Source organism: Fragaria vesca, linkage group LG1 (assembly GCF_000184155.1).
Source record: "Fragaria vesca subsp. vesca linkage group LG1, FraVesHawaii_1.0, whole genome shotgun sequence".
In the NCBI taxonomy this organism is placed as follows: domain Eukaryota; kingdom Viridiplantae; phylum Streptophyta; class Magnoliopsida; order Rosales; family Rosaceae; genus Fragaria; species Fragaria vesca.
This window is the reverse complement of record NC_020491.1, coordinates 819,908-886,295: the sequence shown is the minus strand read 5'-3', so window position 1 is coordinate 886,295 and position 66,388 is coordinate 819,908. Positions and strand designations below refer to the sequence as shown.

Genomic DNA, 66,388 nt, shown 5'->3' with positions numbered 1-66,388 from the left:
TACATCTCGTTACAGCTATATATCACCCTACTTTAAATAAAACTACTTGTTTAGTATACTGTAGTACTACATAAAACCTCACTATACTGAACAGCTATCTCAACAGGAGACAAGAGTTGCATTTAGAAAGGTTTTAAGAATGTGTATACCTGCTATAGAGGGTCCAAGGGCAACTATGCAGGCACCGGTCAAGGTTGCTAGATCAACAATCTGCAGAATAGATTAGGTGTTAGCACTACTAGAGATCTGTGTTTTATACATCTAAGCAGTTTAAGGCTATGGAGATTTAACAATCAAAACAATAACAAATAAGCCTTCAACAAAGTAGCATATTTCTGCACTAAAATCTGGAGAAAGAAAGACCAGTTGATGTGGGGTGGTTTATGAATAAAATTCCTGTTCAGGTAATATCTAATATTTAACACTCACACTGATCGACTGCGATTACAGATAGAAAGGGATAGTTATGAGATATACCTTGTCAACACCTTGGTTACATGCATATACCAACGCGTCTGCCAAAGTCAGTCTGCCTTCAGCATCAGTGTTATTGACCTACAAGCATAAATTGAAGCAAACACAACATTTTAGTGCTTGTACTACTATCACTGCTAACCTTGTATCAATAATATGATGGGACACTTTTGACAACCATACCTCAATGGTCTTTCCATTGGAAGCTGTCACAATGTCTCCAGGCCTCATACCTGTTCCACTTATCATATTCTCACAAGCTGCAACAATGAAATGAACCTGCACGATAAAACCAATTTATTAATCCATACGGTGCCCACTGATCGTTGAAAACTGAAAGTTGAGGAAGAATACATTGCAAATAGGTCGAGTATGCATTTCCCCCACAGCAGAAAAACAATAACAATGATAATTTACCTCTACACCAGAAGGTTTGATTTGACCAATGGCTTTTGCTGCACCTAATACAGCAGCGGAACCTCCCATATCAAATTTCATAAGCTCAATTGAACAGCCAGGTCCTGTCTTGATGTTGTAGCCACCACTGTTTACATAAAAGAAAGGAGTCAAAAAAGACTGAGTGCCGGTGAAGTAATAAACGAATAAGAGAGTGAAATGAACTTTATTTCCAAAAATACCAAACCAATTATAGGACTTCACAACATTTACAGGCATCTACTGTGTACTGACAATGCTATAATTCAACTTGTGCGAACTAGGGAAAAATACTAATTCTAAGTAATATGTAATCACCTGTCAAAAGTCAAGCCTTTACCCACCAAAGCTAGCTTAAGCTTAGCAGGCCCACCAGGGGGTTTGTAGGTCAAGTGAATAAAATGTGGAGGATTTGCTGAGGCTGCAGCCACAGCCAAGTAGGAACCCATTTTCAGATCTTTGCATTGCTCTTCATTCAATATCTTTGCAGACAGAACATCACTGTATAAGGAAGCAATATTTGAGGCCTCTTCTGCTAGTTTCCCTGAAAACATAAAGATCATCACAAACTGTCAATACTATATATAACTCGATCAACATGGATATTACAAGTATGGCCCAGAAAAATGGCGATAGTAGAGCTAAAACGAACCAGGTGTGAGAACATTGGCAGGTGAATTCACGAGCTCTTTCCCAAATATTATTCCAGAAGCAACATCTTGAGCATACTTGAGCTTCTTCTCTAGTTCAGGTCCAGTTCCGAGGCCAAGAATGTCCACAGACTTAAGAGCTGGTTTCTTTGACTCAGATTTATACCTATTATCTTCATAGATCCCCAACACAGCTCCTACAAGTCAAGCAATTCCACAGTGTTTATCAAAACTATTACCATAAACCAAACACCAACTTCGTAAACAAAATTCTAGATCAAACTACCTGAAGCTATTGCAGAAGCTGTGCAAGATTTCGCAGAAAGCCCCTCTGAGGAAGCAAGCACAATAGCGATATCACTCGCTTGAGCAGTCTTTGCTGCTGCTGCCGCAGCCTCCCCAAGACCCTTGAAAGCTGCTGTAGCCGTAGCAGATTGTCCGAGCCCAAACAATCCAACCCTCTTCGAGCCAAGACCAGGAAGCCTAACAACCGTAGACTGGCCAGACTTTCCAGTGAAGTCCTCCTCAGTCGAGACCTCGGCCAACACCCCACCCAAATGCGAATCCAGCTTCTTCAATATCGGATTCTCGAATTTCGAGTTCTGATCTTTCGCCAAGTCCTTCTCCGTAACGCCCACAGCGAGCAGGTCTCCCTTCCATTCCGTCACATCAATCTCTTTCGTCGCGAAAGTGAGCTTCAAAATCACCACAGCACAAAATTTAATACATCACACATCCAAATCAGTTACAATCAAAATCAAATCGCTAGTCAACCACATCAATCGAATCCCCACATCAAAATAGATCGATCCTTTACAAGTATACAAAAACTCAAGATCAATCAACACACAGTCATCATGTAAATTTGAAACAATTGAATAAACTAATCAAATTAAAACGATTCGCCTTGTAAAATTTGAAACAAGTGAATAAACTAAGCGAAACCTTAGGGGCTTCAAAGGCCGGAGAAATCTGAGTGAGGCCGAGAGTGGCGCGGGCGATAGTGTGAGCCATGTGCCTCCCTCTGCGAGAACACAAGGGGGAGACTGTAAAAGAGAGACGCAGACTCGGCGCGGACCTTAGTTTGGATAAAAACGAAGAGGAATATGAAGGTGAAGTGACTGCGATGAAGGAAGAAGCCAATGACACGACACTGGCCACCATTGGAGTCTACTCCTTCTCTGTATTTATACTCAACCCGCGGCTAGATAACCTTCACAATTCCACTCACTCGGCGTTTTTTTGAATTTTATTTCTCGTTCGGATTTTGGGCTTATCGAGTTTGGCCTGTTCTTCGGCCCGCATGCTTTGTAGTCTTGTAGTTTTGGGCGTTTTGGTTGGTGGATTAGTTCGCAATCTCGCATGCCAGCTTGATCAACTTTTTTTTTTTTAAATTAAGGTCTAAACGGCTGCTCTCATGTCTTAACTATTAACGAAACCGTATATTTTAAGGGAGTACATAAACTCGCATGCCAGCTTGATCAATTTATTTATTTTTTAAATAGGGGCTAAACGGCTGCTCTCATGTCTTAACTATTAACGAAACCGCATATTACAAGGGAGTACATAAAGCATATACCCCGTATTGCATACACATCCTGAAATAATATCATGAGTTAACAATCCTATATATCCTAACAAGCACCATTTAGCAAGGAGTGCATCAATTTTCTGTTTAATTGTGCTATCATTCTATTTAAATTTGAATACGGTCAAAAATGAAGAGAAGGGTCTTACTATTCTCTACTCCTGAAATTAAATTTGATGGTAATTAAGCGCGATTGGTGAACAATCGAACACGGGTTCGTTAATGTGCAACTACGAGTTTAACTCCATCTTACATCTTATCTTCCATGGTATAGTTTTGCACTTTTGCTTGAAAATCAAATTTGTTAATGTGCAAATACACTATGAGTTCAACTCTATTTTACTTCTTATCTTTTTATAGTATAGTTTTGCTTGAAAATCGTGCATTAATTGATAATTGATGAAGCCGAAATCATTAGATTGTAACTTTTTTTTGTCATGACCTAATAACATGAGGTAGCAAGATATCTTAGTTAAGTTAACAAGTTAGTAACACACTCATCTAGTCAGTATTTGGACTGAGGTCCACAATAGTATCTCAGTAAAATCATACTGATCTCCCGCAGCAAACACACGAACCTAAAAACTCCTTAAACATGCTGGCTACAAACCAGTGGGAATTGAGACTTGCTTCTAGACAAAGGTGTTCCATACTAGGCAGCTCGACCTATTTTATCACAACATGTGGTTGTTAAATTTGGTAATTAAACATAAGAAGAAAAAATGAACTTGATCTAATTCCCTCATTTTCTCACCAATAAACTTGAATCTTAACACAACGATGTAAGTCAACAGAGTGAGTCTTTTTAACAGGTCTCAACGTAATTTAGCGCCCTATATCAGATAATATCTTCAGTACACGGCGTGTATCTTTACATACATATATGAATAGTCAGTATTAGAGAAAATAATATAAAAAAATGATGATTAAACGTATGAATGTTATGAACGGTTAAGGTTAAACCCAAATGGCCAAATGGCCGAACGTTCCGTGTTTTAGGTTCTGGGTTCATAACTGGGCTCATCCTCGACTCGATTCTTTTGTAGATCCAGGAACACAGCACGCGCGACGCACGTGCACCGAGTTTCTGTTCTACCAAAATTGCCCTCATCGGCACCACCGCTCTCTCTCAGTTATTTAAGAAGCGTAGTTCATATTCTTGAGGAACACGAAGAAGAAGAAGAAAAGGCCTCCAGAAATTTACAGAGAGAAAACAAAAATGGTGGCGGCGAATCTGAAGGCGGAGACTTTGGGTCTGATGGACAAACGGAGTGCTTTGGAGGCCGAGATGAACGCAATCATCGAGCGTCTTACTCAGCCCGGCGGCCCTGGACTTTCCGGCAACCTCCTCAACTTCGAGGTCACCCTAAATTTTCTTTCTTTTTCTATTTTTCTTGTTTATTGTTTCCAATTTTGATAAATTGATAGGGATTTCATTGCTCGTGTTGGTCTAATCTGCAGGGGTTTCCTCGCGAGGACATTGACATCCCAGCTGTACGAGCCGAACGACGTCGTCTTGCTGGTAATGTTTACCTATAATGTTGATAGTTGAGTGTATAACTCTAGTAGTTGGTGAAATGTGTTTTCGATTAGTAATGGATACTTTGGATAGTGACTTGATCTGATAGTGGGTTTGTTTACTGCTTGTGGTTGAAGTGACTAGTATCTTGCTTAAGCTGTAGTTAGTGACTTTTGGTGGTACTGGACGTTAGTATTCATTTGGTTATTTATGGTGATTCTTGTAATTTGCAGAGCTGAAAAATGATTACAAAGAGATTACGGAGAAATTGGACCGGAATATACAAGTTTTGCATTCAGCAAAACTTGCTCCAAAATCATCATCCCTCAACCCGTCAGGTAGGTGGTTTTATCAGTGCCAACTTTTTCCGGTTTTGTAGATGTTGGCAATTGCATTTTGTGTAATATTCTTGGGAATGATGAAATGGCAGATGGTCAGAGTGGTTCAGTTGTCAGTGTTGGAGAATCAGCTTCTGCAACCAATGTTAATTCAAATGCCATGGATGTGGATGTGAGTGTACCCTTTGCATTGGTTGATGAGATAGCTGATGCATCGCCAGCGGCAGAGGATGGTTTTCAACTTGGAGATCAGATTGTGAAGTTTGGCAATGTGGAAAATGGCGACAATTTGTTGCAGAAACTTGCTTCTGAGACTCAAACGAATCAGGGTTGTGCTATACCTGTTATGGTCCTAAGGCAAGGTGCCCAAGTGAACTTAATGGTGACACCTAGAACATGGCAAGGCAGGGGTCTACTTGGGTATGTCTCTTCTCATGGTCCTTCTTTCACAAGTTCACATTCTTGTTTTGTTGTTATCATGATAGATCACTTGTTAAAGTTTCCTACTATGCTTTATGGTCTTGGGATGCCATAGGTTAAGTGCAAGTGTGCAACTGTCCTAGTTTTTTTTTTTTTGGGTATATCACTTTTTGAGGAGAGAATACGTTGTTTTATTCTTGAAAATAGACATCTTTTGCAAGTAAAATGTCTTTGTTGGTTACGTATTGGAGTTTCTTGATGTTGCTTTGAGGGTCTTGAGATTCCTTAGGAAAAGTTCAGCTGTCTATTATGTTCCATCTTTGATTGAATATTTTCTTTGAGGATAAAATATGTTCTTTTCTTCCTGATAATATATTTTGCAATTGAAATGCGTTGTTCATCAACTGGCATTGAATTAGTCGTGGTTCTGATGATCTAATATCTGAACTAGAAAAAATATTGTTGAGCACGTTTATCTCTTCATATTTTGGGAAGAAAGAAGAACAACAAAAACTTTGGTAGAAGGTAGTATGTCAAGTTTGGATGGTAAGAAGTCGTCTGAGGTTCTGATTCTCGTTTCTTCTATATTTCCAGTGGTGGGGCTGGATGCTATTTCGAACAATTGTGATTTGTTTACGTTAACAAGATGACAGATCCTCTACAGTTTTAGAAGTTTACATCACTAACTGTTGGTTTCTGTGGGGTACTTGCAGGTGTCATTTCCAGATTTTGTAAGCAGTTGCTGAAGCCAAAAGACTGAATACAGTTATTTTTCTGTGACTATGTCAAGTCCCAAAATGTAGCCAATTTAGGCCAGTTCCAATCAGCAGTTTCTTCAGCATCTATATATGGCTGTTGTAATGTAGTTTGGTATCAACATACAAAAGTCCTGAGATTATTTGCCTGTTATAGCAAGTATTTGATGACTTTCTAATTCAATCTTAAAGTCGACTTTTCTCAGTTGCCTTCTCTGTGGATGTTTCTATGTATGCCTGAGATTCTGAGTTATGTGTTTACAGCTTTTTAATCGTGACCATACAGAGAAATTAACTTTGTGACAGTTAATGATGAAACTTACAGTAATTTACATTTCTAGATATAGCTTTCCTGTGTGAAGAGCCATCCTTCAGAGTGTACTGTATTTGACTTCTAATCACATGAAGGATTGGTGTATAGGATTCTTGTAGAAGATTGAAGACAAAGAGACCAAAGCAGTGGAGTAATTAAACCACTTATTGTCCATTTGTGTTTGATTGCCATATGCCATTGCCATGTTCATACGAACCATTAGGGTTCTCCAGAGTTGCAGTGGTCCATTTACCAGTAGAATTGTAGCTCTGTTAGACAGTGGCTTATTTTCTTCAACCATCCCATAACTCAATCATTTGTTTGCTTGCTGCTACCTACTAATCATTTTGTGGACGATGAGAATAAGTATAAAAGAATCACAATATAAAAACTGCAGATCTTTCTTTTATATTAAAGAGGAGATTAAAGAGTTGAATATGAGTTATAGTACTGTTCAATAAGACAGATTCCTTTACCATATATGCCTATTTGGAGTGTTTTGCAATTCATTTAGATTCCAAAAATGGCAAACCAAACACCGTCTATCAATTGGTCAGTACTAGAACACCCATATTCTTCTTCTTCTTCTTCCTACCAAACAAAACCAAAAATACTAAACCAAAACTAGTTTTCCAGATGCACCAATCCTAAATAAGCTCAGGAATAATTTGCACCTTAAACGCGTTGAATCAAAATTATAGAGTATTGCACAATAGGACAGTCCTATACCATATTTGCAGTGTTTGCAGTCCATTTTGATTCCCAAAACGGCAACCAAACATTGTCTATCAATGTAATCCCATATTCAGATATTCTTATTCTTATTCTTCTTCTTCCCACCAAACAGAAAAAAATACTAATTCAATCCTAAACAAGCTTAGGAATAATTTGTTCATAGGAATAATTTGTTCATATGAAGGTGACCGGCTATAGGCGGTGAAATGTTACACCAAAACGGGTTTATAGGTCACCCCTTGATAAACAAATAAACAAAGACAAGCTTTCACTCTTTTCTCTCTCTGTCTTTTGCTCATTCTGTCTCTTCTTCTTTCTCTCTTTCTCACTCTGAGAGAAGAAACTTCAATTCCTGAGATCGAAAGCTTTTCTCTTTTCTTCTGTACGTCAATACCCACAAAACCCAGTTTCCCGCATTTTCTTATTGCATTGATTTCTGGGTTAACAAAGTATGGGAATTGCAGAGAGACCATTCCATTTGTGTCAGTTTTGCTCTGTGGTGCTGCAGTGAGCTCTCTCACTCCCAAGGTTTCATTTTATTTTTTTTTCTTTTCCTCAAAGGACTTTGCTTTTTATTTTTTATTTTAGGTAGTTTTGGTTTCTTGATTTAGCACAAAGTGGGAAATGTGGAAGCTTTGAGTTTGGAGGCTCTTTTGTAAGCTCAGTTTGGGGAATTAGGTGAGTTGGGTGTGTAAAGCCCTAGGTTTGGATTGAGCTAAAGTTTCAAACTTTGGTGTTGTTTTGTGGAATTGTGATCTGGGTCTTGAGTCTTGACTTTGTTAGGGGTTTTGGGGTGAGGTGGAATCTGGGGTTTGGAGAAGTGGGGGTTTTGGAAGGGGTGAGGTGAATTTCGAGGATTTGAATGTGAATGTACAGACCCTAAAGGTTTTGTGGAGGTGTGAGTTTAGGGAGTGGTGTGGTTGAAATGTTAAGATCTGTGTTTGAACTTGAAGAGCTAGGTCAATGAATAGCTTATATGCTTGTGGGTGTGAATGCAAGTGAAAGTAGGGTTTTGGTGGATTTTCTAGAAGGGTTTTAGATGATCTGAGGAGTTGTTGGGAAGTATTGTGGACTAGAACAAACCCAGGAGCTGGTTGAATTACAGCTTTCGAGCTGTTCTTTTCGTTGTTTGAGGATTCTGAGGATTCTGGGTGGGAATCAAGGCTGAGTTCTGTGTAGAAGTTGGTGCTGAATAAAAGAGGTGATAGAATGTCAGGAGCTCCAAGAGTAAAGTCTATCAATGTGGCTAATTCAGAGTCACGGTCGGTGCTTGGACCTGCTGGAAATAAGGGAGGGGCATTCAGTGCACGAAAACCGGCTACTAAGCCACTGAGAAAGACTGAGAAAATGGTTGAGGAGTTTACATCAGCTGAAGACAAGAAAACCCAGCAATCTTCAAAGCTTTCTACCTCTCCTCAGCTGCATTCTCTCAGTGTTCCCTCAGTACTTCGTCGGCATGAGCAGTTATTGCAGTCTAATTTTTCACTAAATGCTTCATGTTCATCTGACGCCTCTACAGATTCATTCCATAGTAGAGCATCGACTGGTAGACTTATTCGATCAAATAGTGTAGGGAGTAGGAGGAAGCAGTATGTTTCTAAACCAAGAAGTGTTGTTTCTGATGGTGGATTGGATTCTCCTCCTGGTGGTTCTCAGTCAAAGAAACGGTGTGCTTGGGTGACGCCAAATACTGGTTAGTCATACTTTTTTGAATTGAAGTTAAAAAATTTTGCTTCTGGATTATGTTTTCGTTTTCTTTTTCGATTACATTTCTGGATTATGCTTAGTTATTCTTTGTTTGTTGTAGTGATTTACCTATCCTTATACTTGGCCTTTTGATCGCTGTTAAAATATAACATACAGATTTGTAGAACAAATTATTATTCATCATGTTGGCCATGGCTTTTGAAAATTATGTTGGAATGTACTGATGGAAAAAGCACCTTGGGGAAAGTGTTAGACTAGCAGAATTCAGCAGTGTGTAGGCAAACTAATTATATGCATAAGGTAGGTCTGTAAAGAACCGGAAATTTAACTTGATTTAAGTTGTTCAGCATCACTTTAAAACCAAACTTACAAAGATTGCAGTTTGTATTGCCTCCTTTGTTAATCAAAGCAGTTTGTACCATAGAAGGAAGGGCTTCAATATAAGTGAAGAAGGGATCAAATTGAGTTTATGTCCCAATTGGATGCAGTTTACTTTCTTCAATGTTATTGTTTATGATCTCATTGCTAACCTGAATTCATTGGCATATATATTTGTCTGAACTATATTAAATAAAGAGGAAGGGGGAAGTCTACAAAATTGGAGCTTTTAGTATATTGTAGTTTCAAAAGCGTGCCATGCCTTATTTGAAATTCCAACCTGATTGATGTAAGATTGGTTGCGTGGCTTGGATAGATCTCATTGGTATGAATAAGCTTATAACTGTATTAATTTTGAATATACCTAGACTTGTGTTAATAGAGACGCAACTTGTATAGTAGAATCAACTAAGTTTTTTCTTCATTGCTTGGATTCTACGTATACGTTTATTCTAACAGTGTTGTGTATATTGAAGCAGATCCATGTTATGTTGCTTTTCATGATGAAGAATGGGGGCTTCCGGTACACGATGACAAGTATGTAATAACAGCATTATGTCCACCAATTTTATTGAATTGAGTTCATGGTTAGAACTATACTTCATAGTCATTTGCTTGATCTTTCTGACCACATGCAGGAAACTGTTCGAGCTTCTTGTCCTATCCGGTGCTTTGGCTGAACTTTCATGGCCTCTCATTCTAAGCAAAAGGCACATCTTTAGGTAATATATCTTGACGTTCTCTTCTCTCTCTCTTTTTTTTCTTCTTTTTCTTTTTTACCATTAGAGGCTTACCCGAAAATAACATTAGTTATGAAAGTTGGCGCCTTCCTGCTTCAAGACCTTTCTGCACTATGTTATTAATGAACAAGCTTCTTTTTGCAGGGAAGTGTTTGCAGATTTTGATCCTGTTGATGTCTCAGAGTTTAATGAGAAGAAGATAATGGCACCGGGAAGTGTTGCAAGCTCCCTATTGTCTGAATCAAAGTTGCGTGCTATCCTCGAAAATGCACGTCAAATGACCAAGGTATTTATTCACTTCCTCTTCTCCTGTTCTATAAGATTGACCGGCTACTAACTCATATGAGTACTAAGAAACTGTAGGTTGTGAACTTATTCAGCAGAAATTGACTCTTCAAGTATTTGTATTAGTATAGTAGCTCTAGTGGGATTCATTTCCTGCATCCATCAAGAAGCACTGCCTCAGTTTAGTCATATAGACCCGTGGACCACATTATTTGCATAAGCAATCAATTGCCATATAATGGGTGCCTAGTGATGATTTTATCAGGTAGGTTAGGTGAAAAAAAGTAGTTGAATGGTGGCCCTGACTCCCCTGTTCTTTGTATCATACATATAGGACAATAAGTGATACTACCATTCATACAGCTCAAATCAAGAAATGCTCATTTAACCTTTTTTTTCCTTTTCTTCAGTAGCCAGCTTGCCTTATTAGAGTGATCCATTCACTTATTTGTCTTGATAGTTTTCCAACCATTAACTACCCTCCATAAACATTTTTACTGCGGCCATGATTGCATTGTTTTTAATTGCTATGATTATGTATGCAGCTAACTTTCTGCAGGTTTTACTGATGCCAGGTTATAGATGAGTTTGGATCCTTCGACAAGTATATTTGGAGCTTTGTGAATAACAAGCCTATAGTTAGCAGATTCCGGTACCCTCGGCAGGTTCCAGCCAAAACCCCAAAAGCAGATGTGATCAGCAAAGATCTTGTGAGAAGGGGATTCCGTAGTGTGGGTCCCACTGTCATCTACTCTTTCATGCAAGTCGCCGGAATTACAAATGACCATCTGGTTAGTTGCTTCAGATTCCAGGATTGTCTTAACGCTGCAGAAGGGAAGGAAGAGAATCGCACCAAGGAAGAGAGTGGAAAGAAAACCGAGAACGGGATAGAATCAGACTTGTCAGTTGCCCTAGATGAGTTGAGTTTCTCCTCTTATGAAGACTGTCCAGATAAAAAAAAGACTTATGAAGACTGTCTTGATCACCCTGGTTCAATCATCAGTTTACCTACCACATTGACTGATTCAGAGCTACTCATACTCTTCTTGTATAGGGTAGTGTTGAAGATAGTTTCGTGTGTAATTAATGAATTCTGAAGCAAATATGGATTTTCGCGCACTGTAGATTACTGAAGTGAATTAAAATGAAACTGGTGATTGTGCTGTCGGTGTGGCTTCTATTCCTAGCCTTCAGAAACTAATACACAACCATTTGTACAGTAAAAAGTTCACTAACTAGTCTTTAATGGTTTAACCCGTATATCGGGAATTGCATATTTACCGGGCAATGCAGCAATGCAAATGCTGAAGCATCTGCCCCTTATGAAGGCCTCAGTCTTACTTCACTTATAATGTGTTGGACAGCTACAACTTAAAAGTGAAAGGTCTGTTGGCTTTAATGAAGGATCTGTGCACAATGTCTCCTTGTTCCCTTAGGACAGTCGATGCGGACTCTCAATTAGTCGACAAGTTTGTAGTGTTCGCTCAACAACTTCACTATCGGGGAGATGTGGGACATAAAGTATGGATCTAGATGCCCACCGGCAAGGAATCCCTCTTCTGGCTTCTGTACCAAAAGCTTCTTCTTCAATATGATTGTCAGATTGTGTACCAAACTCTGTAAATTAATGCACTAACTTAAATGAAGCCCGGGGCTTCAGTATTTTCTTTTTCCGAAGTTTGATTCGATCGGGAAATATACAACCATTTTAGCTTTCAAAACTGTAAAATTTTAAAGCAGGAAAGATACCTCTCATCTCTTTAGCTTTTCATTACCATTTAGCCTACTAAAACAAGATTCCAGCACATACAATACTAAATATACACAACTGCGCACTATAAACAACAGCAGAAAGGTGAAGGGGAAAAAAAAAAAAAAGTTAAAAAACCCTGCCAATGTGATTCTTAATCTTAACATAAATACAACTGCTTGTTTTCTTTTTCTAAGAAAGGCTGATTGATCTTCTTGAGTTCTGACCAGTCCATGGGCAGCAAAAGAACATTCAACAGGGCTTGATTTCAAATCCAATGCTCAAAAGAGTTCGAGCTGATTCCATTGCCTTTTCGCCTCCAAGTTCTAAGGTCTCACCGGTCAATTCTCCTCCCTTGTCTACTGACCACTGTGTCGAAGCTTGGTGTGATCCCTTCTCCACTGACCGCTGGGTTGAAGACTGTTGTTCTCCTGTATCAGTTTGCATAATCTGCAAATTGTTCATGGAAGCCGGAGCAGCCGCGGCCACAAGAGGAGCACTGGGAGCGCCATGCCGCTTCTTTGGAACAGGCATGTCATGATCATGTATGCCCTTGTATGTTATTATGACACCACTTGTGTTATCCAAGGCTGTTTCAATGTGTTTCCGCACAGGGCATCCAGCAGAAGTGCATCTATAGTAGTTCCTAAGAAAAACATATAAGCAAGTTGATAAGAACAAAAGTAAAAGTTTATACCTAAATCCTACATATTGAAGCTTCAGCAGATCATATAGAAATAGTAATATATGCAAACACAAGCATGGGAAACTGAGCTAGCTGATGGCTTCTTAAGTAGACCACCAATTTTCAAAGGGAGTTGCCTAGTCTAAAGGCAACTGCATAATACCGCTCCCAAGAAATTATCCTATATCATTATTCAGCCGGTAAGACAATCCATTATATGATCATTGAGGACTACCTAACAGCTGACATATATAATGAAACTGAGTCCCAGTGACATAATGCTAAAATACATTTACAGGGGAATATCCGGTGAACCTACAAAGACTATCAAAGACTATCTCAGAGAACCTACAAGCACCTCAAAGGTAACAGTATATCTCACTATCCCAGTTTAACACTATCTAAGAGCCAGATCACCCAGATGCACTAGATGGTAAAGAAGATTTATGTATAAAAAAATGTATGCAAAAATATGTGGCCAAACCAAAAGAATAAAAGAAAACAGATAAAAGAAATGGCATGCACCTGGGATGAGGGTTTCCCTTCACCATCTTCTGCCCATACTTGCGCCATCTATATCCATCACCGGATATTCCCACATCCCCTGCTGCATGCACTACAAACTTAGGCTTCTTGCCAGCTTTCAAGAGAGAATCTGAATATTCTGAGTTGCTTTTCTTCAATCTAAAATGAAAAGGAGAAACTATTACAACAAATATCACCTCGCCTCCTTTAAACCTGGTTACATAATTATAAGAGAGGGGGACAAGGTAAGAGTTTTAAAAAACTTGCCTTTTCTTGGCTTCAGGATCATTGATATGCTCCTCATTCATCATAACATCACCATTACCATCAGAGTCACTTGAGCTCTGTCGTTTTCTTTCAGGAACTGGGTTTTCTTGTATAGGTTCTTTTGAAGTCGTGGACAGCTCTGAATCATTCGTTATTGTGCAGGGATATTCTACAGCATTATTGCCTACACACTCAGCAGAAGATGCAACCTTGATTTCCCTTGTGCAGTTACTCCTCCGAGGGGGATCATGAGTGTGTTGGCTTTTGTAAACAATTTCGATTAAATGGCCGGAAATATCGCAGGATTCAATCTTTTTGACAGAACATTCGGAAAAGGTGCACCTGTAATAACTTCGAGAACCTGGAGGACTCTTCACTTGCTTCTGGCCATACTTTCGCCAGTTGTAACCATCCGCAGCGGATGTTTTCACAAAAGGAACAGGCGATATATACTTAAAGTCAGAAGAAAGTTGTTTGTCCTCCTCAAGCGTACATAAACCATTGACCTTCTGCAATGACGGTCTTTGTTCTGGAAGAACTGGGCTTGGAGCAGGTGAAATGGATTGAGTAACAGAAGTTGGTGACAGTTCTGACAAAGAAGTTGGACAAGAAATCGACTGTTGCAGGTTTTGTGTCTGACCCTGAGAATGCTGGTATGATGCACTTGCCAGAACTTGCTGGTGGCTTATCCCAATTTGCTCCTATGAAATAAAGAAAAATTATTCACAGAAATAACAAATATATAAGAAAATAATATACAACAGATCAAACGTGAGAGGGCCTAGCTTCCTCGAATCAGTTCCATCCCTCTTTTAAAAAACAAAAACTATGCAAAGAACCACATACTGGACCAATTTAATAGGTCAAAACTCAAGTATCTTGCAGAGTTGCAGTATATTAGATTTTCTACCTCTTGTTTCTCAGCTATTATTTTCTGTCATATCACTCAAATGAATCTCTTCAGTATGTAATTTAATATCTTACCCTCTTCTTACATTTCCTTCTTTCGTTGCGAATAAACTCACCATCAAATAAAATTAAGAACTTTATCCTCCTTAGTCCCAAACTACTACCACAAACATCATAGGCAATAACAATTCGAATTGCTGGAAGACCTTATGATGCTCAATTATAAAACATAACAGTAATCACAATCTTTTCTACTATCCCTCCTGACGAACGGACGAATTAACCCTTCCCACTAGCACCTTACACACGTGAATTCTATAATTTCCTCTCCTGATGATAAAACCCACTCGAATCCGCAATAACTAAAACATACTACCAGTTCAAAACCGCATGCAAACATAAAATTTCACAAACAACACCAACAGAAAGCACCAAGTCTCAATTATCAAACAGATCAAGAGCTCATAAAGTCGACATGATCAATCTTTCTAACCTGAATTAAAGCGTCACCAATCCCCTCCGCCGCAGACTTAACCCCGACACCTGTGACATCAACATCAAAAATTAATTATAATAAATCCAACCATACACCACAAAATAGCAAACTATAAATCACAAAAAGACTAACCTCTATACTGATCGTTCTCAGCTAACTGAGGCACCGCTAGGGTTTCTAACCCTTGCTTTTCTTCATCTTTCTCGATTTTAGCTTCGAGGCTCTCAGCCATGTAATTAACAGTGAGCAGAGAGAAATTAAAAGAGTAAAGTTTTTTGCAGAAACGGTTTTTGGTTACTGGGTGCGGGGGTTTTATAGTGTCCAAAGCAAAAAAGCCCGAAAATTGGACCGAGAAATATATTGGATTCTGTGCAAGCGTAACCGGAAAGAGAGAGAGAGAGCGAAGATGTTTGTTTTTTTAAAGGAGAGAGGGATATATGTGTCTTTGACTGCCGTGGACTCAGGTTGTTACTTTTTTTTTTTAATGACGGTGTAAGCGTAACCGTTTATATCTCCGTCGAAGCAGGTGACTGGATCACCATTCGTTTCCTTGACTTGACGGTTTCCTACTGCTTGCCGTTTGGACTCGGACATCGAGATATCATTTCTGTACTTTTCTTAGTGATTTACTGACTTTAATTTTATATTTTAGGATATACAAGTGATTTCTGTATTTTATACTATGATTCTTTTTTTTGGTGAGATTACTGAGATATACTATGATTCTATGAAGTGGGCATCTTCTTTTTTTTCATATGTTAAAATTAAAATGGCATATGCCTCTATATTTGTGTTCAGGCAAGAGATCATAAAAATGATAAACCAAAAATAACAGAACTGAATACGAGGATATCTACAACAGCAGATGAGGACTCTCCAAGTGAGGATATGATTAGATAATAATCTCCTTTATCAGATACATCTCTTGTAATTGTTTAGATTAGCTTCTCATAGAGTTGTATTTTTCTCTTGTACATGAGATCTTTATCTGGTACGTACTGTTCAATATATAAACACACGATAATCAGACTGAATGATCAAGCCTTGACATTTACCAAAGTATTATTCTCTGTCAGTACGTTTATGATATCAGAGCCATAGTCTAAACGACAATTTTTTTCTCGCCTCCTACCAATGGACTCTTCTTCTAAAAATTCTCCTCCCAACCCCGAAACTCCTCCTCTCAACGCCTCCAGTCTTGGCTACAGTCGCTCGGTCCACTAACTCCTTCTATACATGGAGTTCTTTGGCAAAACGCTTTGCCTCTCAGTCCCAGAACCGGATCCTGCAACTTCACGGAGAGCTACCCAGGACCATGAGGGGTAACATGTCCATCTCCGACTTTCTTGATAAAATTAACTCTATCGCAGATAACTTGGCACTTGCAGGAAGCCCCACAAGTGACAATGATCTCGTATCCATCATCATGAACAATGTTGGACCACTCTATGAGAATACAGTCAGCTCTGCTCAAGCACGAGACACTCCTGTCACCTATGAGTCTCTGGAAGCCCTCATTCTTTCAGCTGAGAGGCGCACGAAAGATCAGCAGCAAGCTGCCCTAGATGTCTCCTCCATAACCACAGCACTTCATGCTACTCATCTCTCCAATCGAGGACGAGGACGTGGCCGTATCTCCTCAGCCTCTTATTCTGCTCGAAACCCTGCTTCAACTCTTGGAGGTAAAGGGTCACCTACAACTCGAGGGAGAGGTGGTTCTATTCTTGGACCTCATCCATCATCAAGCTTCTTGTCCAATAACCAATCTCGTCCTACCTGTCAGATTTGCAGCAAGATTGGTCACACTGCTCTGGACTGCTACAATCATATGAACCTTTCTTATCAAGGAAAAGTGCCGTCTAAGAACCTCAGTGCTATGGCAGCTTCTGTGTCCACTCCAGACCCTTCAACTTGGCTGCTCGACAGTGGTGCCAACTCCCATATTACATCTGACTTGACAAATCTGCAACATTCCAAGGAGTATCAGGGAAGTGATCATGTTGGAGGCATAGGTAATTCAACACCTTTATCTATTTCACACATTGGATCCACTACTTTATCTTCTAAAAATCACACCTTTACATTACAAAATGTATTACATTGTCCCTCTGCCTCTACCAATTTACTCTCTATCTATCGCTTCACTTCTGACAACAATTGCTATCTTCTAATATATCCTGATTGTTTCATTATCAAGGACATCCAGACGGGAAAGATCCTCTTTAGAGGACCAAGTGAGAACGGCCTTTATCCTCTACGTCTATTCCAACATGATGGTCTTGATCACAAGCACTTTGCGTTTGTAGGTGCAAGGGTATCTGCCCAAATTTGGCATTCTCGACTAGGACATACTGCTTTTCGAACTTTATCTAAGGTTTTGTCTAATAAAGCTGTGCCATTAGCCGGTCGTAGTTCAGTCTTCTTTTGTCATTCTTGCCCGTTAGGAAAAAGTACGAAGTTACCTTTTGTACTCTCTGATTCTGTTTCCAATAAACCATTGCATTTGATTCATTCAGATGTTTGGTCTTGCTCAACTCTTTCTGTTCAAGGTTATAAGTATTATGTTTTGTTTGTGGATGATTACTCTAGATATTCTTGGATCTTTCCCATGAAACGAAAAAGTGAAGTTCTCCAAATTTTTATCCAATTCCGCATCTATGTTGAAAAACAATTCTCTTGTTAAATTAAACAATTTCAAAGTGATGAAGGAGGTGAATATACTTCTCATGCCTTTAGGGATTACCTCAACCTCAATGGTATTCATCATCGTTTCTCTAGCCCCAAACATCCCGAACAGAACGGCCTAGCCGAAAGAAAACATAGACATATTGTTGACACTGCTCTCACACTACTTGTTCATGCTCATATGCCTCCATCTTACTGGGTCGAGGCCTGCAATACTGCCGTTTACATCATCAACATACACCCTTCTCCCATTCTTAAAAACCAAACTCCATACAAATATCTCTTTCACAAAGAACCGAATTATTCTTTCCTTCGCACTTTTGGGTGTGCTTGTTATCCTTACCTTCGTCCTTATAATAATTCTAAACTTCAGCCAAGATCAAAACAATGTGTGTTTCTAGGTTACTCACTGAATCACCTCGGCTATCAGTGTCTAGATTTAAAAACGCAACGAGTATATCTCTCTAGACACGTTTTGTTTGATGAAAACACTTTTCCTTTCCAACAGGCTGTTCTCACTTCCCCAACAGGTATGTCTTCTTCTTCTTCTTCTTCTTCTTCTTCTTCTTCTTCTTCTTTATATTTCCTTACATTACATGATATACCCTCACCTTCACATACTATTCATGTTCCCCCTTCACAAACCATTCATTCTACTTCATCTAATTCACAATCACCTTCCTATGTCTCTTCACGTTCATGCACACTTAATACCATTAACAATTCACCTACACCTCCTACCACAAACCACCCAGACACACTTCATACACACACGCAGCCTGCTCCTCCCATAATCACTTCTTCTGATGCTAATTTGAATGATGTTGGTGACTCAAGTCAGGTACTTTCGACCACTAATGCTCATTCTATGCAGACTCGTTTCAAGGATGAGATCATTAAACCTAATCCCAAGTATGCATTACATGTTTCACTAATCAATGATGTTGCAGAAATGGAACCTACTTGCTACAGTAAAGCAGCAAAAAGTGAACATTGGCGCCTTGCCATGGAGGATGAATTTCGAGCACTTGAGAAAAATGATACTTGAGACCTGGTTCCTCTTACATCGTCCATGAACGTCCTTCCCAACAAGTGGATATTTAAGATAAAAAAGAAGGCAGATGGAAGCATTGAACGCTACAAAGCTCAACTCGTTGCAAACGGATTTCATCAACAAGAGGGCATTTATTTTTTAGAAACTTTCAGTCCAGTAGTGAAGCACTTCACAATTCGATTAATTCTTGCTCTTGTAGTTACTAATGGGTGGCACGTTAGACAACTTGATGTACATAATGCCTTCTTACATGGACACTTGACAGAAGAGGTCTACATGAAGCAACCTACTGGCTTTGCTAACTCTGAATTTCCACATCATGTTTGCAGATTGAAACAATCTCTTTATGGTCTCAAACAAGCGCCAAGAGCTTGGTTCCAATGCTTTGCTGACTACTTAGAAGGTCTTGGGTTTCAAGAGTCACTCTCAGACTATTCGATGTTCACATATGCCAACAATGGTGTTTTTCTCATTCTTCTGATTTATGTGGATGATATATTAATTACCGGCAACAGCAACCATCACTTGTTTCAGCTTATTTCTGAGTTGGGAAAAATGTTCTCAATGAATACATTACTTTCTTGGCATTGAGGCTACCTACGATGGTCCATCTCTTTATCTTACTCAGAAAAAATACATTGTTGATCTTCTAACTCGGACAAAAATGCTTGATGCCAATCCATGTGCTACACCAGCTGCTACTGGTCAAAAACTCAGTCTTCATTCCGGCAAGAAACTCTCTGATCCAACTGAGTATAGAAGTGTTGTTGCCGCCCTACAATATCTCACCCTTACACGCCCAAACATTTCTTATTCTGTCAACCAAGTTTGCAAGTTTATGCATTCTCCCACCACCATACATTGGACAGCTGTTAAACGCATTTTGCGCTATTTAAAGTTCTCTCTTAATCATGGCCTCAAGTACCAGCCTGGCTCTCTCTTCATAAGTGCATATTCCGATGCGGATTATGCAGGTGATCTTGACAATCGTCAATCCACAGGAGGCTACTGTGTGTATCTCGGGCCTAACTTGATTTCATGGAGCTCCAAAACCCATCGTACTGTGTCTCGTTCCAGTGCTGAAGCAGAATACCGTCAACTTGCTTTTACTGCAGCTGAGATTTCGTGGTTAAGGTCCATGTTTTGTGATCTCAGCCTATTCTTGCAATGTCCACGGATTTGGTGTGATAACCTATCAGCTATTGCCATTGCGTCCAATCCGGTTTTTCATGCTAGAACAAAGCATATGGAGGTTGATTATCATTATGTCAGAGAGAAAGTAGTTAACAAAGAGCTGGAAGTTCGGTTTGTCTCTACTACTGATCAGATTGCATATATCTTCACTAAGGGATTGTCTTCATCACGTTTTCATTTTCTAGTTTCCAAGCTTCCTGTTCTTCCAAGATCACTTAGCTTGCAGGGGAGTGATAAACCAAAAGTAACAGAACTGAATATGAGGATATCTACAACAGCAGATGAGGACTCTCCAAGTGAGGATATGATTAGATAATAATCTCCTTTATCAGATACATCTCTTGTAACTGTTTAGATTAGCTTCTCATATAGTTGTATTTATCTCTTGTACATGAGATCTTTATCTGGTACGTACTGTTCAATATATAAACACACGATAGTCAGGCTGAATGATCAAGCCTTGACATTTACCAAAGTATTATTCTCTGTCAGTTCGTTTAAAAAACACTAGCTAAATTAAGAGAAAAGATACGAGAAAGAGTATTTTAGTGAACTAAAAGTCTAAACTATTGGTTTAGGTGATTCGTTGAGTTCTAGTCCACCGTAATTGTTTTGGTGAAAGATTGAATTGCATATTATGGTTTTGAGGGCGGTTTTAAAATGATGTTCATCTTTGTATTGTTTTGGAATGATGTTCTTCTCCGTTGCGAATCAAGATGGTTTACTACATGTTTGGGGCTAGATGTTATATATCGATAATTATATTACGATAGTTTCTTCTTCATGGTATGTAGTTGGAAGTCTTAGACAAGAGGGTCGGTGACAACTTTTAATGATAGTGTTATGCTTTGCAAGAGTTAACATTTTAATAAGGTTTAGTTTCCTTCAAGCCTTGGGGTGTATGTTAAGCTTAATCAAGTCAAGTCATGTGTATAGGCTACTATGCAATTTTATAAGAGGGTGTTTTTTCACCCGAACTTGACTCGATTTAAGTTTGATAGGGGCATAAAGCTATGCCTTTTGGGCAACTCTTATACCATCACTAAAAAACAAGCTCTTCCATCTAACGTAAAGCATAATATGAACCGAGGACTCTAGTACAATATAAATGAATAAGCATGTGGAAACAACATGACTTGTGAGCTAGCAATATAGTGCATATGTCGGTGAACCCTAATGCGACGTTTTTGGTGTCGATGGTGTGACATACGTCACGATTGTGATGGTCGGGGCAGCAATGTGTTGGCTGGTTACGCAGGAGGTATTGTAACAAGAGTGAGGTGCCCCTGGTCAAATTAGGACTGGGATTGTTGGGCCTGGACTTCACACCCCTTTAGGGTTTAGTGTCTCAAGCTGGAGTGCTGGGTCTGGGCCTCAAGTATAAACAAACGATACTTGGGCCTAATTTTGTGGGCTAGGGCATCTCTCGAGCTCTCGGGCTTGTGGAGTATGGGCTTTTTGAAGTGGGCTTCAGATTTTTAGTTTTTATTTTTATTTTTTATTTTGTTAAGATGGATGAGGTATTTACGAGCTGCGACCGTTTTGCTTGCTTAAATGAGATGTTGCCAAGACTTGTCATGCTAGCAAGATACCAATTTAAGTTTGATGATTTGACTTATATGAAATTGCAAACAAATATAAAAAGAAATAATGTATGATTTCTTTCACCTCAGATGCAATTTCGCCATCCATCTCTAACTTGCCCATCACAATGTTTGTCATTTCTACTTTGATCACCCTAATGTCCACTATCTAGGTTAATGTTACATGCCTTTTTCTTAATAATAATAATAATAATAATCAAAATAAGCAGATTTGTTACTCACCTTATCAACAATAAAGTAAAACAATTTGAAGAGACATGTGTCACAAATCTAGATGGTGGTAATTGGGTGATCAAGTAAAAGTTGGTTGACAAATTTGAATCCCTAAATTAGTGCCACATATATCCTTCGAAATCCTACTTCATCATTATCAAGAAAATAAACAAATTACATTAATTTAGAAGGTGAGAAGGTGAACGACAAATATGTGTTCTCATAATCAAATCAAAGAATATGAAGAGTTATCTATCATTAATTTAGATGACATACAACTTAAAAATGAGCCACATTCATCCGTATCCCTTGAATGAGTGTTTGGATTTACACCACACATTCCAACTTTACTTATGGTAACTCATATTTCTGGAACAAGATAAAAAGGAAACAAAAATTACCAAAGTGAAAATAGGGAAATAAAATCTCGAGAAATGAGCCTAACGTTTCAAAACACATTCACCAAAATTCAAATTTCAGTGAAAAGTCATAATTCCCGCCCATTCCGCCCCTCGTTCGAGATAAACCCTTAGAAATCCCACGGCCCCACCACTATTAACTCCCCCAGTCTCTCACGCGCAAAACCCTCAATTAAAATCCAATCCATTCATCTCCGCTCTCTATAAATCAGTCTCCTTCTCTCTCCTCGCCTCCAAATCCATTCATTCGCCTCTCCAACTCTCTCAATGCCGAAAAAGCGGAAGTCGATTCGCTGTCCGCCTCCGGCTTCCTCTTCCGCCGCGAAGAAGCGGAAGCCGCCGCCAAAACCGGAAGACGCCGGTTTGCAGCCGTGCACTGAAATCGAGACGGCAACGAAGCCGAAGCCGAAGCCGAAGCAATCTAAGGCGGCTGCTTCTTCTTCCTCCGCAAAGATGAAGCAGCCGGTGGTGGAGCCGAAGCAATCTAAAGCGGCGGCTTCTTCTTCCTCCGCAAAGCAGAAGCAGCCGGTGGTGAAGCCGAAGCAATCTAAGGCGGCTGCTTCTTCTTCCTCCGCAAAGATGAAGCAGCCGGTGGTGGTGGTGGAGGTGGAGGACGAAGAGTCGGCGATGGAGAGTACCGAGACGGCCGAGAAGGTCTCGGAGTGTAGTGAGATTGCTTCAATGGCGGTGGAGATTAAGCCGAAGTCGAGGAAGTACGTGAAAGAGAGCAAGGAAAACTGTGCGGCGTCATCGGAGGAGGAAGAGACGATGTCGGAGGCTAAGTTTCTGGGGGAGCCGGTGGACCCGGAGGAGGCTCGCCGGAGATGGCCTCATCGATATACTAAGCCGCCGATTCCGGTTAGTTTTCTCGATTCTTGAGCTTTTCACTTTTTTACTGCTTGAGCTTTTCACTTTGTTACTGCTTTCACATGTGGCTCATAATTGTTTGTTTGTTTATTTCAGAAGAAGCTACCATATGGGGCAAGCAACAACGCAGATGAGTAAGTACAAGTGTTCTTATTCTCCAATTGGTATTTTCGGTTTCGATAACCATGAGCTTCTCGTTTTGATTGTTTACATTCTGCTATATGTTATTGTAGTGATGAGGAGTTTATTGAGGCTTGTCGACATTTCTCAAAGGCAGAGGTTGATGGATGTGTTTATGATCTATATGATGATGCTCATGTAAAAGTGAGTCTGAAGTATCTCTTGTTTGTTTTTCTTTTCATTACATGAAAATATTTGATTATGTACCTTTATGTGTGCAGTTTAGATTAATTCACCAATCATTCATGGCTTTTTCTTTTCTTTTCAAGTTAATATCTGACAACATATTGCATTTTTGTTAAGGCTGGGAAAAACGAACTGCCATATATTTGCAAAATTACAGAGATGTTTGAGGCCGTTGATGGACTACTTTATTTTAATGCTCAATGGTTCTATAGATCGAAAGATACGGTAAGAAAATATTGAAATCTATGTATGGTTCTCAGTTATTTCAAACCCAGTCGATATTTGTTTAGGCTGAATTTGTTATACTGTTCCTTGTTTCAGGCCATAGAAGACAGCTACCATATTGATTCAAAGCGTGTCTTCTATTCAGAAGTTACAAACTACAATGAGCTCGAATGTCTTCTTGGAAAAGTCAATATTGTTAGATGCAGTTTAGATGTATGTTTAATATTTCATCATTCTTCCTTTTCTTTTTTTACTATAAATGACTTTATATTTATTGAGGAAGCTAATCAATTTTTTTTTGTTCTTAGATTGACCCCGATGAAAAGTGCAAACTGATTGAGAGTTGCACTTACTATTGTGACACAAAATATCTGTTGCCTTATACTACCTTTGTCAATTTCCCACCTGGTAATTGTTTCTCTTAGTCAATCCCCACCAGTATCTACTTAAAATACTGTTTATTTATTTTTTGGTTTTGAACTTGCAGAAAATACTCAAGCTGGAAGTGATAACTCATCTACAATTTCCAGTGAGATTGACATTAGTAGTTCTCATGTCGTTAACTCGGAACTTGCACGAACTTCCACTACTAATGTCAAACCAGAAGCAACCGTACTTGACTTGTATTCTGGTTGTGGAGGGATGTCCACTGGCCTATGCCTTGGGGCAAACCTGGCAGACTTAAATCTTGTTACGGTAGGGTTTATATGCTTGATATATGTACCTTTTTTTCTTCTCTTATGAGCTTGTATATTTGATGAACAAGGCACAAAATAATTGGATGAAAAGAAACATGGTTAAATGTTTGTTGCAAATGAAATTCCTAATCATTTATGAACACATCAAGTTGTCATTGAGGTGATATGAGTGCCTGTTTCTTCTATAACTTCAGATAGCGTTCCCATTTCTAATTTTAACACACTATTTTGTTGTGCTTAAATATATATTAAATATGGTCAGACCATATTGATTACTTTATTATGTTTTCTTGTTTAAATCTTACAGAGATGGGCAGTGGATTTGAATGAACATGCTTTGAAAAGTCTGAAGATAAACCATGAAGAAACTGAGGTATGTTTTAACACAGCCCAGCTATTTTTTTGTTTATATATATTACATCAATTAGTTTAGTTTTGTATGCTTCCTTGTCTAACTCATCCCCATTTTAGGTCCGGGTAGAATCTGCTGATGAGTTTCTCTCGTTACTGAAAAAGTGGAAGGGAATATGTGTTCATTTTAAAGTAGTTGAACCTGATGGGTCAGAAACACCTTTCAGTGCATTTACATCAAAAGATGCCAAGGATGAAGAGGAGGAGGAGGAAGATGCAGAGGCGGAGGAGGAGGATGATGCTGATGGAGAAGTTTATGAAGTTGAAAAAATTATTGGCATACGTTATGGAAAAGCCAAAAATGGAGAAGAGAATGAATTGTTGTTTAAGGTACAAGCTACCAATTACAAGGACCCAGCAGATGTTATTTGAACTATTTTATGTTGCATGTTTGTGTGTTGTCTGTGTTCATTTATACTAAAAATAACTAGACTCTAAAATATCATAGTTAACTGTGGTTCTTACTATACAATTTTGAAGCTGAAATTAGTTCATTTGCCTGTTAGTGATCTTCTTTAAAGTACTGTAATGGGGTAAATGTAAAAGATAGTACATTCTTTTTCCTTTTCAAAATCACGATAAATGTCAACATGCTCAAGTTATTTTTTTACTAATGAAACCAGATTTTATTTGTTGGTCTGTGTAGGTTCAATGGAAAGGATATGAAGCTAAGTATGACACCTGGGAGCCCCTAGAGCTACTAACGTATGCTTTTGCACCATGATTGCTTCTTCTCTATGTTTATCATTTTTATGTTATTGTAACTGTTTAGTGTTTTGGTTCTTAACATTGTTCACCAGGGGTTGTGAGGAAAGTATACGGGAATTTGTTTCTCATGTGTACCACTCCAAACTGTTGCCACTGCCTGTGAGTTTAAATTCTTATATTCTATTGTCAAGCTAGTGTTTGTAGTTTTCTCTTACAAATCTTGATGATTTAGCCGAGTGTAATATATGTTATGAGCTATTTTTTCTTCTTTATACAGGGTGATGTGGATGTTGTGTGTGGTGGTCCTCCATGTCAAGGAATTAGCGGTTTCAATAGGTTTAGAAACTACGATAATCCTCTAGAGGATGATAAAAACATGCAGTTAACTGTTTTCATGGATATTGTAGATTATCTTAAGCCTAAGTATGTATTAATGGAAAATGTAGTGGACCTTTTGAAATTTGCTAATGGGTTCTTGGGCCGTTATGCCTTGGGGAGACTTGTTAAAATGAACTATCAAGCAAGGATGGGCATGATGTGTGCTGGTGCATACGGTTTACCTCAATTCCGTATGAGAGTATTCTTATGGGGGGCCCTTCCCACTGAGGTAACTATACAAACAAAAATATATAGTTTATAGTTATGCTGCACTCATCTCATGAGACAATTTTCTTTTTTGTCTTTTTTTTGACTGTTGCAGAGCTTGCCTCAATTCCCACTGCCAACTCATGATGTGGTGTTTAAGGGTCAGATCCCTATTAAATGGGAGGTACAACTTTCATTATAATTTTCAATTTATTTGTTTGTACCAGTATTATACTTGCTGTTTTCTAATGGTTTTGTCCTTGAATTTTGTACTACATTGCAGCAAAGCTGTGTTGCTTATAATGAAGGCCACAATCATCCATTGGGAAGAAAGCTTTTGTTGGAGGATGCACTCTCTGATCTTCCAGAGGTAATTATTCTCTTATTTGTGTAGTTTCAGTTTTGTGAACAATTTTTGAGTTATGACTTCAACCATCTTTGGTTTACTTAAGATTATTTTCTGGTTGTTGTGGTTTATTTAGGTTGAAAATGGTGAAATCCGTGATGAAATGCCTTATGGAAAGCTGCCCCAAACAGAGTTCCAAAAATTTATTAGACTTAGCAAAGATGGTAAGTTGCATTGGCTTGGGTCTTGCCACAGAAATCCTGGAGTTTTACTTTTACTATCTATTCAACTAAGATAGAAGAATTCAACTAATTGCTCTCATTTTTTTTTCTGAAGTACTGCTCTCATTCTTTTTGGACAAAAGATAATAGTATTTGTTTCTTGATACAGGTTTACTGGAGAATTCTAAGAAGAATTTGTCTTTGAATGAGATTCTTTACGATCATCGTCCTCTTAAATTGAATGTTGATGATCATGAACGTGTTTGCCATGTCCCTAAGGAAAAGGTTTGTTGTTATTCTTTGATATAATTGCTTGACCACTTATTCTTTGATGTTAAGCTCTAGAACTAACATTTTTGTGATTAGGGTGCAAATTTTAGGAATCTTCCTGGAGTTCTTGTTGGTGATTATAATATAGTATATTGGGATCCAACAATAGAGAGGGTTTATCTAGAATCTGGGAAACCTTTGGTAAGCAGAATTTCTTCATGAGTACAGTATAAATCCATGCACTTTCTGTAAACTTCTGATTGTATATTTGGGTTTTGACTTTATTGTGTGAATGACATGACCTTGGAACATTAGGTCCCTGATTATGCAATGACATTTGTAAGGGGTACTTCATCAAAGTAAGAACTATTCTTTTCATTTGCAGTTTCCTTTTTGTTTAGTTTTCATTTAATAAGCTAGATTGTGTGTTGTCTGTGTTCATTTGTACTAAAAAAAATTAGATTCTAAAATACCATAGTTTACATGGTTCTTACTATACAATTATGAAGCTGAAATGAGTTCATTTGTCTGTTAGTGATCTTCTGGAAAGTAAAGTACTGTAATGGGGTAAAAGTAAAAGATAATACGTTCTTTTTCCTTTTCAAATCATGGTAAATGTCAACATGCTGTCCTTATTCTTTGTCTAATATTTGTAGACCCTTTCGTCGTTTATGGTGGGATGAGATTGTATCCACAGTTGTTACCCGAGCAGAGCCACATAATCAGGTACATTCCATTTGAATAATCAAAAAACAAATGAATCCACTTATATTTGGGAGTCTAACAGTTTAGTAATGACAGGCGGTTTTGCATCCTGTACAAGATCGGGTTTTGAGTGTTCGGGAGAATGCAAGACTTCAGGGATTTCCTGACTATTACAAGCTTTTTGGTCCAATAAAAGAGAGGTATTGTGCTATGACGAAGTTTAATTCATGAATAAGTTTAGGCTTTGTTATCTTAATATTTGAAATTGTTACAGATATATGCAAGTAGGAAATGCTGTTGCTGTTCCTGTTTCTCGTGCGTTAGGATACACATTGGGTTTGGCTTACAAGGGCCTAGCCGGTGATGATCCCCTGACTGAGCTGCCCAAACATATTCATTTACCAGAAGGTTGCCTTGAGGATGGAGAATATGTCCAGAACTGAACTTTTCAGAAACTAAAAAGTCCCAGGATTCTGAAACAGATTGTTTGTACATCATTGATGCATATTTTGTGACTTTATCATTGAAATTGTACTGAATGATGCATATTTTGATGCATATTTTGACTTCAAATGATCCATATTTTGATTCTATCAACATTTTGGTCTCAAAGATTGTTTGCCTTTTGGTTTCCAATGGTTCTGGTTGAAACAAAAGCCAGCCTTTTTCACTTTATTCTAGTTTATGTTCAAAACGCTGGGCTGTTGGATTGTAAGTATGAATGTATGATTACCAATTGTCCACATGGTTCTATGGCCATGAAGATTCCACAAGTTAAATCAGCCTTGGCTGTCTCTCTATTCTTTGTTTGTCCGATTCGTGCCTGTCGAGAGCACAAGACAGATTAGCACCGACCCCAAAATGCACATATCTCTCTAAAATCTCCGAAGTTACGAGTAAATTATAGTTACCTCCTCAATTGTTGGAGTTTAAAAGTAGATTTACAGTTACCTATTTGGTTTTCATTGGCTCTACTTTTGTGACCTCAAGATCAGCATCCCAGTCTCTTACCTACCTTATTCTAATGCAGCCGCTGCTCGACTCAGGTTTGTTGTCTTTTGATTCCTGAATCAGTGAATCAATTTCAGTTAGTGTTGATTGGTTTCAGTTTTTGTCGTGTCCTGATGTTTATTGGAATTTGGTCGCCGGAAAGTTTATGCAAGGAAGTAGAATCTCATCGAATTTGAGGTAGTGTCTGGATTTGAAATCTAGAGAAGCTGATTGGGTACTTGGCCTATGGCAACTACAACCCCTCGTGTGTTCTCTCTTGTTTCACTGCATTGCTTTTAGAGCTGTGAAGTAGTGAACTACTACCCACTTTACTTTTTATGTTTAAGTTCTCCTGTATGTTCCTCAAAGCCAAACCGAAATCCTTATTTAGTTCATCCTGAGTTTTGGGATTTCGTTTCGTTTTTCTTTGTTCCACTGATCTTATTTGGGTGTTGTTTCCTTTTGGTTCAACCATGATTCTGAAACAGTAGACTAGGGAACTACCTACTTTCCATTCTCAATGTTAAGTTCTTGTGTTGGTTTGTGAAAGACTATGCATTGGCATAAGTCTAGAAACTAGTTAGATTGTTGTAGGGTTGGTTTAGTTCTGCGAGTTTAGACATTTTTATTTGGTTTGTTATGTTTCATTGATTTTGCTATTGCTGTAGTTTCCTCATTGTTCTGCTTCTTAGTTCTTTCTGTATGTGGTTTGGTTTCTGTTTTGTATCGACAAGATACATTATTTCTTTAGTGTTCTCCAACGCTTTTAGCTTATACTCTTTTTAGGTAATGGTTTATCCCTCTTCAGCTGAATTTGATACCAAACGTTGAAACTGTGCTTCCTCCCTCTTCTCATCTTCATCTTAATTTCGCCAAGTATCATATCAATCATGAACTATCACTGTGTGTCACTTTTACTGATTTACTGCATATACAATCACATTATGTGTTGTTCCTCTTAAAAGAAGAAAGAGAAAAGTATAGTTTTTCTATACCATGATTTTGCATTGTTCTTCAAATCATCACAAAGTGTTTGGATTTACTGTTCTCCAAAACATTAACTTCAATCGTTTAACCAAGTCTATTGTGGATAATTTCTCACCATCGTTTATTTACATCAGGGGGGAGAATGGAGGGGGGAAGAGTGGATGAGGATTCACCAAATCCTCCTGTTTCACTGTGTGCCCGAATGCTACCCACTTTACTTTTTATGTTAAGTTCTCCTATATGTTCCTCAAAGCCAAATCAAAATGAAGCTTATTTAATGGTGATTTGATCTAGTTTTGGGATTTTGTTTCTTTTTTCTTTTTTCCACTGATCTTATTTGGCTGTTATTTGGCTGTGGTTTCCTTTTGGTTCGATCATGATTCTCAGACAGTAGACTAGGGAACTACCTACTTTCCATTCTCAGTGTAAAGTTCTTGTGTTGGTTCCAGAAAGACTGTGCATAGGCATAAGTGTAGAAACTAGTTAAATTGTTGTAGACTTGGTTTAGTTCTGTGAGTTTAGACATTTTTATTTGGTTTGTTCTAATCCATGGTTTTCACTATTGCTGTAGTTTCCTCTTTGTTCTGCTTCTTAGTTGTTTCTGTATGTGGTCTGGTTTCTGTTTTGCGTTACACGCAGCTAATGATCAACAAGATACAATATTTCTTTACTAATGAGAATATGAGAACAAAGTGCAATCCCAAACCCAAAACCTTGAACGCTTTTAGCTTGTACTCTTATTAGGTAATGGTTTATCCCTCTTTAGCTGAATTTGATACCAAACGTTGAAACTGTGTTTCAATTTCTATGTTTTGCTCCATCCTAATTTCACCAAGTATCATATCAATCATGGACTATCACTGTGTGTTCGATTTACTGATTTACTGCAGATACAATCACGTTATGTATTGTTCCTCTTGACAGAAGAAAAAGAGAAGTATAGTTTTTTTTTTAAACCATGATTTTGCATTGTTCAAACTTCAAATCATCACAAGGTGTTTGGATTTATTGTCTCCAAAACATAACTTCAATCGTTTAACCAAGCCTATTATGAATAATTTCTCACCATCGTGTATTTACATCAGGGGGGAGAATGGAGGAGGGAAGAGTGGAGGAGGATTCACCTCCTGTTTCACTGTGTGCCCGGATATCTGCCCTTAAGACAATGGCTTGGGAAGAATACAAAAGCAAGCCAATCTCGCATTGGATTCTTCTACTTCTAAGCAGTGCGGCCATGCTTGTAGCGTTTCCTGCATCTAGCCTTCTCTCTCGTATCTATTTTGCCAATGGTGGAACTAGCAAGTGGATCATTTCATGGGCGGCTGTTGCAGGGTGGCCTCTGACTGCTTTGATCTTACTGCCAACATACTTCATCCGCAAAACCACTCCTACACCACTGAATTTAACACTTATATTATCTTATGTTGTGCTAGGTTTCCTAAGTGCTGCTGACAATCTTATGTATGCATATGCATATGCTTACCTCCCAGCATCTACAGCTTCTCTCCTCGCATCATCATCTCTTGTATTTTCTGCACTGTTTGGATATCTACTGGTGAAGAACAAACTAAATGCTTCGATAGTAAATGCTATTGTGATCATTACTGCTGCTATGACCATCATCGCATTGGATTCTGATTCAGACAGATATGGGAATGTCACTGAGAAGCAATACATTCTAGGTTTCGTGTGGGATATTTTGGGATCTGCTCTCCATGGGCTCATTTTCGCTCTCTCAGAACTGGTTTTTGTGAAGCTACTTGGTAGAACGTCCTTTCATGTTGTGCTGGAGCAACAACTTGGGGTTTCCCTATTTGCGTTTATGTTTACCACCATTGGGATGATTTGGAACAAGGACTTTCAGGGAATGGCATCTGAGGCTAGAACTTTCGAGGGTGGTAAATCTTCTTATTACCAAGTTCTCATTTGGAGTACAATCACTTTCCAGTTGGGGGTGCAAGGAGCTACTGCTGTGCTTTTTCTGTCGTCCACGGTTCTTGCTGGTGTTCTCAATGCAGTTAGGGTACCAATCACAAGCATTGCAGCTGTGATATTGTTAAGCGATCCCATGAGCGGCTTGAAGATTCTCTCTTTGATCGTCACGTTTTGGGGATTTGGCTGCTACATCTATGGCAGCTCCTCTGGAAATAGAGATCCTTCATAATATGTTGTGTTTATTTGTTTCATTGTTTGCGCCTTTCTATAATTCTCTCTAAACGAAATTGGTAAAATGGTATATGTGGTGTTGCAGTGTTGCACTATCTTTAGGCAGCAATTTGAAAACAGTTGCATTGCTTTCAACTTTAGGGGGAATCATAATCAAATTTTCTGTTGAGATGATTTTCTGTCAAAATAAACAAGCAATCCAGATGGTTGACCTCAAACACATAATTAGGATGCAGAACTTCAAGACATTTAGGATGCAAATTTCAAGACATTCGAGTGTCAGATTTATTTCAGGCATCAAAGAATACAGCTCCATTTTGGCACTAATATCATACTGCAAATCACGAATGCCCGTAATAGGATTGGCAATTGGAACTTGTGCCTGTAATATAGGATTGGCAATTGTAACAAGTCCCAAACTAGTAATAGATGGGAGAACACATCCCATAAATATAAAACACGCAACAAAATATGAAAACATCCTTTCACTGAAAAAAAAAACAGATAGTTTCATAGATCTGCAAGCTCCCTCTGAGAAGGGATCCTGCAGCTTTAAATCATCTTCACTTCTTATCACTATTACAAACCCCCGCAAACTAAAATACCATTTGAATAAAGATTCATTGCACAGATATATGGTCGATAAACCTCCCTGTTAGCAACAGATGAAACAAAAAACACAGGTCTTTGCCATCAGAGACAGCTACTCATATAGCATCAAGTTTACTTGGGACCAATGTCCTTAAGGGCACAGATCTGCTCCTCTCCCATTGCAGACATGACAGTCACCACAAGATCCTTGCCCTCGGCAAATCCATCCTTGAGCTACAAAAATGTGTAATGAAGGAGAGAGTTTAGTCATATGATACATAAACGAATACAAAGCACATACAATAAAGCAACTCCATTGAAAGGAAATTCTCTCAGAGCAAGAACAAACCTGAGTGAGCAGAGCATCATCAGTGGGAAGCCTCAGATCATCCTTGGTGTTTCCATTTTCAGTCAAGAGACTCACCTACAAGACATCAAAAACTTCGGTTAGTTTACATCAATTGAAAAACAGACAACTACAAGAATCATCACTCGATCCATTTCATATGTCAATATCTACTTTGTTGAGTCAAGCTTGCAGAGAAGCATTGCAAGCAGTTTAAATGTAAACATATCAACAGGACCAGAAATATTCTGGGGCTCCAAAGGTATTCATCAATGTAAACATAGTTATCAGACAAGTTTATTATGGAAATGTACACATGTTAAACTCCTGTATGATCATTATCACTATCTGATACTAAAAGGCTTAAGTACTTACAAAGCCATCTTCAGAGATATCAATGAGCTGGTAGTCAGTACGGTTCACATGAGGAACCTGCAATCGAGAACATAAATATATGAATAACTAGAATATAGCACAAAACAAACCACATAAACAGAAACCAAACTCAGATGGAATATTTACATCACAATTGTGGGATGAAGGGACAATATCTTCAAGCTTCTTGCCATTGAAGATATCAATTGCAACAAAGTGGCACTTAGCGTGACCGTGCTTTCCGGTCTTGGAAGTGGAGACTTCAACAACCTGTTAAGAGCAATCAAGCAAACATGCAATTAGTTGCGCACCAAATTAGGCTCATAACAAATTACACACTGCACATCTACAACAAAACAGACAAAAGAATCTATGCGGTCATGGCTTAAAACAAGAAAAACTTAGTCATCCATCACGTGACACAGTTTATGTAAGCTAAATAAGACCATAGACCTAAACATTATGAAGACAAATACACAATACACAGCTCAAACATCAACATCTCAGTCTAATCAGTAAACGGCGACTTATACATCAAAACAATTTAGATCCGCAACGATTCTCTGTCAAACGGCAAAGAAAATCACGATAATCGAGTTTCTAAATCTGTATCAGACTCCGCTAGGGTTTCACACCAGTACACAAAACCTCCCTAATCACAACTCAGTATTCTATTCAACCTGTAACCCTAAGCAAAATCACAATCGTTTACGCAACATCATCCGCTATCAATTTTCTCAAACTCAAACAGATAATCGAAACGCGCACAGATCAAAACCACCAAATCGAAGATCTGACGCGAAACGAACAATCCAGACGATTCTGAAACCCTAGAAACAGAATACGAACAGAAAAACAAGTATCGGAGGCAAACCTTGCAAGGCCTGGCCTTGATGACGATGTAGCCGTTCTTGCGGATGGTTCCGGCTTGCTGAGGGTAGGTCTTGGAAGCTCCGGCGTCGGCCTTGGATTCGAACTGGTGCTCCTCGTCAGACATTTTGGGATTTCTCTCGCTGAAAACGAAGGAGGAGCTTCTCTCTCTGTGGTGTGGAAATAGCAGACGACTTAAGGTGAGACTGTGACCGCGGCTGCCAATATATTCGAAGCCTTTCAGGGTTTGTGTGTTTAACCCTGGTTAGGTTAGCCGTGATGGATTTTACACCGTTGGATCTATGCTAGGGTTTAGCTCCCTTTTGTGAGCTTATCCGCAAAGAATTTTGGGGCAAGGAGGGAATTATCCACCTCCTTTTTCTTTATTTTCTAAAAATCATATTTTGCAAAATTATAAAAGGAATTTTAAAAGAATACTAACCTATAATGAGATGTCGGCGATGAAATTTAGGGCAAGTTATCACACCTCCTATTCAAGACATTATGTGGTTGACCTTTATAGTTCATAGTTGCATATTTCGACATGTTTATATTGTGAAATTAACTTCTTGGTTTATCGTCTTACGACTTTAGGACATTATGTTTATTTTCCTTTAACACCACAGTAGTGTTAACTTAGTCAGTTACTCACTAAGAGATTCATGATTAATCACATTTAGATGCAAATTCAATGGTGGGGATAATTATTTTTAAGTAAAATTGTTTTGTTCTCAACCCTTAAATGTAGATCTAATAATGATTGACAATAAATCACTTGGTCAGTAACTGACCAGGTGAACATAACTGATGAATTGAATTCAAGAATAGTGAAATTCATAAACCGTACCACTCAATACTCTTAATTTTCTCGAGTTCTATAACATGTTTTACACTATCCGGAAAACAATGGTATGATTGTGATCTATGAATCACTACACACAAGCACTAACATTGATGAGAGGATTGGTTTATAATCTAAAATGTAATGATAAATTAGATCTTATTGGAGTTGAGATGTTATCTCATTCTTTAGTGCAGGAAACCAAAATATTGATGATAGCCTGATAGGTCAGGTAGCAAAATATTCATGTTTGGAAAATGTTCACACGTGCCCAATTAAACGGTCCACGACTCCTCCCTTGGTGTAAAGATGCCATATTGGACTTGGACCGAACCAGAATCCTATGCCCATTGGACCCATCAATTTAATCCCACACTAAAACCAAATTCTTGGATTTGAGATATACTTTCTTTTTAATTTCTGTTTTCTTTTCTTTTTCTGGGTGAGAAATGCTATTGGATTCTACATTTCTGAGAAACTGTAAATATTCTGGTAAAAAAATGAGAGCAGACAGAAATGTAATCATGCATTCATGCTCAAGCAAGTGTGAAAAAGATGGTGAAAGGAATCAACAAAAAAAAAAGGTGACATAAACAGCTGAAGAGAATAATTATTAGTTGGGATTTGCTATCTTAGCAAGATGATTAGCAGTAGTGGATGAAGCAAGTGAATATGTACATGTAGCTATGATGCAAAAGCTAGCTGAAGCAAACTACAACCGAGTATTTTGACATGGAAAGGTAAAATTACTTTTGGGAAACAAATTGAGGAAGGGCATATTCCATGGAGTTAGATTTTGGAAAACCCATGTCAGTGTGTTTCTCTCTTGGGAATTACCCCAAAAGTATTCTTTGCAAGCTATAGAATTTGGTATCTAACTACTACCAACCCTAAAAAGCTAGGGAAGAAAGACATTCCAGGTACTGGGTTGGTTTTTTGACCACCACCTACTTAGGCAGCTGGAATGAATGAACAAATTGATGCTACATGTGGTAGACTGTGATGAAGGCTCTCAGTGACTGTGATGAAGGCTCTCATAAACATCTTGAGGCCACCTTAGTATATCATGATGGGAGTCAGGAGACTGACTCTTCTGCATTTTAATCTTCAAGTCTAAACAATGTACCTGGAAATTGTGTGTGATGATGTTCATATTCAGCTCAGCTATGATGTTGTTCTTTCTATATGATGATTCCATTACTCTAGCTATGAGAATTTTGGGAAGAAATGCATGCGTTACAAGTTATGATGTATGTCTTCTCCATCTCACTTTTTGAGTTTTGATGATGAGGCCGGTTAGCAGAAATGCATGCTAGCTTCAATTATGCTGGAGTCTCGTTATCCTTTTCTCACTTAAGCTTTACATACATTGTTCACTGTAATAACTGGGCTTACAGCAGTCAAAATTCTGCAGATGAGTTTGGGACTTTGGTATGAAAGCAAACTATACCTTTCCTGAACACGGGTTCTTACCTACGTTAATGGGCATCCCGTGTTAATAATGTACCTATTCACTTTAAGATATAGACGACAAACCACACATCTTGGTTTTGGTTGAAGCCATGGTTGGTTGATGCTGCAAAATGTGGTCCATTACATCACTAACTGCCGGCAGCCGGCAGCGCTTAGGCGGTGAGGCCAGAGCACTTGCCTTTCTGTGAGTTGCCGCTATAATTAGGTCCCCTACGATTGCATGCACATTCATCTTTGCACAAGCTTCACTCCAACAAAACTTGGGAGTTTGAAATGACATTGAAATTTTAAGAAAGATATATAGCCTTGGAGTATGAAATTAAACTTCGGGGTGTATATATAAATCAAGCTTTTAGGCCATCAACAATGGGAAAGCAAAATGAACATGCAACATGATCGATAGTCCAGACAGAATTTCCAGGGCTACTGTACAAATTCCCCATGGCAGCTAAAAGAACACGTAACAAAGAAGTCCAAGAACAACTAAGGAAAGAGAAGCTAAACAAGAAAACTCCCACATTTTCCATTTTCAACTTTGTTCATCATTGGTTACCTGTTGGCTCAATGTCTTTAAGAAGTCCAACTATTTGCTGCATGCTTGGTCGCTTTGAGGGAAGGTCAGCTGTGCACAGATATCCTATCTTGAGTGCTTCCTCCATTTGCTCATCACGTCCTGTGTCACGAATTTTCGGATCAATAGCGCTGGACACTTTGTTCTTCCTAACCAATCCTCTGACCCAACTCACCAGAGTTCCATCTTTGTCCTCCGGATAATCATCACCAGCTGGTTTCTTCCCAGTAATGAGCTCAAAAAGAACAACTCCAAAGCAATATACATCAGTCTTTGGGGTTAGGGAATCACATTCTGTCTGAGAGAACTCTGGTGGCACATAGCCAGGTGACCCGAGAGAGATCTCTTCATCTAAACCACTGCCGAAAATCTTGGCCAGTCCAAAATCAGATAACCTTGGCTCCAAGTCATAATCTAGATAAACACTACTAGCTTTAACATCTCTATGAATAATTGGAGGTGAGCAACCATGGTGTAGAAATGCCAATGCTCGGGCAGCACCTAGAGCAATCTTGTGACGGAATCTCCAGGTTGTTAACAACCCTTCAGAACCAACATGCTGAATGCCATTGTTGTCATTTTCTTCCCATGTATCTGTGCTCCAGTCCTCAGTTGTTTGAACACCAAGCGGCAAGTCATGAAGCAAATTCTGAAGGTTTCCATTCTCCATGTAATCATAGATAGCAATTCTTTGCTCCCCAGCTAAGCAGTATCCAGTCAATGGCACAAGATTGGGGTGCTTGATTCGACCAAGATACTCAAACTCTCTTGCAGCTTCCTGGTCTGTCAATGTAGAACCATGCACTAAAACTTTCACTGCTACATGTATTCCACCAGGCAGAAATCCTCTGTAAACAGGTCCAAACTTCCCTTCAGCCAAAAGTGTTCCACGGTCAAAATTTGACGTTGCTGATAAGAGGTCTGCAAATGTGAAGTTCAGCAATGGCTTCTCAAAAATCACTACAAGGACTGACGTTGCTTGCTTAACATCTGCCACCCAAGTAGTGGAGTCAGTCTGGAAGGAAAAGGGGCCTGATATATTTTGTTCTTCCTTGTATGAAGTTGGCTTTACTTCCCACATTCTTGTTTTCCTTCTGCAACCAACTGCTAGGAGTAGCAAACCAACAAGCAGACACACCATTGAGAGGGCCAAAGCCAAAGCAAGCTTTAGCTCCTTGTGCTTGTCCTTAGCAACTCGACTGTTTAAAAGGGTTGGGTTTGCAGCAATGGGGCAGCTGTTTGTAGCACCAAAGAAGGATTTTTGGAGGGTCTCCGTGGAGATATCAGAAGAACAAAGTGTCAAGTTATTGTAAGAGAAGTTGAACCTCTCCATCCAAGGAAGTTTTTCCAACAGCGAAACCGGGACTTCTCCACTCAAATTGTTGAATGAAACATCAAGAACTTGTAGACTCTCTAGACTCAGTAATGGAATTTGACCTATCAGATGGTTCTTAGAAAGATCAAGTGTACTCAACTTACTCAACTGAGAAAGTTCATGAGGAATATGACCAGTAAGACTAGTTTTCGACAAATTAAGGTATTCCAAACCAGAAAACATTTCAACTCTCGGGAAGTTCTGCCTAGTAAATCTATTGTGTGCTAGATTTAGGTGCTTGAGATTTTGGACTCCAGTCAAATTATGAAAGATTTCTCCACCAAGCTGATTCTCAGACAGGTCTAAATAAACCACATGAGACCAATTATAGCTAGCATTGAATTGTACCTGAGAAATGTGACCTTCAAACTGGTTCTTGCTCAGGTCAATCACCTCCAACAGCTCCATAAACACACCCATCACTGAACCCTTGAACACATTCCCGGAAATGTTAAGACTAGTAATGGATTTCATCTCTGCAAAATCAGAGTCCCTGCCATGAATCTCATTTCCAGCAAGATTCAAGCTTTTCAGCTTAGTAAAAGCAGCACCAAAACCATCAGGAATAGACCCATTCAATCTATTGGATGAAAGATCAATCTCAACCAAAGATTGGCAGCCCACAATCCCTGAAGGAATGCCCATTTCAAACCCATTTTGACTGAGCCTAAGAACTCTCAGACTGATAAGTGAGCTTATAGCTGCAGGAATCTCACCAGAAAAATTGTTGCTTGAAATATCAAAGCTTTCAAGTAGGCCAAAGTTGCCAATGTTGTTAGGCAAGGACCCAGAAATCTGGTTATGAGATAGATTGAGGTTCTTGAGTGAGCCTAAGCTCCACAAATCAGATGGCAAAGCAGTTATTTTGTTGTTGCTAAGGTCCAAAGATTGAAGCTTTGTTAGCTTCCCAACAGTGGTATCAGGAATAGAACCAGAGAGTTCTAAACCAGAAGCAACTAAGTTAATGATATATTCATTTTCTGAATCACAGAACACTCCAGGCCATGAACAAACAGGAGCAGAGAAGTTGTAAAGTGAGGAAGAAGAAGAAGATGACAACCCCATTTTTTGCAAGAACAGAGAGACATAAAACCCATCTGTATTGGGTTGCTGACAAGCAAATGGCTTGAACAACAGTGAAAGAACCAGTAGAGAAGCAAAGAAGTTGAACCCCATTTGGTAAAAAAATGAACAGAAGTAACAAGTGTGATAAGGAAATATAACGAGTCCAAACCAAGCACTAACCTACTCAGCACCGCTCTCACTGTCAGAGCTTCACAAGCAGCATTACAGTATCATAAATGGTTTTGGGTCCATCTCAAAACACACTTATCTTTGTCTGTGCAGCTTCATTGAAGATGATTGTTAGGCCAAAAAGCTCTTTAAAAATGTCAAGATTGGGTGGAGCAGAACATGCATGGAAGAAATGGGTTGTTGAATTTTCTAGTGTTTTTCAGAGAAGAAAATGTGAACTAAGCTCAAGTTGAGTAGTGGCTTGGCAGTTCTGCCATGAAAGCAACACCGAAACAAACAACACAAAGGAGGAAGCTCTTTTTGTCTGTGTGTAGAATTGGAATATGAGAAACTCTAGTTTTGTTGCAAAGTTTCTTGAAACGCACTACTGTATATCATATGTGTTTTTATATGAAAACAAGGAGAGGTTTGGTCTGAGAAACTTGCACATAAGAAGAGGAGGGAGGGTATATGGGGAAGGTAAGAAGAACTAAACAAAGAAGTAAAAAAAAAAATAGCAGACTGGGGTGGACAGAAGTTGAGATTCATAAATAAGACAGGTTTAATGGTGGAAATGTATAATCTATTTTGGTTGGTGACCTTTTGTTATGTTGGTGGGAATTCAATGATTCTTCATTGAAGGTTGTCGATCACTTATGTGTTCTTACCTCAAATTGGAAGTGCTTTCTTTGATTCAGATCAATTTGCAACTGGCAATCTTTTATAGATCTCATATAAGAATTGAATTGCCAAATAATATTTGTTTAGTTCTCTAGTGTTATTCTTCTGTTTCCTCTCCCACTAATTATATTTGAAGGTGTCATGATTGAAGGTGTCCAACCAATTAACACTTCACTCCCAAAGTTCATTTTTCTCAAACTGATATCGAATAACTAGACGATTTAGGAAGTAACAGTATTCATTTAGTGACTTAAGTAATACCGAAAAATGAACAAATCTTGATGATTATGAAGATTCATACATGATTTTAATACAGAGGTTAAATTATATCTAACACATGAATCACAATCAGAAGCCAACATGATTCCAAAACACTCCTGTCATCATTTTTCTCTTTGATTTAAGTGATAGAAGTATAATGATCCAAACACATTCATGCTTCTTTCAGTTTTTTGTGCTACTCATAATGACTTATACTCTCTTATGCTCAAACCTTTTTCTTTTGCAAGACATTCTGGCATGATTGGTTGGAATTTTGTTCACAACAGTGGTGAGCATAAATCAAAGGATTAGCTGAGATTGCTTGGTCTGATGTAGCGTTTTGTTGACTCTAAACATATGAAAAGAAGCTCTTCCCCACCCATTTGCTAAAAGTAAAGAACTGATTTATCCCCTAACCCATGATCACCAATATTAATATGTAGTGGGGTAAGATATTGTCCCATAGTCATAGTAGTATCTAAGAGATTAGGAAAGAATGACTATTCCCAGATCAGCATCTGCATCACTCATACACAGAGTTGGAATAAAAAATATTCATTTTATCATGTGAGTCATATCATGTACAGCTACATACAGATAATAGTAATAGTACAGTTCAAACTGATAGAGCATGCTAATTTGAACATGGTATTGATCATTGAGTAAATCTTGGGGCATTTGAGGTGGTTTTTGTGACTGCATAATGGAAGTTTATGGAAAACATGATTAATCTTTGTCATGCTGATATAGACACTTTGCTTAAATTAAACTTAACTCACATGAGGGTTTGGAAGGTTTAGAGGACCCTGCTTGTGATGGACAAAGATTTAGAACAAGTAATATGCCATTTGCACATGGGCATGTGTCCCTCTGGTCAAAGCCTCATGGGCATAAAATTGACTCTCTGCAAGTGTTTGTGTGTCTTTTCTTGCTATCATTTCTCTCATTCTACAAAGGAAGAAGAATCCTCAATCCAGTCTCCTGTGGTAATGATTTGCATTAATTGAGGATAGTGATTTAGAATATAACTGATATTAAAGCTTCCTCCTATAAGATTCTTTCATAATATTACGATATTAGAGACTAATCAAGTAATCATGCCAGGAAACTTAATCTTTAGGCAATGTTCACTGTTTGGCAATATGATTGACATTAAAGAGTTCACAAGTTGCATTTCTTGCATATATGCAGGCTGGTGCATTCTCATATTGAACAGTATATGATGCCTGAAAGATTGACAGGGGTTGAAATTATAATTGATACACTGCACATATCATTCTCATTTGAACTTGCTTTCTAGTTGCAGTCATTTCTTCTTTTTTTTTTTGAAAAGGCAGTCATTTCTTCATTGGCACCAGTTGTTGCAGCCGAGGCTGGCATTTGCAGAATCAGAAGTCACCCTTAGAAGCAAGTTAGCTTGAATCAGCTCCATTCTCAATCCCTTATGAGTTAAATTTACATTTACATTTCAATCTCAGTTTCACTTCTCAATTTCATATCGATTGTTCACTCTTTCGATTGTTCCGTTTGCTGCAATAAAATTGTTCAGTCACAAATTTGCTACAATTCTTCTCTTCAACAGATAAACATCGATACATCTTGCTGCACCCAGTAAATGTGCAAATATCTTCTATTTATTGAATTATTTGTAACCCAAGTTTCACAAGCTACAGGGCACACTTTAAAACTAAATAGTTAGAAATGCTCCCACTAATCATAAATTCATAGGAGATGAACATTAAAGATAGAAATAAATATATCTTTGTAGAAAAATATATTTCAGCTGAACTGCTGAAGCAATAACTCTGCACGAGAAATGCTCCCACAGGAATAAGATACACAGTCCCCGGCTCAGCAAACCCAAAAATGTCAAGAACGTGCTCTCCCTCGTACAATTTGTCTCAACTGCTACAGAAAACAGGACACAGGACAGCAGACCCTTCATATCCTAAGTGGACGATTTCCAGAATCAAACCTTTGTATCCTTGGTTTCTTCAATTGTGCTTTCTTGTTTGCCAGCATTTGGAAAGGATTTGATCCTCCCAGGCTGAGTTTTGCTTGCCTTACCTTCTTTCTCTTCCCCCGATCATATTCTTCATCCCTGCAATCATTGGAAAATCACGTTAGTGAAAAATGTAATAATACATTAGTACTGGACTGTAATGTTGTACTTGCTTTAGTTTCAGGCCCTCAGGCTCTATAGATTGAGCAATCAAGCCCAGTCATTAAAATATTACTAAATTTTTTGAGTTTAAGATGCTCTACGCATAGTAGTAACCCAAAGACCAAGGGCACATTCCAACTCACCATTCATCTCCAACATAACCGATGGTGACAGGTGCGTGGCTTGATTCTACAACATGAGACTGAGGCAATTCTATTCCATCCCAAGGTGCAACTGCAATTAACAAATTACAGGGCATCACAAACCAATCAGTAACAAATAGATCAGTAAGTACAAGGTTGAACCAGTATCCAATCTTGACATTCGCAACAAGTAAAAAATTCAAAACTACTGAGAAACTAATCATGAGCATGTTGATCATCAAACTGCCTATTTAAGCTTTTAATCACACGCTTAATATGCTTTTTGAAGTTAGAACAAGGTAACCAATGACTCCATTCATGCAGGCCAGAATCTAATGCATGCAAAAGCCAGAATCAAATGCATGCAAAAGGCAAATTCAAATGCATAAAGAAGCCAGTAACGATCATCATAGCATTATAGTCACATGTAGTTTCAAGACATCTACTCACCAATTGTCTCAGCTGGACCTTGAGTCAGTACAACCTTCCATCCATTTTGCATTTCATCTCTTTTACAATTTTGTGGAGCATCGGTTCCCCTCGACTCCCTTTGGTTTTCCAGTGTAACAGAGGAAGAGCCAAGACCGTTTTGTTGTAGTTTATCATTTGCAAGCACTGTTCCATTATGAATGAGGCTCCCTCTTAACTCAACATCTTTAATATCCATCGAACAATCACCACGAGAATTCACTAAGTACTTATCAGAAGTTCCATCTTCATCCGTTTTCAAGCCAGATTTGTTTCTCTTTCTCTTCGAACAGACAGAAACCAAGGAATCTGTCTGGGTTTTCTCAGATGTAGATGGTCCTTGATCAGATGAAGAACAACAGTTTTCTAATAAGTATTTCTTACTATGGCTCTTACGATCTGAAGTTGGGTGTTTACTACTTTTGTGCTTCTTCTTCTGCACCCTTAAGACTGCCCTAGAAAGCAAGGATGGATGCATATGCATGCCTGCCACCTTACACTTTATGTGCTTCTTTTTCAATCCTTTAGGTTGCTTGCGGTCAGGAGCTTCAACATCTAATGATCTATCTGTCAAAACTAATGAGTCAACCAATTTTGCTGAATCAGCAACTACAACTATCTGGCCAGAATCACTACCCTTCTCGCGTTCATTGATAAAACTTCCAGCCTGGAAAAGAATAGGAGTGAAATGTTAAAAGCACAGCTAACATATAGGAGTCAAATGTTGAAAGCACAGCTAACATTAAGCTATAGATACACAAATGAATACCTGACTGATTCTAGAGCTTGGTGGATCAGATGGCTTTTCAGGATTCAATTTCTCCAATGGTAAACCACTAGGAATTGTGGATGAAGCCACACTCAAATTCCCAGCACTGGGAGCATGATTCTTCTACATGCAAAAACAGGTTACATGTCAAGTACAACACAAGGCAAAAGCTTAAGTAAATAAATCTAGAGATAGCAATGGACATGGAAGGTTAGTAGCATCCACTTACATTCTGAGAGATCTCATCTTGAACAGGCTTACAAGCCTTTAAGGTTTCAGGGTCCTTCACAGTCGGCAATATCACAATCGAAACCCTGTCATTATCATTTGAACTTGCTTTCTCATTGCATTCATTAATTTTGGCATCAGTTGTTGAATCCCCGCCACTTGCAGAATCAGACGTGCCAGTTTTGCTGCTTGGAAGCGGATTACATGGTGGCATATTTTGTCCCAACGAGCCCTCTGATAATGACGCTTTTGAAGACGACTCTAAAATAGCCTCCTTATGCACCATATTTTGTGTCACTATGTGGCCATTATTTGGATCAACTGATGCTTCCTTCAAATGGGAAACCCTTGTGACTATAGCTGATGCATCTTTTTGCGCTCTAGAAGAGGCTAGGTCACTTGATCTGTTCACAGCTGCAATTTTTCGAATAGGTTCTTTCGGCAAATGGTTGTCAGGAGGAGTAATTTTATTTCCAATACCATTTTGTTTGAAATACTCCATTTGAGCAACATCAACAGGCTTCCTCGGAATAATATTTCTTCTATCACGTACATAGAACAACATGTAAGCCTTCTGCTGTAAAACAGTCATCTCACGAACTTGCCTAACCTGTTACATCATATAATTGCATAAGCTTGGAGGAAACCTTTATCTTTTCTTTACAGGAAATAATAAGATCCTGTATTTACCACTGCTCTCTCCTTACATTAATAGGGTATTCAATATTAAGTGAGCTACTCAAACATAAGAATGAATTATCCTCTCAGAGATATGACAAGTTCTCGAGTCTAATAAAACATATTCAACTAAACTGAAGCGCTAATTGTGTGTGTGCTTATATTTGAGTAACTCACTTAATTTGATACCACATCTAACATTAATCAGAAAGCTAGAGCATGTGCAAGAACGGTACAGACGGATGGAACTGAATTATCAACTTACATTATTATCATCCAGAGAGTGCCATATGCCAGTTGAAGTTCGAACAAAGCAATAATAATGGCCAGAATAGGTGCTAGCCCCACAATGAACTAGAACCCCATACAGAGTATATTTCAAATCTCCTTCCGGCTACGTAGAACAGAAAAGTGGATGGAATTAGAACCGCGCTGTGATAAGTATTGCATAAATAGGCCTGTATGAAGTGTAACTGAAAATTAAAAAGAAACCAAGCTCGCATAACTGGTAAAGTGTACTTACATATGGTCCACTAACAAAAGGTCTCAGGTCCAATGTAGGACCAAATTGAACTTCTTTGTTAATTTTTTGTCCAGGGTCATGTGCACGAAACCGCTTTAAATGGATGGTGAGAACACTAGGCGGCTTGTGGATGGTCATCTGTTTGCTAGCTCGAACTTTGTGATTGCATTTTTGGCACTGATATTGTCTTTCCCCACCATCCAGTTGTTCTTCGGAGGTAAAGTTCACAAGTGCTTTATTCAAAGAATTTGCCTTGACTATTTCAAGACTTAAATCTAGGAATGGATCTAACTTGTCAGAGCAATACGAGCACTGCAAACATTTGACCTGAAGAAATAACATGCATAAAAATTAGAAAAGACGGTAGGAATTATAAATAATTCATTAGTTATAGGACGTTTATGGCCTACAGTATTTTCAAAAGTTATAAACTTGACCCACTACAATCCATCCCAGAAAAGAGTCTAAACAAAGACTTTACCCGACTTCGTAGGCGACCACCAAAGATCTTGTGTACCAAACTCTTCTCATAGGCACTAGGGGATTCACTAGGCACACCAGATGGTAAACAACATTTATGCATGGATTCCAGCAAGTTTACCATGTATTCATGTGCATCCTCCTGTCTGGACTTCCGAAAGTTTCGCGATATGCCTAATCATGTTGACAAGAATCCAACATCCAAATTACAAATCAGGAAACTGAACCAACTATATCTCAACCCTATAGAGATCAACTGGACTGATTTGCATATGGGATAATATATATGTTGTATTTCTTACTGAAGAGGACTCGTTCCCAACACTAAAAATAAAGAGGAATTGTCCCTATCATATAGCTAACTTAAATTAGTCATCTGAAATAGTTTTTATGCTACTTCATTTACATGAGAAAACTTAACTATAGACTATTCTTTTCTGATAAGGCACAAGACTAGTCTACATGCAACCAAATACAAGTAAATCAAAAGTTCAAGCATACGTTGTAGGTTGAAGACAAGAGCCTTGGGCAAAATGCTCTTAGTCGATTGCAGAGCAAGACTGACGTGTTCTTGAATGGCACACAAAGCACAAAAACCATTCTTTATATGACCTGCACAAACAAACCACTCAAATCAGCTACAAACTGAATTCAGCATTATTCATAAAATCACATCAAGAACCAACCAAGTCTTGCTAAAGCACTCACACGAATTCCGATGCCTGCCACTTTGCAAGTAAGCAGCTAAAGGCTCAGTATACGTCAGGCATTGCAACACCGAATTAAGATAACAAGTATTCCCCATGTTTATCAAACCGGCACCCTGCAAATTTGAAACAACACTCTTCCTGTCAAGCATTGCATTGTTAAACCATGAAACCTAAAACAAAAATAAAGCTCAGAACTTCAAAAACAAAAACAAACAGAGTAACACTCTGTAAAACACAGTAAAAGATTCCGAATTCGAAACTGAACAATAACTAAACTAAGCTAAAGCTAAAACCTTTAAACCAAACCCAGCACTAACAACACTCACAATTCTCCGAAAAGTGATGGGAAAACTAAGCTCCGGGTCCCACCCGTTTTCCACAAACTCCGACCCGTCACTCTTCTTCGCTCCCGAACCCGACTGGCCCTGACCCGAACCTCCCGAACCGGGTCGACGTGAATCGGAGCCGCCGCTAGTTCCCGGATTAAGCGTCTCGGGCCGGAAGTCACTGCCGTCGTTGTTAAACCCCTTGAACGGCTTCCTCGCGAGATGAAACTCGATCCTCGGAAACGGCGAGGCCCCGTCGTCGGCCGATTTGAGCTGCGGCGGATCCGAGCACTGACCCGATCGGAACACGTCGGCCATTCTGGGACGGAATCGGAGGGTTTTGGGGAGTAAAGGTGAGGTTTTTAGGGGGTGATGGGATTAGGGTTTGGATTGCATGAATCAGAAAGTGTGGAGCTTTTAGGGTTTTTGGGGAAAGTTCGAGTGCGAAAGAGGAAGCAAAATGGGAGATGGAGGCAGTATTAAACCCTACACAGTGTGGGGAGCTCAAGATTTTTGGCACAGGTGGGTTTACGGTGGCTACGGTGAGGAGGATTGTAGGGGATTATTTGTGTCTACTTGTCTTGACCCTGTATAAGGGGGGACACTTTGGAATCAGGATTTGGGCCTCTTTGTTTCAGGAGATTCAGGACATTCCGGCCTTCCTTTTTTATCACTTTCCTCTTCCTTTTTATGTCTAAATATGTTTCGATTACGTGATTAAAATGCGTCACGAATGGTTTACATTATTGAGAATTAATGTGGTTTGATAATATATATATATATATATTATATTTTTTTTTTAGTTTTTTGTTTTGTTTGAAAATATCAACGATGGTATTCTCAAAGACTTTTCAGACCCAGAGACTAATCTACGCCGATGGATCATGTCTAAACTTCACGAAACAATAAAACTATGGCAAACACATACATGTCTAACTTTTAGATATAGATACTACTTTGGCCAATTACTGGATTTTTTCAGAAACATTAGAAACCGGCTCAACTTGCTGCTAGCAAGACTAGTGGTGCGATGGTTTGCAATCTCTAAAGCGTCTACACATACTTTTCAACTAGAAGTTCTGCCTGTCAGGCCCAATGGGTAATAACCTGGCCTTGCCCGTTATGTAAGCCTGACGCTGCCCATTGGGTATGCGGCTAGGCAGAGGGGACAAGCTTATCATGTTAAGATGATCAAACATTCTTCTATTGGCTTATGGATAACTGTACATTTCTGATTTTGAATTACTGGTTTTCTTATGCAGGACATGAAGAACCCTCTAGACCAATGAACAAGTGCAGCAGTGGATGTGGGTAGCAGCTTCAATTTCGGTCATAGTATATTTGGGCTTGTGTTAAAGGCCTGAACTAAGCCTGGGCCTAATCCACTTTGGTACAAGCTTGGGCTAATGAGAAGGTTGCTTCTACCATGGGCTAGTAGATTCTTTAAAACTTTGAACTGAAGCAAATGACTGCATTCCCTGTAAACGCAAGAAAACCCAACTTAAAGTTGGGATAATTCCACATAACCCTTTGCTTAATCATTAATCATAAGTTCATAACAATCCACTCCACCTCTTATTGCATCGTCTTACTTAGCTTTCTTCAAACATTTAGTGTGAAAATCAATCAGATCAATCACAAAATGGCAACACACAAACGTGGAGTGAAAGTTACCTTTGTGCATCATACCCTTTAAAGGGTTGTTACAACTTACAAACATAGTCAAAAATGCACCCCAAACCAATCTAGTTGCTAATAACACTTTGTATTATAATCGAGTAGTTTATCAGAACCAAGGTGATGATGTGCCGTCTATGACCCGCAATCCCCAATTGAAATTATATGAGATGGCCCTCAAACTAAACGATATGTTTTCCATTTTGAGACTAGATTAACAATTGTTTAAGATTACATTATCATGAGCAGATAGTAACAATGAGTTTAGGAGCTACAAACAATGGGATGAGTTTGTTGGTTAAGCAGATATATACGTGGAAAGCTCACTATTATTATAGTCATATTGCAACTTTTCTTATCGGAAAATGATTTTCAATATAAAAATTTAGAAACTAGCACTGAAAATGTTTATTGTTGTCTCGTCTTGCTCGATTTAAATAAGCGAAAAAGAGCATCACAATCGTATAATCGACTAGCTAGACATATCATCAATCACAAAGTCATTGAGCCATGAAAGCCATTACATATGAAGTGAATGCACTATACCTATTTCACCTTATAGGGATATTCTTCCAACTCACTTCCTCAAGAGTTTATTTGAGCTTTCTCGTTTTGATGACGACCGAAGACGGTCGATGACTCTTTCCATACGTAAACAAAGAAGGTTTTATTATATTTCTGTTTTTGTTTGGGATTATTTATTTTATGTATATTCTATCAAATATCTTTCAAACAAAAGTAAATGCAATAAAAATCATTGAATCACATCACCTATAAATGAAATTAAATATGATGGAAACGGACAAGATAAGGCCAAATAAGTGCCATGATTGGAAGATGAAAACCAACGTGAGCTACTGACTGCTTCTTCTCTGCTCTTCGATCTCAAAGTCTCAATTTCTTCGTCACTCATTTCCATTCGAACCTTCACAAAAACAAGCACAACATTTGAAACACCTCTCCCCACAAGACACGCTTTCTCTCTTTGGGTTACAGCTGACTTTCCAAAACACCTTGACTAATAATTCAGCCGTTCAATCAGACATTGACTATTCAACAACGGGTGAGATCCCAGAGACATCAAAGCTATGCTAGACCCCACCACAGAGAATTGTTTTCATCAAAAGCTCTGCTATGTGACTATGTCCGGACCAAAGGTTCAACCTTTGCTTCTCCTTGTTGGCTATAAACATAAATATTAGAGGCAAAGTAGGAGCGGTTTTTGAAATCCAACCGCTCCCAATTCTTCAACGCCTTCACCAAATCCCGCAAATTTAAAAACCCATCTCTCACAACTTGTGCTCTTCAATACCCAGATCTTCATTTCTGTCGATTCCATCAAATTCTCCCATCATCTTGATCAAAGTCCCAGCTTGTTTCCCATGGTGTTCTGTTTCTTCATACTTCTAACTTCTAACTCCATATAAACACACAGGTACTGAAGAGACTTCTCTTAATCCTTTATATCATCTTTCTTGAATATTGTGTTTCTTTAGTTTTGTTACCTCTCATCAAACTTTCAATTTTTATTCATGTATTGACTCTATTTTTTTTGGGTCTGAACATGTATTGACTTTTGCAGCTCAAAATCTCAAACTCGATCATGGGATACCAGCAAAACCGCGTGAGATTGAACGTAGGAGGCAGAATCTTCGAAACAACCGTCACAACTCTCGCCAATGCCGGCCGGAACTCCCTCTTCGGCGCCATGTTCGACGACAGCTGGAACCTCCGGTCAGACACCAACACCAACCCAACCAACGAGTACTTCATCGACCGCAACCCTGATTGCTTTGCTGTGCTCCTCGATCTTCTCAGAACTAACGAACTCTGCGTCCCTACCAATATGTCCGAAAAGCTCCTATACAGAGAGGCCTTGTATTACGGCCTGTTGGACCACGTACGGTCCGCCAAGTGGGGACCGTTCGATGCCAACAGGCTTAGGCTCTCCGGAACCGTCGCCGGGCAAGCTCCCGGCGACGGAACCGCCATCCGGGCTGGCCCGGATGGCGGGTGCTGTGTTGCTCATGGTTGTATGGTCCATGTGTATGACTGGATGATGGATGAGCACCCTCCTATTAGTCTTGACTATCAGAGAGTCAATGACGTGGGATGGCTGGATTCCGAGAACATAGTCGTGAGTGTTTGCGAGAGAATGGGCCGCGGCGACGGCGGGATAGGGCTGTTCAGCTCGTCGAGTGGGGAGCTGAGGGACAAGTTTCAGGTGAGTCACGAGAATCAGGTGAAGAGTTACACTGCTGGAGCGTTGAGTTTCAGCTCGGAAGATTATAAGATATTTTCGAGCTGTAAAGGGAGGAGCAATGAGTATGGGATTGGAGTGTGGGATCAGATAACAGGGAAGCAGACTGATTTCTTCTACGAGCCGCTGGGGTGGTCTCTTGGTGATGCTGATAAGTTGCAGTGGCTGAACGGGAGTAATTGTTTGCTGGTGGCGACTTTGTTTCCTAGGAAAGACAACTGTTACATTAGCCTGTTGGATTTTCGAGAGAAGAAGATGGTGTGGTCTTGGTCCGATATGGGAGCTCCTGTAATGGTGGACGAGAAGAGGGTTAGGGATGCGATAGCCATGGAAGAGAGTAACGCAATCTGTGTTGTGAATGAGTATGAGGATTTGGGGTTTATTGATATAAGAAACTCTGGGGGGAGTATTAGGTGGAGCTCGAGGAGTAAGCTCATGAAGGGGAAAATGCCTGATGAGCCTTGCTACCCTAAGCTTGCATTACATGAAGGGCAACTGTTTTCGTCCATGAATGATTCGATTTCAGTGTTCTGTGGACCTGATTGGGTTTTGACATCAAGGCTTCGAAGAAGCTATGGAGGTTCGATTTGTGATTTTTCGATTGGAGGGGATCGGCTTTTTGCTCTTCATAGCGAGGAGAATGTGTTTGATATATGGGAGACTCTGCCTGCGCCGATTATATGATGATTAAACTTATAGTTTGGTTGTTCTTAAAGAGTGTTTTTCCTTCATTTCTGACATATACAATACATAGTTTTCCCAGTATTGTTTTAGACTACAGCAGATGTTGAAGCAGTAGTAGGTTTAGTTAACTCAGAGAATGCTTCGGACTTCTGCTGGTGTATAGGGTTTTCTCAATACAGAGTATGAAAGTGTTTGCTTTAACTACTAAAGCTTAAAGATACAGATAGAAATGAAATTTGATTGCTTATCTACTACCATGTTTATCTTCCACTCTTTGAATTCACTTTTGGGCAGAACCTCTCTCTTTTTCCCTCTTTTGCATGTGAGCAGTTGCAACTGCTAGGATAGATATATATGAACTACAGAGCTTTGCATAAAGCTATTGGGTGCAGCCTTGGTTTCAGGTACTTTGGTTATCAATGGTACTTTGAATCTATGACAACCACAATAACAAACAACTATGGCCCTTTTGCATTTTATGAACCTCTGACCACTTCCTCTGTTTCTGTTTAGGTCTAAACTTAAAATAAATGCTTACCAAACACGACTTCTTCTGTTGCTGTTCCATCGTCCAACATAAACATATTAATCTATTTGAACAGCTACGGAGTTTCAATTTAAAATGCTTGAAGTAGGAGGAAATCCCACTACAGTTTTAGAAACCATGAATGAAGATATAAGAATTCAATTTGACTTTCTTGTTGGGTGGAATAGAGGATACATAACTAACCTGAGTAGCTAACATGACCTTGTTGTTTAAGAACTTTTAAATTTTACAGATTGTTGATCTCAAGCTTTAGTGTTAGTACCAGGCATCATTATTTTGTGAAATCATAGTCAGCCATTTATAATAAAGATCAACACTGTTTCCCACCAACATTACCCTGATCCCCCATCTAGTTAATTCATGACCTCAGTGGGGTTCTGACCCACTTTGTCAATTTCATTGCAAACAAGCACCAAAAATGAAAAGAAAAAAAACAAATCAAAGTCTAGAGGATTTCTATTCCATGACAAAAAATGAGGACAAATCAACTTTGTTCAAGGCTATTCTGTTCCGTTCCTGGAAATTTCTTCCAATGAATTGCTCTGTTTATAAATTATAACCAGAAACAATTGAAAGGGACATAAATTTTAAGCAAGAGCAATTAAGAAATGGCTTAAGCATACCTAAATTGACCCAAAAAGAAAAGGGTGAAAGAGAAGAGACCAAAACGGCTGAGACGCCCCACAAGGGTCACAAGTGGATCAAGCATAATCAGGCATCACTTTTTTGAGGAATGTAATCGGAAGAGAGTCTTCAGGGGCAAGTCGATCAAAGGGGACGTAATTCTCCTCCTTGTTGTATACATGGCACACTGTCATTATCGTCTTCATCAAGCGCCAATTCCATGTAGCCTCGTTAAGATACTGTTAATGATAAACACAAAAGAAAGTTGAGAGAAAAGAATACGACCCTCTTTTTACAATGTCTTTGTGATCTCTTTGACCTTTAATCTTTTTACAGTTGTATACATAGTAAGGACATGTTTATGCTTTCACATGGTAAGCTAAAGAGTATGATGTTCACTTTACCTTTCCCCAGTTTTCTTGGATAGACTTATGAGCTGCTCTTAAGTTATAGCTTGGAATCCTTGGAGATATATGATGGGGTATATGGACATTGATATCATGGCATAGGATCTCGATCCTATTGAGAAACCAAAGGAATGAGTTCAGAATGTTACTACGCATAATGTCTCCATATCAGATTATAAATCCACATAGCACAAGGAAGATAACCAGAGGACAATTATACAGTACCATGAGGGGTAGTCACAGTGAACTGTTCCATTAAGTTGAGCCTGAGCAGCATCCCACTCATCCGCAGACTTGAAAGGTATATGAGGGGCCGTATGATGAACCATTGTGAATGTACTCATCTACAATTCAAAGAAAAATTATAAATTGCCAAAAGCTATTCATTATTGTTCACCAATACTAAAACTAACCCAAATAAAGGACTGGAGACCAGGGACTAGAATTTACCCAAAAGTGGTAGCCCAACCATGGCATCAACCAAAACTTTACCCATCCCATGATCCCTGTCTTGTACACAATTAGTGGCCATCCAATCCCCATGAACGCAAAAACACAAGCCAAACTGATAGCCGCCCTTTTAACTTCACTTGTTCTGAACTTCTTCAAATTGAAGTGGATGAGCCACCTATTAGGATGCTAAATAATGTTTAGACATGTCTATTGCACATTTCCAGATTAAGAATCACTAAAGATCATTTCTTGCTGTAATATTCAAAAAACAGACATATACACTTTATGTTTCTTCTTTTACAAGTACATACCAGTGAGCTATTGACATCCAAGGACGAATTGGGCCATATGCATAAATAAGTGCCTTGCGCAACAAAGGGGATGAATCAAACTCATCTTTTGGGATAGGCTGCCACGCTGTATCCTCAACCAACCTGTGTATATGAGGTGTAGGGAAAGTTCAAGAGTATTGCAGTTAGAAAGACAGTAGAACGTACAGGAACTTATGCAATCTTGTAAGTTCTAACTTTCTAATGTTTGGATCAAGGGTCCCTATATGAGAAATATGTTCTTATATGAGATATTAAAATAATTGCATTTATTGGGAAAATCACACATACATGTTTGTTTTTGCATGATGCCGATCGTGCTTAAACCTCCATGGTTCGTATGGATATATCAACGGCAAAAAGGCTAGTGTCCCAACAATGTCTTCCACTAATTTGTTTCTTGAGAATGATTTGTGTGCACAATCATGGCCTATAACAAAAAACTTTATAATTGGGAAGGGAAGGAAAGGAAAAGAAAAAGAAGGAATTAGTTGCCTTAGATACACTGTTGTAGTTAAAGAATAAAAAGATACTGGAGTGAAATCAATAGAATGAAGAGATGTGTTTTGAACAAACCCCAGTAACTGCAGTCCCTGTCCATGCCCATGCCAGAGGGAGTAGATACCATGGGGCTTTTGAAATCATAAAGAGCCCAATTGCATAGGAAGTGGCAGATATTAGAACTGACTTCCATGCTTTCACATCATCAATCTCAAACACCTAACAAGAAATAAATAAAAATCATGGTCAGCACAAGGCTTGTGGAACCAACGGAAAGCTGCCAATTACAAGCAGTAACAGAAAAGAAAATGCTGATTCAAGTTGTACCTTCCCTTGATACTACGAAAAAAAAAATGTTATTTGCAATGAAAAAAAAGGAGAAACGATGAATTATCATTTCTGATGCTGCCATGCACCTTTTTTGGAAGGGTATCAATGATATTCTTTAGTGTAACATTGTCTGGGAGTGGTTCTCCAATTTGCCTGAAACCATAACTTTCACATAATTGTTTCCTGTACTCAGCGCTGTCTGTTGAAGATGGTGCAACTGGAACGGCAATTGCTTGTACGAAGGCAGTTCGATTTCTACGAGAACATTTTTGACGCTTGATCTCCTTTTGGGGAAGTTTGTCCCATTTCAAATAGCAGATTCCTGTTCATCATGACAATCATTCTCAGGTGCCAATAATATTGAGTATACACCAGAAGCAGTGCCACTATCTAAAGTCTAATGCAAGCCACAGTGCCAATATTTCAAGGCTTAACAGCAGTGTTGGATACACGGATTTTCTCATTCTTTCGGTCTACACAAAGCATCGAGTCTAACTCAATATAACAAGGAGAAAAGGCTGAAGATTTTAGGAGATTCATTCACTTCCTTATCGAAAAAAGGATCCTAATACTGTGAATATGATTTTTTACCCAGGTCGCTTGTGTTGCTCAATGTTAAGAGAATGGCATTTTGAGCTAGGAACAAAAAGTGTGTAATGCCTGATTTCATATTGGAAAATTTGTGAAATGCAATTGCTCATTGCTCTGGAAGATGCAACCAGCAACTGAATTTGCAATGAACTGATAACCCAAATCCCAATTTAGCTACAAACCACATAAACACAATAAAGATACCAACTTTATCAAGAAACTGAGAAACCCATGAAGAGAAAACGAGAGTGGCAGACCTGAAGAACAATGGGCTCCAATTCTCTGGCTTCGAATTGGCTTATGATAGGGGCCCTGAAACCCAAAACCAGCAAAAGAATCAGTATTTAACTATTTATAATCAAAAATGGGTTCGATAGAGAATAGCAAAACGAGTTTGAGATGAGCTCACCTTGGAAAGTAACATAGAATCAGCAAGTCTGCAAGCCATTATGAGCAGAAATTGCAGTTCACAAGGACCCCCACCTCAGAGTTCCCTCCCTATCTTATAAAGCTTTCAACTTTGAGACTTGGGAGTAGAGGTTGGAATTGAATGAATGTGAAAGAACAGAGCTTCCTGGGCAAAGAAGGACCACAACTGGTTCTGCTGCCCAGTTGCATCTGTCGCTGACCAAATTGCCTCTCACTTGGTAGTGTGGCTAGATTTTCCCGACTCTCCACAGCCGCTTGTTATATGAAAAATCTATATGGTAAAAAATAGAGGCAAGTTGGTTGTGTAACTTGTGTTACTGTTTCATGGTGAAGGTGAAGAATCAAGCTTTACCAATTTGCTAGTTTTGAGCCTAACAATGTTGATGACGTAGGTTGGGCTAATTAGAGATTTCTATATTGTTTACTTGATTGGGCCTGTCCCCATGAGAACATATTGCAGCCATTTGGGTTTGTTAGTCCTCTTACTCAGATTATGAAAGAAAATCCTTACTTGGAGTCGGAGGATGGTGATTGACATGAGAACGTGAGTCCAAGGTAGATACCAAGATGCATGGTAAGCAATTGTATGTTTTGGTCATGTCAAACCTCATGTATGTTTTGGTCATGTCAAACCTCATCTTAAACCGACTCTGAATCATAAAGTGTAAATTTTAGGTCTAACATTCTCGTATAGAATAATAGTGCAACGGCGATCAAAAGTGAAAAAAAATGAGTGTGTTTGATGTATCTTTAGTGGTGAAGTATATCAAATTGTGCACCCACTCTTTATATTTGATCCTCATTAATCCGCCTTACTATCTATCTATGTTCGACTTAACCAAAAAACACAATTTGTATAAGTTCATAACGGTGAATTCATCTACGAGTTAATACTTTTTCATAAACAACATTGTATTCCCTGACTGCTCCGCTTGTCCCCAAACTGACGTGCCTATCACATCGTTAATGAGGCAGTTGTAAAGGCACTATAATTTTTGCTCACTTCAAAATCCAAAAAAAATTCAAACACCATGAATTGTCAAAAAGAAAAGAAAACGGATAAAGAGGAAAAATAAAACAAAAAAGAAAAAGAGGCACGTTGGCCTGGGACGCCGATACAGATGTCCACTTCCGACGGCTTCCACGTCATCTGAGAGCTGACAGAGCCAACGGGTCGGTGAAATCTCCAGCTGCTGATTGCTGAAGAAAGCAGCACCAAACAGAATCACCAAAAAAACAAAACAAGAAAAATCTGTAACAGAACAAAATCCAAATCCTTCATCACTCTTCTCCTTCCTCAATCCAATTCCAATTCACACACCACACCACAAAGCACACAAACTGCAAAACAGAGCTAGCAATCGGAAATATTCTGTTACATCACTCCGAAACTGTAAGAATTCATTCCTTCATGATTTGTAACGTTGCAGTTTTCAATTTTCAGCTGAAAATTAATCGTGTGCATGATTCGCGTGTATTTGTATATGTATATATGTAATTCCATGCATGCATGTGAATTTGTACCGGAAATTTCAGGTGCGGAGGTGAATTTGAAGAGTGGTCTGAACGGCAGAGAGATATGGCGTTGTTGCGTAGATTGTTCTATCGGAAACCGCCGGATGGACTGTTTGAGATCTGTGAGCGAGTATACGGTGCGTTTTGTTCTTAATTCTCTGTAAATTCGTGACTGATTTTCGGTTTGTTAGGAGGAAATGATGATTGTAGTTGAGTTATTTTTTTTGTTTGGTTGTATAGTATTGTTTGGGAGTGGCTACATTGTGTGGTTGATTGCGAAATGAGCTATGCGAGTTTATTGAGCTTAATTTTTTGCTTAGAAAATGTGGGTAAATCAGGAAATGGATTTCGAGATAGATGTTCAGTACTTGAGAAACTCTGATGTCTTATACTCAATTTGTAATCTGACTTTTTAAATGAGGAAGGAAACGGATGACAGATTTTGTGCAGCTCAATCCCTTTCTTTGTTGTAAATGAGAGTCGGATATTGGATACAGTTTGGTTGGAGTTTTGATTTTGGCTCTAAATACATAAGCATGTTGATTTTAAGATAGATGCTTTGTACCTTGTTCCTTGTAAGAACCTATAGTGATGCAATTTATAATTAGAGGCTAACGTTCTTATACTTGTCAACAAACAGTTTTTGATTGCTGTTTCACTACCGATGCTTGGAAGGAGGAAAACTATAAGGTTTACATAGGTGGGATACTTGGTCAACTGCAAGAGCACTTACCTGATGCGTCATTCTTGGTCTTCAATTTTCATGATGGTTCGGCACAGAGCCAAATGGCTGGCATCTTGTCTGAATACGATATGACCATAATGGATTACCCTCGACACTTTGAAGGTTGTCCTGTCCTGACGATGGAGTTGATCCATCACTTTCTTAGATCAAGTGAAAGCTGGTTAGGACTTGGGCACAACAACGTGCTTTTGATGCATTGTGAGCGTGGAGGTTGGCCAGTTTTAGCCTTCATGCTGGCTGCACTCTTGATTTACAGGAAGCATTATACTGGTGAGCATAGGACGTTGGACATGGTTTACAGGCAGGCTCCCCTCGAGCTTTTGCATTTGCTATCAGCCTTAAATCCAATTCCTTCTCAACTTAGGTATCTACAGTATGTATCGAGGAGGAATGTAGCCTTAGAATGGCCTCCTCTGGATCGAGCACTTACCTTGGACTGCATCATTTTTAGATTTATTCCTAATTTTGATGGGGAAGGAGGTTGCTGTCCTATATTTCGCATCTATGGGCAAGACCCTTTTCTTGTTACTGATCGAACTTCCAAAGTTTTGTACTCGACTCCTAAACGAAGCAAAACCGTCCGGGGTTACAAGCAGGTAATATTGTCTCTATATTCTTTACTTTACATTACATTTTTGCCTCTATTTTTCTTATGCCATCATATTTAATGAGGCAGATCATTTACTGAGATGGTTGTTGCTGACCAAGTGAGATTTAGATCTGTATGATCATGTTGGAAAACCCTATAGAGTTGGGAAAATATGATTCGGTACACATATCTGACAGTTCAATACTTTGCTTTTGAGATCCTGAATGTCTACCTACCTATCTTTAAAACAAACTATGTTTTTTTATGTTGCTGATAGTTTTACTGTATTGGTATGATGTTTGGTCTAAACTTAATTATTTCACTTCGAGGGAGGATACCTTGTTGTGTGTCCAGGGTGACAGATGCAGTGGTTTGGGTTTTATGAAGTTATAGTTACTGACTGAGAAGTAAAACTTATCTTTATTCTGGGATTATTTTCTTAGCTTTGTTCTGCTGGGTAAATTCAATTTCTTATTCTTTTTCAACTTCCGTGTATATTTTATGCATAAATACTTCTAATCTTCTTCTTTTTTTACTTTTAATTCTCAAATATATTGCAGGCAGAATGTGAACTGGTTAAAATTGATATTAATTGTCATATTCAAGGTGATGTTGTGATTGAATGCATTAGCTTGCATGATGACATGGAACGTGAACAGATGATGTTCCGTGTCATGTTCAATACAGCTTTTATTAGGTCTAACATCTTGATGCTGAACCGTGATGAAATAGACATGTTGTGGGATGTAAAGGATCAATTTCCAAAGGACTTCAGAGTAGAGGTGTGTCCCTGGTTTTTTGGTTATGCATTACTTCTTCCTCAGTTCTATTTTTGCTCCTGACATACTTTTGGCTGTCGTACTGTTGAAGATCCTTTTCTCAGAGATGGATGCTGTCACATCCATTATTCTTGGTGGTCTTTCATGCTTTGAGGACAAGGAGGGACTACCGATGGAAGCATTCTCTCAAGTTCAAGAGATCTTTAGTTATGTTGATTGGTTAGATCCCAAGGCAGATGCCGCACTGAATGTTTTTCACCAGTTAGGTGCGTCGAATATCCCCCATGAAAAGTGGGATGCTGATTCTCCCCGGAGTGACAGAAATGTAATGCAGGAAAGAATTCCTAAACAGATACAAGATAAGAAGATACCCTCGGAGGTGCAGCCTTCTGCCTCACCTAGGCGAGCTCCAGATACAAGTGTCAGTAAACAGGAAGATAAACCTCTAGATGTGCAGCAACCCGATCAAGGTGATTTAGTGACCCGGCATACGCCCCAACCTCCTCAGTCAAAGCCAATGAAAGCATTCTTTCAAGTTCAGGAGGTCTTGAGCCAAGTGGCGTCACCTACAGAATCTCCAGATAGTACTGTGACTAAACCTGATGTAAAGCCTCAAGACACTAATACTGCACAGCAGCCGCCTAACCAATCTGATTTAGTGTCCCAGCAGAAGTCCAAACCTCCCACATTAATACCAATGGAAGCTTTTGTTCAAGTTCAAGAGATCTTCAGCCGTGTAGCTTCACCTAAGAAATCTCAAGATACCCCTTTCAATAAGCAAGAACCTAAACCTCAAGATACTTATACTGCATTTCAGCCACCCATTCCCCAACCTTGTATGTCAACTCCAGTTTCTCCTAAAGCTCAAAGTGTTTCAGTTGCACCACCAACACCTCCACCAGCTCCTCCAGCGCAACCTACTGCTGCTGTAACAACTCCCCCTCCCCCAATACCCCCACTTCAACCTCAATGTACTACACTTCCAAAGCCGAAAGATTCACTATCCCAACCATCTAGCCCTGGGAGGTTACCACCCTCCTCTTCTCCAGTTACTAATGTTACTTCATCATTGCAGTCTCCTCCACCTCCTCCTCCTCCAACTCCTCCTTTGAAAGAGAACCTTGCTGCTACTTCTAGACCTCCCCCACCTCCTCCTCCTCCAACTCCTCCTTTGAAAGATAACCTTGCTGCTACTTCTAGACCTCCCCCACCTCCACCGCCTCCTCTTCACTCAGGACAAGCTGGGAGCACTACAAATTCATCTCCAGTTCCAGCACCACCTAGTGCCCCTCCCCCTCCTCCTCCTCCTCTTTTAGGAAAATCTATAGGTACTTCTGTTCCTTCTGCTCCACCTCCTCCAGCACCAGGAGGTCCCAAGCTGGGAACTCCTCCACCACCACCACTTAGCTCCACAAGTAATGCAAAAAGCCGTCTATCACGTACCATGAGTTTCAAGGAGAATCAAAAGAAACTGAAGCCATTACACTGGTTGAAACTATCAAGAGCAGTTCAGGGAAGCTTATGGGCTGAGGCTGACAAAACCAGTGAAGACACTAAGTATGAACTAAATTTTGATATCTTTGTATCACAGATATTGATCATTCATGCTGCATCCTGACTTTGACATCCTTTTTATCAATATTTTCTTGAGATAGGGCTCCAGAGATTGACATGTCAGAGCTTGAAAATCTTTTTTCTGCGGCAGTTCCAACTTCGGATCATGGCAAGAAAGGAACTGCACCAGGTCCAGTTGCTCCTAAATCTGAGAAAGTACAACTGGTAAATTTTTCTTCTTTAGATCAGTTGATGCACTTCTGTTTGTTATGTTACTTGACGTGTATTATATTTATCAATTTTGTTTTTTTTTCTTTTCTCGTTCATGTCACTATTGGAGCTAGCCCAGGTGTTCTAGTTTCTTGCTTGAATCTCTGTCCAGTTTGGCTGTGGTAATTTTAATGAAAATACATAACTATGTTTTGCATTTTATTTGCTAAATGAAGATTGACCACAGACGGGCGTACAATTGTGAAATCATGCTTTCAAAGGTGAAGGTTCCATTGCATGAGTTAATGGTAAGCTCAATAATGATACTTCTACAAACATTATCTTCTCTAATCATTGTAGATGAACTTGTTCCACATAAATTATGAACCAATATCAATATATCCTAAGATAACTTATTAACTGTGCCTTGTTCTCTAACATTGTCAGAATTCGGTGCTTGCCCTGGAAGATACAGCATTAGATCCAGACCAGGTCGAGAACCTAATAAAGTTTTGTCCAACTAAAGAGGAGATAGAGCTACTTAAGGTAGGTCTCAAACTGATACTCTAGAACCTTTTGTTCTTTTCAATTTCATAATTGGTTTATATTTTATGTGCAGGGATATAAGGGAGACAAGGAGAAACTAGGAAAATGTGAACAGGTTCATAGGATACCGTCCTTGCACTATGTTGTTGATTTTGGCCTATAATCCTTCACATCCAACACTATATAACATGTGCATCCATCATGAGTATCAACAAATCTGGATGTCTATGTTATTGATTTTTGAATGTTGTTGGCAGTTCCTGTTAGAGTTAATGAAAGTACCTCGAGTGGAATCTAAGCTCAGAGTTTTTTCCTTCAAAATACAGTTCTCTTCCCAGGTGAAATATCAAATATATCACTTAACAGTCGTATGATTTGGGTTTTGCATAATCCTTAAGGTGCATATTATGGCGATGTAGGTTTCTGACCTTAGGAAAAGCCTGAATGTTGTAAACTCTGCAGCAGAAGAGGTAAATTAGATTTGTGTCCCTTCAAACCACTCATGGTAATCATTCATATAATATACCTCATCTAGCTTATAACTTATGCTTCTTATCAGATCAGAAATTCAGTCAAGTTGAAAAGAGTTATGCAGACAATTCTTTCCCTAGGGAATGCTTTGAACCAAGGGACAGCAAGGGGTAAGACTATCTATATATAATTTCTTCATTTCATATTCTGTCCATGAGTTCATGGGGTAAGACTGCGGGAAGCAGCTTCTTGATCTATATATAATTTCTTCATTTCATATTCTGTCCATGAGTTCATGTCAATTGTAAAAGAACCCTCTGCAATAGCATTTTGTGTAACTGTACATATCACAAATTCATCAGTCTTTGGTGTGGCTGTTTAGCATCACTTTCATTCCTTCTAAATGAGTGTATTTGATATTATATTAGGGGCTGCTATTGGATTCAGACTGGATAGTCTTCTTAAACTCATTGACACTCGCGCAAGGAACAACAAGATGACTCTCATGCATTATCTTTGTAAGGTACAATTTAATACTTATTCCTCTACGTTGTCTTTGTGTGTTCATGTGTGAGAGAGATGTTGAGTACTAGTATAAATCGGCACATATGGTTAAGTATATACTGAAATGAGTTGTAGACTGATGCTTCAATAGGCATAACCTTGTTATGAGGAATTCCCCATGCAGAATCCCATTTGTTTGATTATACTTACAAATATGCATACTGTGCATCACAGCTCTGTTATACTAAATTTTACTTGATGAACTGTAGGTTCTTGCGGACCAACTACCAGAGGTTCTAGATTTCTATAAGGACCTAACCAGCTTAGAGCCTGCATCAAAGGTACTCCAATTGTGTTTGGACAATAACTTTCAGGATCTTCTTGGTATCTATTGACTGAAATTTTTGATCCAATACAGATACAATTGAAATTTTTGGCAGAGGAAATGCAAGCAGTAAGTAAAGGATTGGAGAAAGTTGTACAGGAACTATCTACTTCTGAAAGTGACGGTCCAATATCAGAAAATTTCCGCAAGGTATATTAATTTACCCAAAAAGCCAACCGATTTGTATGCTGGTGCTAAAGGACCTGCTCAAGTTCCAAACATCCATCGCTGAATCAGTTTCAGTATTTTGAGCTTACACCATTCTCTATGTGCTGTTCCCATCCTCTGTCTTTGTGATACTAAATGTTGGAATTGTCTTGAATAGGGTATCTGAGCTTTGGTATTCTACCGTATTGGGTTGCAATTTTAGTGATCCTGTTTACATTTATTCATGTTGTCTAGATGTTGTATGGAATTACATGTGAAAGAGTTACACCGGTTTAGATGCTCAGTGTGTCTAATCTCTTAGCAACTTTTTCTTTCTTGGGTCATCACTAGTTGTACATATTGCAGTGCCTTTTTCATGATGCAGTTTTACTTCTTTGTATATGTTTGCATGTATTCGGCCACTGCTCTCACAATGAGAACTTAAAACACATGGAACAGATTACTGCTTTTTTGGCTCATCATAGAATCTAATGTACTGATCAACAGTATAGACTATGGCTCATCATTCAGGCTATAACTTGTAATTTTTGTCCTAATTTCAGACTCTAAAGGGGTTCCTCCGTTCTGCTGAAGCCGAGGTGAGATCTTTGGCTTCACTATATTCTACAGTGGTAAGTTTGCTTCGAAGTATACTATTTCAAACTCTTACAATGTTGAGAAGAGTATTTCTTACACGGGGATGGATGTTTTACAGGGTAGGAATGTGGATGCATTGATTCTTTATTTTGGAGAAGATCCTGCAAAATGCCCATTTGAACAAGGTATCCACTAACCTGTGACATGGTCCTTGTGATCTACCATTTTTGTAGAGGCTTATTCGCAATTGTCTATGTTTTTTCTTTCTTAATCACGTTATATATCCACATATCTGATCAATTATTCTTCTACTTCTACACATGGACTATCTCTGTTAGCCCAACATACCTCTTCAAGCTAAACTGATAAAAAGAAGAAAAAGATCCCTAGTATGCAATGCTGCATTTCTCTTTTGGGTTGCACCGTAGGCCATGTTTGTAGTGGTTTATTGAGTCATGAAAAACCTCTTCTGATTATATTCTTCTGTTTATCTATAAAGAGAAGTCCACATCTATGGAGGTTGTTGATACTCATCTCATTTCATTGTAATCATGTGTTACTTTTCTAACCATTTCAATTTACACTGCAGTTATTTCAACCTTACTGAACTTTGTCAGAATGTTCGTCAAGTCCCACGACGAAAATTGCAAGCAGAGTGAGCTTGAAATGAAAAAAGCAGCAGAAACTGAGAAGGTCAAGATGGGTGCTTCCAAGCAGTCAGAACGTGTGTTACGTACTCCAATCCATAATAGCAACGTCAAATGAAATAGTCCAGCTTCCAAATGTGAAGTGTTCCTTGTCTTAGCTAGCTAAAATCTAGGACAATTTTTTTCCTTTCCTCTTTCCTTTTTGTTTCAATTTACATCTCTAACTGGGAAAAGACCGTAACTGTTGATTTCAGAGATAGAATGTACATTAGCTAGGTTGTATTTGTATCTCAGCTGTAGGTAAAGGGTCGACATGACAGAATAAGAGATTCGAGGCCTAATTTTGTCCTCCGAGAGGTAATGCCCCCAACTTTTGGTTAATGGTTACTGCTGATATTTCTTATTCTAATGTACCTAACTAATGTGGTTTTATTATTTGTATTGGCACAACTCAGATGAGGCAGATCGAGTTTCCACCATGACAGTTCCTCAGGATTCAGTATGCAACTGTCTAAAATAGCCACCACACCAGTTTCTTTTATTGCTGGAGGTAGAATGAAGGGAATTTTGTAGTATCCCTGCAGCCTTTCTGGAATTTTATACCAATTAATCCCAATTTTGAAAGCTTGTTATTTCAGTTTTCTTTCGGTCACTTCTTCACTCATAAATCATGATTTAAGATATAGATTTCAGGATGGTAGAAGATCACTTGGAGAGATTCAGGTGTCATATAACATGCACTGATCCATTACTGGTTATGGATTATGCAGAACAGTTAGACAGGGTCACTTATTGAGGATTGATGCGTATATAATGGTCACTTATTGCGTGCTCCTTATGTTAACCTGTCTTCGAAAATGATCTAGTTGCTAGAAGAACTCCCTGAACTACTTAAGGTCCATGGTTTAATTTTATTTATTCCAAATCAGATATGATGGTTGAGCAGTTATGTTCTACCCTTACCAGGGTTCACCTGCCTGAGATATCTAACACACACTAGCTTGTTTGTTGGAGTTGGTCGTTGTTCTGTCCCCCTAATTCCTATCTCTGTCAAGGAATTATCCAGAAGATAGTCGTTAAGTCAATCGCCATCGTCGTAGGATAGTCGCAACTTAAAAAATCAACAAAGCATAATAATTTGCGAATCTGATCCTGCTAGATGTCTGAAGCCTGAAGACTAGAGCGGTGAAACTTGGAGTTCAACAAATACAAGAAATACCTAATCTTCAATGAGGATGGCGACTATAACAGTAAGATATGGATTTGGAGGCAGCGACCATAACTTAATCGCTTTCTGGTTCCAAGTTAATTTGAACAACCAGACAAGCAGGTCAAGTGGTTAGGTAGCTACCCTCTTATACTATAACGTAACGAAAGACTTGACTTCGGTCTCACGTTTCTCCCTTTTGTTTGATAGCTGCAAATTATTTGGTTCAAAGTTTTAACTGTCACATCCCGACCCTTATATTTTTACCTTATTTACTAGCGTGATTATAATAAGAATTTTACCGTCTCCGTCATTGAGTAAATAGTTTAATTGGTCCCTAGAGGGGTTTCGGGGACGATTATGTGCGGAGGATTATTAGTATGAAGAAAATACGACGACGGTAAAAATAGTAAATTTTAGCTAGTAAAAGGTAATTTTTATTCGGGTATTATTTTTCGGGGTGTTGAATTTTGGATTAAAAGGAGAGTTGGGTCGGCTGGGCCGAGCCCAACCCATTTCTTCTTCCTTTCTCTCTCTCTTCCTCCCGATTTTTCTTCTCTTCCCACCCGTAGTTTTTTCTCTCTACACCCAGCAGACTTCCGGCCGTCCTCCCGCCGCCGTCCGGCCACCAGCTGCCGCCGCTCCAGCCCAGATCGGACCCCCGTCACCTCCTCTCCCTCCCCGGCCTACGCCCCCGAGCCTCTAACCCGCCGGAGAGGAGAAAAAGCCGCCGGAACCGCCGACTGTGTCTTCGCCGGAGCTCCGTCCTCCGGCCACCATAGGTCGTGATTTTTGGCTCAACTTGTAGCCCTCATCTAGGTGAGTAATCCCTCAAAAGGTTTCGGCTTAATTCGATTTCGTTAGGGTGGTT

The 66,388-nt window shown here is 39.0% G+C and overlaps 12 protein-coding genes across 13 annotated transcripts in view; 6 read left to right on the top strand and 6 right to left on the bottom strand.

Moving 5' to 3' along the window:
- LOC101314116 (leucine aminopeptidase 3, chloroplastic-like) overlaps positions 1 to 2,818 on the bottom strand; it is a 3,662-nt gene extending 844 nt beyond the window's left edge. Inside the window, exons 1-8 of the mRNA XM_004287084.1 lie at positions 2,505 to 2,818; positions 1,846 to 2,254; positions 1,562 to 1,756; positions 1,228 to 1,453; positions 892 to 1,018; positions 658 to 753; positions 478 to 555; positions 150 to 210 (exon numbers count right to left, since the gene is read on the bottom strand). Coding sequence (XP_004287132.1) covers positions 150 to 210; positions 478 to 555; positions 658 to 753; positions 892 to 1,018; positions 1,228 to 1,453; positions 1,562 to 1,756; positions 1,846 to 2,254; positions 2,505 to 2,723 — 1,411 coding nt within the window. The 5' untranslated portion in view covers positions 2,724 to 2,818. The remainder of the gene's footprint in view (positions 1 to 149; positions 211 to 477; positions 556 to 657; positions 754 to 891; positions 1,019 to 1,227; positions 1,454 to 1,561; positions 1,757 to 1,845; positions 2,255 to 2,504) is intronic.
- A 1,498-nt stretch (positions 2,819 to 4,316) lies between these two features.
- On the top strand, positions 4,317 to 6,417 carry LOC101313829 (26S proteasome non-ATPase regulatory subunit 9-like). Its single transcript, XM_004287083.1, has 5 exons — positions 4,317 to 4,507; positions 4,609 to 4,669; positions 4,900 to 5,004; positions 5,097 to 5,424; positions 6,138 to 6,417. Exons 1-5 carry the CDS (start codon positions 4,367 to 4,369, stop codon positions 6,157 to 6,159), a joined length of 657 nt encoding a protein of 218 aa, XP_004287131.1. The 5' UTR covers positions 4,317 to 4,366; the 3' UTR covers positions 6,160 to 6,417.
- A 1,649-nt stretch (positions 6,418 to 8,066) lies between these two features.
- LOC101313540 lies at positions 8,067 to 11,503 on the top strand. Its single transcript, XM_004287082.1, has 5 exons — positions 8,067 to 8,920; positions 9,792 to 9,849; positions 9,951 to 10,034; positions 10,197 to 10,338; positions 10,913 to 11,503. The coding sequence occupies exons 1-5, from the start codon at positions 8,437 to 8,439 to the stop codon at positions 11,432 to 11,434; spliced, it is 1,290 nt and encodes a 429-aa protein (XP_004287130.1). The 5' UTR covers positions 8,067 to 8,436; the 3' UTR covers positions 11,435 to 11,503.
- A 541-nt stretch (positions 11,504 to 12,044) lies between these two features.
- On the bottom strand, positions 12,045 to 15,248 carry LOC101313240 (probable WRKY transcription factor 32-like). The gene is made up of 5 exons (XM_004287081.1): positions 15,102 to 15,248; positions 14,967 to 15,016; positions 13,565 to 14,265; positions 13,298 to 13,456; positions 12,045 to 12,733 (listed from the first exon to the last, which is right to left on the bottom strand). The coding sequence occupies exons 1-5, from the start codon at positions 15,199 to 15,201 to the stop codon at positions 12,340 to 12,342; spliced, it is 1,404 nt and encodes a 467-aa protein (XP_004287129.1). The 5' UTR covers positions 15,202 to 15,248; the 3' UTR covers positions 12,045 to 12,339.
- Positions 15,249 to 22,405: 7,157 nt separating this feature from the next.
- On the top strand, positions 22,406 to 28,003 carry LOC101314890 (DNA (cytosine-5)-methyltransferase CMT3-like). The gene is made up of 21 exons (XM_004288669.1): positions 22,406 to 22,996; positions 23,102 to 23,139; positions 23,239 to 23,329; positions 23,489 to 23,596; positions 23,693 to 23,809; positions 23,905 to 24,004; positions 24,084 to 24,292; positions 24,602 to 24,667; positions 24,766 to 25,035; positions 25,352 to 25,410; positions 25,506 to 25,572; positions 25,691 to 26,020; positions 26,114 to 26,182; positions 26,282 to 26,368; positions 26,481 to 26,568; positions 26,735 to 26,850; positions 26,932 to 27,036; positions 27,151 to 27,194; positions 27,492 to 27,561; positions 27,637 to 27,740; positions 27,815 to 28,003. The coding sequence occupies exons 1-21, from the start codon at positions 22,406 to 22,408 to the stop codon at positions 27,981 to 27,983; spliced, it is 2,898 nt and encodes a 965-aa protein (XP_004288717.1). The 3' UTR covers positions 27,984 to 28,003.
- Positions 28,004 to 30,551: 2,548 nt separating this feature from the next.
- On the top strand, positions 30,552 to 31,823 carry LOC101312756 (probable purine permease 5-like). 2 transcript variants are annotated; one of them, XM_004287080.1, is made up of 2 exons: positions 30,613 to 30,849; positions 30,951 to 31,823. In XM_004287080.1, the coding sequence occupies exons 1-2, from the start codon at positions 30,804 to 30,806 to the stop codon at positions 31,679 to 31,681; spliced, it is 777 nt and encodes a 258-aa protein (XP_004287128.1). In that variant the 5' UTR covers positions 30,613 to 30,803; the 3' UTR covers positions 31,682 to 31,823. The 2 variants fall into 2 exon arrangements, with proteins under 2 accessions (XP_004287127.1, XP_004287128.1); XM_004287079.1 differs by having other exon boundaries at positions 30,552 to 31,823.
- Positions 31,824 to 32,136: 313 nt separating this feature from the next.
- Positions 32,137 to 34,106, bottom strand: LOC101312471 (eukaryotic translation initiation factor 5A-2-like). The gene is made up of 5 exons (XM_004287078.1): positions 33,870 to 34,106; positions 33,143 to 33,265; positions 32,996 to 33,052; positions 32,624 to 32,698; positions 32,137 to 32,508 (listed from the first exon to the last, which is right to left on the bottom strand). Exons 1-5 carry the CDS (start codon positions 33,990 to 33,992, stop codon positions 32,407 to 32,409), a joined length of 480 nt encoding a protein of 159 aa, XP_004287126.1. The 5' UTR covers positions 33,993 to 34,106; the 3' UTR covers positions 32,137 to 32,406.
- Positions 34,107 to 36,494: 2,388 nt separating this feature from the next.
- LOC101314604 (probable LRR receptor-like serine/threonine-protein kinase At2g24230-like) lies at positions 36,495 to 39,301 on the bottom strand. Its single transcript, XM_004288668.1, has one exon. The coding sequence runs from the start codon at positions 39,299 to 39,301 to the stop codon at positions 36,722 to 36,724; it is 2,580 nt and encodes an 859-aa protein (XP_004288716.1). The 3' UTR covers positions 36,495 to 36,721.
- Positions 39,302 to 41,919: 2,618 nt separating this feature from the next.
- LOC101314318 (ubiquitin carboxyl-terminal hydrolase 23-like) lies at positions 41,920 to 47,107 on the bottom strand. Its single transcript, XM_004288667.1, has 11 exons — positions 46,790 to 47,107; positions 46,462 to 46,576; positions 46,255 to 46,365; positions 45,755 to 45,927; positions 45,274 to 45,600; positions 45,016 to 45,144; positions 44,074 to 44,682; positions 43,845 to 43,967; positions 43,058 to 43,742; positions 42,608 to 42,698; positions 41,920 to 42,401 (listed from the first exon to the last, which is right to left on the bottom strand). Exons 1-11 carry the CDS (start codon positions 47,105 to 47,107, stop codon positions 42,242 to 42,244), a joined length of 2,841 nt encoding a protein of 946 aa, XP_004288715.1. The 3' UTR covers positions 41,920 to 42,241.
- Positions 47,108 to 49,723: 2,616 nt separating this feature from the next.
- Positions 49,724 to 51,582, top strand: LOC101312183 (BTB/POZ domain-containing protein At2g24240-like). The gene is made up of 2 exons (XM_004287077.1): positions 49,724 to 49,901; positions 50,049 to 51,582. Exon 2 carries the CDS (start codon positions 50,070 to 50,072, stop codon positions 51,408 to 51,410), a length of 1,341 nt encoding a protein of 446 aa, XP_004287125.1. The 5' UTR covers positions 49,724 to 49,901; positions 50,049 to 50,069; the 3' UTR covers positions 51,411 to 51,582.
- An 805-nt stretch (positions 51,583 to 52,387) lies between these two features.
- LOC101314027 (omega-6 fatty acid desaturase, chloroplastic-like) lies at positions 52,388 to 55,640 on the bottom strand. The gene is made up of 10 exons (XM_004288666.1): positions 55,602 to 55,640; positions 55,450 to 55,504; positions 54,688 to 54,923; positions 54,347 to 54,490; positions 54,062 to 54,213; positions 53,753 to 53,875; positions 53,439 to 53,616; positions 53,214 to 53,332; positions 52,986 to 53,100; positions 52,388 to 52,820 (listed from the first exon to the last, which is right to left on the bottom strand). Exons 1-10 carry the CDS (start codon positions 55,638 to 55,640, stop codon positions 52,659 to 52,661), a joined length of 1,323 nt encoding a protein of 440 aa, XP_004288714.1. The 3' UTR covers positions 52,388 to 52,658.
- Positions 55,641 to 57,200: 1,560 nt separating this feature from the next.
- Positions 57,201 to 64,519, top strand: LOC101313742. Its single transcript, XM_004288665.1, has 17 exons — positions 57,201 to 57,273; positions 57,777 to 58,477; positions 59,031 to 59,252; positions 59,341 to 60,806; positions 60,905 to 61,028; positions 61,250 to 61,321; positions 61,461 to 61,559; positions 61,633 to 61,674; positions 61,817 to 61,897; positions 61,979 to 62,029; positions 62,119 to 62,200; positions 62,459 to 62,553; positions 62,804 to 62,875; positions 62,953 to 63,069; positions 63,630 to 63,698; positions 63,782 to 63,848; positions 64,253 to 64,519. The coding sequence occupies exons 1-17, from the start codon at positions 57,201 to 57,203 to the stop codon at positions 64,426 to 64,428; spliced, it is 3,609 nt and encodes a 1,202-aa protein (XP_004288713.1). The 3' UTR covers positions 64,429 to 64,519.
- Positions 64,520 to 66,388: the final 1,869 nt, after the last annotated feature.

Excerpts from the sequence above, each read along its gene's own strand:
- LOC101313829 (XM_004287083.1), top strand. The coding sequence starts at position 4,367 with ATGGTGGCGGCGAATCTGAAGGCGGAGACTTTGGGTCTGATGGACAAA. Across the intron at positions 4,508-4,608 it reads GCAACCTCCTCAACTTCGAG|GGGTTTCCTCGCGAGGACAT; the intron begins GTCACCCTAAAT and ends TCTAATCTGCAG. Across the intron at positions 5,425-6,137 it reads CAAGGCAGGGGTCTACTTGG|GTGTCATTTCCAGATTTTGT; the intron begins GTATGTCTCTTC and ends GGGTACTTGCAG.
- LOC101313540 (XM_004287082.1), top strand. The coding sequence starts at position 8,437 with ATGTCAGGAGCTCCAAGAGTAAAGTCTATCAATGTGGCTAATTCAGAG. Across the intron at positions 9,850-9,950 it reads CTTCCGGTACACGATGACAA|GAAACTGTTCGAGCTTCTTG; the intron begins GTATGTAATAAC and ends GACCACATGCAG. Across the intron at positions 10,339-10,912 it reads ATGCACGTCAAATGACCAAG|GTTATAGATGAGTTTGGATC; the intron begins GTATTTATTCAC and ends TACTGATGCCAG.
- LOC101313240 (XM_004287081.1), bottom strand. The coding sequence starts at position 15,201 with ATGGCTGAGAGCCTCGAAGCTAAAATCGAGAAAGATGAAGAAAAGCAA. Across the intron at positions 14,266-14,966 it reads TTGGTGACGCTTTAATTCAG|GAGCAAATTGGGATAAGCCA; the intron begins GTTAGAAAGATT and ends TTTATTTCATAG. Across the intron at positions 13,457-13,564 it reads GATCCTGAAGCCAAGAAAAG|ATTGAAGAAAAGCAACTCAG; the intron begins GCAAGTTTTTTA and ends TTTTCATTTTAG.
- LOC101314890 (XM_004288669.1), top strand. The coding sequence starts at position 22,406 with ATGCCGAAAAAGCGGAAGTCGATTCGCTGTCCGCCTCCGGCTTCCTCT. Across the intron at positions 25,036-25,351 it reads AGAATGAATTGTTGTTTAAG|GTTCAATGGAAAGGATATGA; the intron begins GTACAAGCTACC and ends TGGTCTGTGTAG. Across the intron at positions 26,569-26,734 it reads TATTAGACTTAGCAAAGATG|GTTTACTGGAGAATTCTAAG; the intron begins GTAAGTTGCATT and ends TTCTTGATACAG.
- LOC101312756 (XM_004287079.1), top strand. The coding sequence starts at position 30,611 with ATGGAGGAGGGAAGAGTGGAGGAGGATTCACCTCCTGTTTCACTGTGT.
- LOC101312471 (XM_004287078.1), bottom strand. The coding sequence starts at position 33,992 with ATGTCTGACGAGGAGCACCAGTTCGAATCCAAGGCCGACGCCGGAGCT. Across the intron at positions 33,266-33,869 it reads TCAAGGCCAGGCCTTGCAAG|GTTGTTGAAGTCTCCACTTC; the intron begins GTTTGCCTCCGA and ends TGCTCTTAACAG. Across the intron at positions 32,699-32,995 it reads ATATCTCTGAAGATGGCTTT|GTGAGTCTCTTGACTGAAAA; the intron begins GTAAGTACTTAA and ends GATGTCTTGTAG.
- LOC101314604 (XM_004288668.1), bottom strand. The coding sequence starts at position 39,301 with ATGGGGTTCAACTTCTTTGCTTCTCTACTGGTTCTTTCACTGTTGTTC.
- LOC101314318 (XM_004288667.1), bottom strand. The coding sequence starts at position 47,107 with ATGGCCGACGTGTTCCGATCGGGTCAGTGCTCGGATCCGCCGCAGCTC. Across the intron at positions 45,601-45,754 it reads GTGGTCGCCTACGAAGTCGG|GTCAAATGTTTGCAGTGCTC; the intron begins GTAAAGTCTTTG and ends TTATTTCTTCAG. Across the intron at positions 43,968-44,073 it reads AAGATGAGATCTCTCAGAAT|AAGAATCATGCTCCCAGTGC; the intron begins GTAAGTGGATGC and ends TTTTGCATGTAG.
- LOC101312183 (XM_004287077.1), top strand. The coding sequence starts at position 50,070 with ATGGGATACCAGCAAAACCGCGTGAGATTGAACGTAGGAGGCAGAATC.
- LOC101314027 (XM_004288666.1), bottom strand. The coding sequence starts at position 55,640 with ATGGCTTGCAGACTTGCTGATTCTATGTTACTTTCCAAG. Across the intron at positions 53,617-53,752 it reads TGGATGTCAATAGCTCACTG|GTGGCTCATCCACTTCAATT; the intron begins GTATGTACTTGT and ends GCATCCTAATAG. Across the intron at positions 52,821-52,985 it reads TCCAAGAAAACTGGGGAAAG|TATCTTAACGAGGCTACATG; the intron begins GTAAAGTGAACA and ends TATCATTAACAG.
- LOC101313742 (XM_004288665.1), top strand. The coding sequence starts at position 57,201 with ATGGCGTTGTTGCGTAGATTGTTCTATCGGAAACCGCCGGATGGACTG. Across the intron at positions 61,322-61,460 it reads TTCCATTGCATGAGTTAATG|AATTCGGTGCTTGCCCTGGA; the intron begins GTAAGCTCAATA and ends TAACATTGTCAG. Across the intron at positions 61,898-61,978 it reads AAATACAGTTCTCTTCCCAG|GTTTCTGACCTTAGGAAAAG; the intron begins GTGAAATATCAA and ends ATGGCGATGTAG.